At 44.2% G+C, this 72089-nt stretch overlaps 1 protein-coding gene across 2 annotated transcripts; it reads left to right on the forward strand.

The window, feature by feature from the left end:
* Nucleotides 1-16812: 16812 nt before the first annotated feature.
* MRAS (muscle RAS oncogene homolog) lies at nt 16813-60290 on the forward strand. 2 transcript variants are annotated; one of them, XM_033161924.1, is made up of 6 exons: nt 16813-16879; nt 43348-43558; nt 49602-49755; nt 50890-50989; nt 52022-52101; nt 59964-60290. In XM_033161924.1, the coding sequence occupies exons 2-6, from the start codon at nt 43366-43368 to the stop codon at nt 60061-60063; spliced, it is 627 nt and encodes a 208-aa protein (XP_033017815.1). In that variant the 5' UTR covers nt 16813-16879; nt 43348-43365; the 3' UTR covers nt 60064-60290. The 2 variants fall into 2 exon arrangements, with proteins under 2 accessions (XP_033017815.1, XP_033017824.1); XM_033161933.1 differs by lacking the exon at nt 16813-16879 and adding an exon at nt 32235-32256.
* The last annotated feature ends 11799 nt before the right edge of the window (nt 60291-72089 follow it).

Here is a 72089-nt window from a genome sequence, read left to right on the forward strand (position 1 = left end):
GGAGCTTAATCCCTGGAAACGGCACATAGAATTGCAATCATGCTGATCCTAATCAAGTGGGTATTGTGCTTTATGATGCTGCTCTTTGGGTTTGTGTATTTTAAGGACTGACAAAGATGCTTGGCTTTTTATAGACTCATTAGGGGCATGGCTATGGAGACTGTCATGGGGAGATCCTGGGTTTCAAAACTTGCCACTTGATCCCTGTCTTCTTTTTCACAGTTACAGGTGGGTAGCCGTGTTGGTCTGCCATAGTCGAAACAAAATAGAAAATTCTTTCCAGTAGCACCTTAGAGACCAACTGAGTTTCTTTTTCACAGCCAACCTAACAAGGGAGTAGGTCTGAGAAAACAGCCATATGTCTCTGGCTGCATAGCCCTTACCTTGGACCAGGCTGTTCCTTTGTAGTAGGGCATGCAAATAGTTTTTGAAACTATTTTTCAGCGGCTTATAATTCAGCTTGTTATGTACATAAAAGCAGTTTTGTAACATCAGCTTGTTTTCAAAATGTGGTTTATTTTTTATTGAGGGGCTTCTTTCAGATACATGCTTTCCATAGCTAAAGTTAAGATCCAATTGCCATTTAATTTGCCATGTGCACATTTTTGAAGCATCCAGCCTCAGAATGAAGCATTTGCGACAAAATAGGTTGTGTGTCCGTGCTTGTTGCCTTGCCATGTGTTTGCATCAAGACAATATAAATTCTTCAGCAAGCTCACTGGAGCTAATTGGATTAGAGTTCCGTTACGTTGATCCCATGAAGACATTTGTCCCTGGAGGCCCTTTATGTTAAAAACAAATTATCAGTGGGGCCTTTTTGTAATTAAATTAATGCTTCAACTCACTTCCTCCATCTTGACACTGAAAGACAGCAGACATGGCTAGATAAACACAGCCGCCTGTCAACACAGCATATACTAGTTGCTTTAGGAGCAGAAATCTGGAAGCCGAGGCCTACATAACTCAGTGTCTCTCTTTCTTGATTTAGACAAAAGGATATGCTAGCTGCCTTCTGTTCCCGGTCTGTGGGACCAATGCAACAATTAAGAGTTTGATCTGCTAATACAGATGGTGCTGTTTACCCATGGTGACGCTTCTGCCATTTCAGAGTGACCTGTGCAATAGCACCTTTAGTTGGGTGAGGATTGCGGCCAAGTTTCATGAGCTCATGTGTGTGACACTACACTATGTTAGCTAGAGTGATTTGTCCAATATATGTAATCCTTCCTGGCCAAAAAGTGGGGAGCATTGTGCGTGTCTGGCGAGCTGGCATGGGGTGCGTATTTGCATCGTGCCAGGATCACACACTCCCAAGGCTAGTCCCATTCCCTATTGTGTGGGGGCAGGATCACAAGGGCTGATCCCCAATCCCCCACTGTTGGGGACTGGACTGAAGAGGAGGGCTGGGAATTGCCCCCTCCTCCCCCTCTGCTTCAGGGGGATGGGGAGGGGAGTGGAAAGAATCCCCCCACCCCACCCCAGTAGCCAGGACCGGTGCTAGGGCTTCTTGCGCCCTAGGCAAACCATCTTCTGGCAACCCCCCCCCCGCACCCCCCCACCAAAGCCTGCTTTAGCGGGAGGTGGGGGTGGTGGAGAGGCAAGCAGCAGTTTCTCCGCTGTAGCAGAGAAGCTGCTGCTCGCCCATCCCGCCCCCCGCCAAAGCCCGCTTTAGCGGGAGCCGGGGGTGGCGTAGGGGGGCAAGCAGCACCTCTCCGCTACAGCGGAGAAGCTGCTGCTAGCCCGTCCCGCCCAAGCCTGGCCAGCGCCCCCTCCATTTTGGCGCCCTAGGCAATTGCCTAGTTCGCCTTAATGGATGCGCCGGCCCTGCCAGTAGCTGCAAGAGGAGAAGGAGACAGGATTGGATTACAACAGCATGCTGAACTGCCAAATTATGAGGTATTGGGAGGAGGAGGAGGAAGAGGAGGAGTTGGAGAACTGATAGCAGACACATCCTTGGAGAGTTTGGGAACTCCCCCCCCCCTCTCCACGGACTCACCGGTCCCTTAGAATTCAAGAGCAAAGAGCGCAACAATGTTTGACTCCTGAGAACTCCTGTTGGGACACAGGGTGTTGCTGAGGAAGGAAGGAGGGGGGGCTCAGAGTGAGCAACGTCACCATGGCATCCAGGACTAGATTCGTTGCCTTGCTCCACAATTGCTGCATAAAACCATAAATACGAACTTTCTTCTTTGATCCTGGGGGCTACCGGGGGAGGAGAGAATCCCTCGAGTCCAACACCCACATTCAAACTGCAACACCATTGATTCAATGTGTGCATGCTGCAACATGCTTGCAACCTGTATGATTCGGCACGTGTTCGTCAGGTATTGGGTCTGGTTTTCATGTTCCCTTCCTCTCCCCTTCTAACAAAGCGTTATATTACTATAGCAACACTGAGTATATATAGATATTATAGTCGGTGTTAAGATGGTGTCAGTGTGCCACTTCACTTTACTGCTTACTGTAATGTTTGCACAGACAATCTGTCAGTGGAAAAAGAGTCACATCTTCAAAGCGTAACTTCTTCCAGAAGGAGAAGAATGGGGGTGGAGGTATATAAATGTGGCACTAGCTTGCAAGTACAGTGCTGTGCTTTGTATTTAATCTGGAAATCAAGAAAGAGCCGTACATCTAAATAATGTATGGCTAATATAATTATTTTGAAAGCTCTGCAAGGGGGGATGTCAGGCTCCTGATAGGTTCACATCAGGGTTTCCTTTCATTATTCGGCTCTCGTTCAATATTGCCCCTTCACTATGGATTGCATTGATTTTGTAATCAAGAAAAGTAGTCATGTGGTGATTTTTCTTCCTGGAAAAAGAGGGGGAAACAGCAAGGGTGGCACTCTAGGAGAAACTGTTTGGGGAAATTATCTGTAATCAGATGCTTGAGGCTGGAAATTAACATTAAGCTAATTTGTTTCTCGCTAGAAGGATCAAAATATTATATTTCCTTCTGCACAGTGATCCAAATAGAAATGTTGAGAATTTGGGCACGGTGCATAGGGGGGGAAACCAAGTTTATACTGAAATTTCTCAGAAAAAGCGACACAAACCACTAAGTATTAAGGGTCGTTCACACTTCCCCTTGTTCCATGCCTAAAAAAATATGGGTCCAAGCACTTTGGCCTCTGCCCTGCCACTTCCCCCCAGAAAACATCTTTTCCTAAAAACGTTCCATAAAGAAGAGCCCACCATTCAATAACTATCTTGCATAACTCTAGCTTTAAAACCTGGTGGTCTTTATTGTGGGAGTTTATAGAAATAGTGGACATTCGCAGGGAGTCACTGAGGGATTGGGGGGGCACAGTTTTGGAGGAGTAAGGCCACTAGAAAAACAACTAGTTACTTGGCTGCTCTGGGACCACAATCTTTTCTTGGTCTTCTTATCTAGACATTTACCTGCAAAGTTTGGGTAACTGTAACCTTAGCAGAGTTTGGAAGTTCTTGGTTGCTGGACAATGCACAAACTTCTTCCTGACAGGAAGCATTCCAGACAGGGATGTAGTGTCAGGGTTGAGCCAAATGAGGAGGAGTGGTGGCAAGCACCCCCCCCCCCCCCGCGAGGCTGCACCCACAGAAGAACCTGGGGAAATGGAGTTCATACCTGGAGAAGACTGGTGGCGGCACTCCTCGGAAGAGGAAGAGTCAGATGGAGAGGGGGAAAGACCAGAACAGGAGGAGGAAGAAGTCGAGCCAGAATCAGGCACTTGTGAGGAGAGAAACCGGCAGGGCCCCTCCCCTCCTCCCTTCTCAGCTGTAGAGCGTAGAGCTGAGAGCCGCAGGTAACAATTAGAGGTAGCTGCAACTCGTAAGAGATGTGGTTACAGGCCGGCTACTTAAGAAAGGCTGGCTGCTCCCTTCACTAGCACCTGCAACTGCTGTGCTGAGTGCGTGATTGCTCTTGCTTGTTCTGTTCTTGTGTTCCTGACTCCTGGTTTGTTCCTGGCTCCTGGCTTGTTCCTGACTTGGACTGTTCCTGTCTTCGGCTTCTCCTGACCCTGTGCTGATACCTGACTTCAGCTGGCTTCTGGCCCGGACTGTTCGACCTCGGCTTATCTGACTGACTGCTGCACTTCAGCACGCCAACTTGTTGGTGCCCTAACATTTAGCATGGGAGAGCTACTGGGGTGATGGCCCCAGGTGTTTCGGGGGGGTGCTGGCAAGGTGGTATGAGGAGGATGCAACAGAAATGTGCCCTTCAAATCAGTCTATGAAGGCACACTCCCCCACTGGTTCCAGATGACTTGTTTATTGAGCATCCATCCCAATTTGTTTGCCCAAGGTTTGTGGGGAGGTTAGACGATGCCACACCAAGCAATTGTTATGCCATACTTTCCAGAACATTTCCTCATCACTTTCCCTATTGTAAAAATTGTGATTTTGCCGTTCAAACTGAAACAGGTTTGTTGCATAAGAGCATCAAATCATCTTTAACTGAGCATCCTGAATTTGCCCCCATGTTACTGAATATCACCTGAAAATTTGGTAACAACGGTTTGGAAGCACTCATAAAGTGGTCAGTCACGTGGGAGAGGTGAAGCACTGTGGGGAGCTATCTGCTCTTGCAGTAGTTGTGGAAACTGTCACATGATCCTTCAGTAATCCATCCAGTACAAGCAACCTTCTGAAAACAATTTGAGAATCCTAAAAGCCATTGCCTACTCTCAAACTAATAATTTCAAGGTTGCCAGGCCAGAACTTTCAGCCACTGAATGCCTGGGCAAACAGGAATGTTTTTAATTCTCTCCTGATGTCAATAGGCAGGGAGTTCCGTAACGTAGCTGCTGCCACGTCAAAATATTGATTTATTACATCATTCCAGTTATACAGGGTCACACACATTCGCTGCTGTTAAAAGCAGGGGAACACTGGCTACTTTGCTTTTAGCACCCAGTCATGTGACTCCTATTTGTAGACTTCATACCTGGCTGTTGCAGCATGCAGGATCTCCCGGCAACAAGTTTCTCCCAGCAACGTCTTCCTCCTACCAGCTTCATCTCCTCTTCATACTGTACTATGCTCCTTCCGTTCCGTCACCTGACTTAGTCAGTGTCAGTGTCTGCATCTTGTGATCAGCCACTTTGACATCAGCAAAGAAACATTTTCCTTCCTTCCACCCTACTAGCTTGTTGAAATAAATTTTTGAAAAATTAAAAATTGTCCAGTAGCACCTTAGAGACCAACTAAGTTTGTTCTGGGTACAGTATAAGCTTTCGTGCATGCACACAGATGCTTATACCCAGAACAAACTTAGTTGGTCTCTAAGATGCTACTGGACTTTTTATTATTATTTATTTTCAAGAATTTTTTTATTTTCTGATATAAAAACATAAAATAAAAAACAATACAAAACAACCACAAAACAAACAATAAAACAACAACATCAATACATTATCATATTCCAATACATCTTTCCTTTACATTGTCTTACTGACCTCCTCACACCCTCTCCTTCTGTGTACATAGATTTATGACATCTGTAGTAACCTTTAACCTCATAATTCTAACCAATAAGATGTACTTTTAAACCTAATCCTTTAATTCTATTTTATGCTAGCTGTTGCCTTTTACTTCCGTCTACTCCTCTTAAATCTTTATTTTAGCATGATTTCTTAAATAGTCTTTAAATTTCTTCCAGTCCTGGTAGCCGTGTTGGTCTGATGCAGTCAAAAAAAAAAATTTAAAAAAAAATAATAATACTGGACATTTTTTTAAAAAAAAATTTAATTTTTTTTTGACTGCATCAGACCAACACGGCTACCTACCTGAACCAACTAGCTTGGGTAAAGGAGCTGCCTCACCATGCAAAGCAGAACTTGTGAGCCTCCTTGCACTGCCCCCCCTCCAAAAAAAACCTGATTTCTGGGTGCTTTCACTCAAGCAGGCAAGCATTCTGTAACAAAAGGCAAACACAACGACAATTTATTTAACCAACATAGCTTTTGACTCCCAGCACTCTCCATATTCCAGAGAAGATGAGCCAAGCTAATGTGACAAGGTCAGTGCTTTCACTTGAACTGTGAGGATCAAAACATTAGTCTTTTGGAAAGCTGCAGAAAATGTCAGAAAGGAGAAGAAAATCACTGCACCATTTCCCTGACATTTCCATGCCAGATACAAACTCCATTTGATTCCTCTCTACTGGCTATTGCATATAATGGCTGGGGACTATAATCATTGGAATGAATTATTATATGCCTATGTTGTGTGTGCATCATCACTATGTATGTCTTGTAGCATGTATTTATTTATTTGTTACATTTATATCTCACCTTTCCTCTAAGGAACTCAAGGGGGTATCCATGGTCCTCCCTCTCCCCGTTTTATCTTCACAACAACCCTGTGAGGTAGGATATGCTGAGGGAACAGCAACTGGCCCAAGGTCACCCAGTGAGCTTCATGGCTGAGAGGAAACTAGAACCCTGGTCTCCTAGGTCTTAGTCCAATTCTCTAACCACTACACCACACCAGTTTGCATGATGGATGGGAGATACTCAGGACATGATACAGTATACTGAGGGTGCAGAGAATCCTGGGAGAATTCAGTAGGCCTATGTCTCTCTACCCCACTCAGTCCTCCTTCTCTCCTCAACTTGAAGTAGCTGTTGATACCATCCAGAATGTGTAGGGCAACCTTCTCCGACCTGATGCATCAACCTCGTGTTTTGGATTTCAGCTCCCATTATCCATGGCTATTGGCCATGGTTGGGGTTCCAGCCATCGTTGGAAGGCACCAGGTTGGAGAGGATTTGAGCAGAAACTCTACTACATCAAACCAGTTGGAAGATGGGGATAAGTAGTGTCAAACTATGTCTGCTTTCACTTTTGACTGAGTTGTAAATTTTGAACATGTGCTGCTCATTTTTAATGAAACCAGCTATTCTCACCTGACTGATCATTTGTACCTTTGCATATTGGTTTTAAAAAGCTAATTTCAGTCACTGGAGCATAAACTGGGGAGATGGCTTGCCAAGAGTAACCCACAGATGCATCTTGACAGGTCCTTTGCCTGCTGGGGAGGAAATGAACAGGCCTCTCCTCCCTGCACTTGCCTGCACTCAGCCAATGGATCTTCCAAGTTCTGTCTTGTGTCACAACTTGCCAGAAGCTAGAAGGGGGGGGGTCATCTGGTCTGCCTTCTCTCCTGCAAGTTTACAGTTCACTCGGCCTCATTCAATCTGGCAGAGCTTAATAATGGCCTTGTTCCAGCTACAGAGAAGATGCCAAGCAGCCTCCCCGCTCTCTTGAGCAGATAGGGGAGATTCAGGCCCATTGCATTCCATCTCTTCAACCATCCACAACAGTCAATGAGAGATTTGTATGTTGTTAAGGCCAAAAGTGGGGGCCGCCAAGGTCGGTTATCTTGGTTACTCTTATTCCACATGCTGTGAAATGAAAGTCAGTCTCTTCCACTGTATGCTGGTGGAACTACTAATATCGGAAGAATTGTTTCAAAGATGGATGGGTCCTACCATAGACAACCCACAGTGGGCTAGCCATTTGCATACAGAAAACTAAAATTCAAAATCAAGTAAGGAGAAGTGGTTAGAAGTGCCCCAATCTGTACTATGAAATTCTAAAACAGGTTGTCATTTCCAGTAATCAACCTCTCCTTTCCTTTCTTACTAGGTGGGTGATGGAGAGGGAAAGCATCATAAGGGCAGCACTTGCCCCAGTATTCAAGATCACTGAACAATGGGGATCATAACCAAGTCCCAAGACACAGAGCCAAAACCTACAAACCAACATAGCTTTAGTCAGGTGGCTAGTCTAAGTATCTAATGAAAAAGAAACAGCATGATCCATGTGCAAAGACATTGGGAACACACTCAGCTTCACAATATGTTTTACAGGTGTCAAGAGGGCCTATTTATTCATTTAGTTAACAAAACCTTTCTACTGCTTAACTGTAAATCAAGCCTCTAAGCAGTTAACAAATAATACAAAACATACATTGGAATATGGGCCCAAGACCCCTTCCCACCCACCACCAAATCTTCAGTCTACATACCAGGGCAGCATGTGAATCGGCTTGCAATCTGGAATCCCATGAAAACTGGTTATTCTGAGAACGAACAAATCACAGAGATATTATATTTACAATATAAACAATACATTATGTTACCATGAAAGATGTTTACCCCACAGGATTCTCTTCTCTTCCCTGTGCTATGTAGCATCTACATGAAGCCGCTGGCAGAGATCATAGGGGGTATTCTGTCTGAGATGTCATCAGTATTTGGATGGCACTCACCCTTTTCTCTTAGGGACGTGGGTGGCGCTGTGGATTAAACCACAGAGAGCCTAGGGCTTGCTGATCAGAAGGTCAGCGGTTCAAATCCCTGTGACGGGGTGAGCTCCCGTTGCTAGGTCCCAGCTCCTGGCCACCTAGCAGTTAGAAAGCATGTCAAAGTGCAAGTAGATAAATAGGTACTGCTCCAGCGGGAAGGTAAACGGCATTTCCATGTGCTGCTCTGGTTTGCCAGAAGCGGCTTAGTCATGCTGGCTACATGACCCGGAAGCTGTACGCCGGCTCCCTTGGCCAGTAACACGAGATGAGCACTGCAACCCCAGAGTCGGACACGACTGGACCTAATGGTCAGGGGTCCCTTTACCTTTACCACCCTTTTCTCTTATTATTTCATCAGATACAGGGGAGGCTGCTGATGTCCAGAATCAGTGTTTGTGCACAGTAATGGACTAGATGGGGGTGAACAAACTGAGATTCAATCTAGACAAGGCGGAGGTTCATCCACCCAAATGAATGGTGTTCCACTCCTTCTGGATGGGCTTGTGCTATTGGATCAAGTTCACAGTCTGAAGGTGCTTATTCAACCAGGTGTTGTTGTCATAGAATTACAGAGTTGGAAGGGACCACAGGGATCATCTAGTCCAATCCCGTGCATTGCAGGGATCTTTTGCTCAATGTGTGGCTGGAACCCACAACCCTAAGATTAAGAGTCTCATGCTCTACAAACTGAGCCATCTGCAGAGCTGCAGCTCAAGTGGCCTCCATGACTTGAAGCACCTTTTTAATCAGCTTTGGCTGATATGCCAGTTGCAGCAGTACCTAGATGGAGTGGTGTCATGAAAATCGCTCAGCACATCCAAGAAATCATTCACCCCTCTCTGAAAAATATGGAGGAAAATTTCTGCTCCTTTGGGGGGGGGGTGGCGAAAAGAAATCCCCAAAGTTTCCCAGAGGCTGTGGCTTACTTTTTCTATACTGTATTATGTGCCTGAAGTGGAAAGTTTTTGTCAATGCTGTTGTTTTTACTTTTTAAAAAGTGTCGCAGCAAACTTACCTTTTCAGTGCCAGATATAGAGACTTTGTTTTCACATCCTGCGCTTCTCAATTTATGATTCCTACTGTATTTGTACGTCCACATTATTAACTGTTTTATTTATTCCTCTACTGGAAAAAGCCACAATGCAATTCATATTATATTTTAATATTGAAATCTATTCTTTCTTCTACTTCTTTGAGATCAGCCCAGAGAACATATGTCATTGGGCAGTGTGGCAGATATGGTTAGCAAATAAGCAAACACCTAAAACCAAATTCAGATTCACCAGTAAGATTTCGCTTAGTCAAAAAGGGAACTTGGAGGCTGCCTTCTACTAAGTCAGACTATTGATCTATTGGCCTCAGTATTGTCTCCACTGGCTGGCAGCATAGGGTTTCAGATAGTTTCCCCCCAGCCCTCCTTGAACATGCTGGAGATTGTACCTTGGGCTTTCTGTATGCAAAGCAATTGCCCCACCACTGAACTACAGCCCTTGTCCATGAATTATCCCCCAAATAATGGCTCCATTGAGGCTATGCCTTTGCTCCCATGCTGTGTTTGTTAGTTCCTAAAACTAGAAGCTAATGGTTTGCAAAAAAAGAAAACCCCTTAACTTTGGAAGCAGCCGATTTCTATAGCTAGCAAAAACAAATTAAACATTATGTTTTTTGTACGACATTATTCACTGAGATATTGTTCAAATGTGTATTGCACCATCTTACAAGATTCTTTCTCTGCCCATGGGGTTCGCTGAACAGAATGCAAGCAAACTGCATGGAAATTTCATCAGTGGGCTACATTAGATATTATTGCTTTTGTTCTCTCTGGATGATTCATTCCCACATCTCCTTTGTCTTGCTACTCACATCGCAGGCTAATATGATTCCCTCACCACGATATAGCACGTGTCAATCTAACTAGGGCTTTCAGAGCTTAATGGCAGAAGACTGAAGCAAATCAAATGTATTATCGCTATTAAGAACCTCTTGGGATGCATCTCATATGTTTTTAAACCATCATATATTTGGCTGACTAGAAGCTGAAGCCACCCACCCACCGGGGTGGGGGGGGGTACATGTAAGGTCAGAAATAGAACGGGTTTATATATTGCTATCTGACAATCTTCACCTCTTCCACAGTAGCCCAGTGCAGAACAGGTTGAACACCACCTATCCAGTCTAGGGAATCACCCACTAACAGTGCCTCAGTTTCCTGGATTGAGCTTCAGTTTATTGGTTCTCTGCCAGTCCATTGCCAGGACCAGACACTGGTCTGGCAAATCCACTGCCAGACCTGCAGGTGCAAAGTAGAAATGGGGCTGTATTTTATCTTTATATTGTTGTACTCCAAATCCCCGGATAACCCGTCTCAGTGGTTTCATGTAGATGTTAAACAGCATGGGGGATAAAATTGATTTATGTGGCACCCCACATTGGGGGATCTACAGGGCCAAACAGCATCACCCAAGCAACACCCCCCCCCCCCCGGAGACGGCCATACAAGTAGGACTGGAACCACTGTAAACTGGGCAGCTGCTCCAGGAGAATACTATGGTCAATGGTATTTTAAGGGGTTGTGGTTTTTTTTGCATGCATTGAAGTTCTAATTGAATTGTCACATACTGTTCTTTATGTGTTCCATTGTCATTTAACTCCGGCCTCTATACTTGGTTGTCCCTTACACCCATGCATTCTGAGAAATGCATCTTCATGCACCGGCTCTAGACCTCGGAGGCTTTTGCCACAATAAATTTGTCAGTGTTTATGCTGCCACAAGACAGTTGGTTCTTCTCTTCTGCAAGGAGCCTATCTAGGTGGCTGACAGACTCTGTATGGACCTAGGAACAACCTGCTGGATCAGGCTAATGGCCCTTCTAGTCCAGAATCCTGTTCTCACAGTGGCCAACCAGATGCCTGTGGGAAACCAGGAAGCAGGATCTGAGCACAAGAGCACTCTCCCCTCTTATGGTCCTCAGCAGCTGGTGTTCAGAAGCATTACTGCTTCCAACAATGGAGGCAGGACGCAGCCAACATGTCTAGCATGCAAGAAACTCATGCTCAGGTGCCTAACAGAGTGGTGAAATCTGTGTCTTCCCAATGGTCCCTTCATCATCAATGTGTTTCAGGTAGAAGAAAATGAGCCTGTTTGTCTACCATCCACCATTTCACTTGAAAACACTTTTCTGTGCTTAGAACTCCCCTATTGCCTCACCAAGGGCTGCTGATGCTCCTGCCCATCTCATAATCTACATTAAAGGCATGTGCTGCCCACAGTGTTCCAACATTGCTTGAACTCTATTTTATTCTTCATACCGCTGTTACATCTGAGGGCCACTAGGTGTCGCTGGCTTCTTCTCCGCTAGCTTTCACGACTCTCGATAGCAACACAAAAGGAGCGTTCGTGCTCGCCTTAATATTTCTATTCCACGTATGACACTGCGTAGGCCACGGTCAAATGCCACATCTGATTGTTCAATCGTAAAGGCAAAAAGCAGGTTCGCTGTTCATTCCCCCCCCCCCTTTGTGCAGAGGTATTTTTTCTACAATGAATCACGACATCCCCTTTTCACATGGGCATCTCTCCGTGTGTGTGTGACTGCTAATGTGATGCAGAGAAAAGAAAACCAGAAGTATTTGGGCAAAACCATCCATAGACAAGCACTGCGTAAAAATCGTGACTGTAATGCAGAGTTACATCGGCGTTAATAATCCTAAACCAACCACCAGATCTGGGCAGATCTGATCCCTCCCCATGCAAGTACAGAGGGGCACGTGTAGAAGAAGTGATGCGGGGGTCGGCAGAAGCTCCCATTCCTCCAGCAGCACAATCATGGGCTGAAATGCTGCACACATCAAGGAGAACAGGGAGAACAGGACACTACCTGAGCCCTGTGTTGACTCCTCTAGAAATGCTCCCAGACAGATTATACCCAAAGCTGAAAGAAATCCAATCAACGGGGCAGGGCATTTAGAAAAGTCTAAATATCTAAGCTGTTAAATAAAATATACAGAAGTAAAGCTGGCCAGAATGAAGCAAGAAACTGGAAGAAGGTAGCTTCCACTTCCGTTAACAGCCAGTGTGACGTAAAGGTTAGAGCAGGGGTCAGCAAACTTTTTCAGCAGGGGGCCAGTCCACTGTGCCTCAGACCTTGTGGGGGGCCAGACTATATTTGGGGGGGGGGGTGAACGAATTCCTATGCCCCACAAATAACCCAGAGATACATTTTAAATAAAAGGACACATTCTACTCATGAAAAACACGCTGATTCCCAGACCGTCCGCAGGCCAGATTTAGAACGCCATTGTGCTGGATCCTGGATCCGGGCCTTAGTTTGCCTACCCATGGGTTAGAGGGTCAGGATGTTGGAATTTTCCATTCCACCTTTAGTTACAGACTATGTCTGTTTACATTCCAGCACTGGAACTTCCTTTGTGTTGTTGTTGTTGCTTTTGCTTCTTGTTTCTTTGTTTCATGTTTCTGATTTATGATAATAAATCTGTAGCGTGCTAGTATGTCTTCACAAGCCTCAAACCTCATTTTGTTGCGCAGTTTGCTCTGCAAGTAAAGTGTGCCCATGTCAGCAGACTTGGGTCACTGATTTATGTTGCACCAGAGGTCGAGGGATCTTCACAGCATGACGGCTGGAAGGAGACGATCCAAGTGAGGGCTAGCCAGCTGGCCGTTCGACCCCCGGATGCCGACACATACTTGGAGTAGGAAACCCCAGGTTCCAATCCCCACTTAGCTGTGAAGTTCACTTGGGCCTGTCACAATCTGTTAGCCTAACCTACCTCCTCACAGGGTTGTTGCAAGGACAAACCTGAGATGTTGCATTATTCCACCAGTAATGAAGAATGCCCACTTCTGACATGGCTAGACTGAAGTTTTCCAAAATAGGGATTGTCATGGACATGGGCAACCAGCTGCCTGTCACACATCATGATAAATTAGATTTTGCACCAAAGTTCTGGTACGTTTTCTTGATACTTGTTGTTCTATTCTTCTTACTATTTTTAATGTAATCAGTTATGAACTGAATGAGTGAGTGAATGTTTAAATGGACGTTAGCCATTAATAGCTTTCAGCAGTTTAGCTATCTCAAATAAACAGAACTTTGCCTTTGAGAAGATGACCAACTTTCCTTGCAAGTTACGAATCAGCAAGCCATGAATTGGCTGATAGGCATCGTCAATCAAGGCAGCAGTCTTACAAAAAGCATCCTGATAAGGCCAGAAAGCCCTGTAATCATGATGCCAACTTGTCTCATCAGTGTAAGCAGAGAAAGAGGCTCAGAGCAAATGTTTTGTTTTTTGTTTTGCTATCCCTGCCAAACATGTGTGCATGGATGAGAACTCTTGAACAGATAGAACTAATAAATTATTAAAAAATTGGAACCATTGCCTGGGTCCCCTTCCAAACCCAGGCTACATTCATGACATGCCAAGGACACAGTTTTTGGTTTCTGTATGTGAAAGCACCTTTGCTATGGCTGCAAGTTGGTATACAAGCCAACGATGGATACAAGCATTGGCGCCCTGAAGGCATATTTATACTGCAAATGTACATCATATTGTACCATTGTAATTGTCATGGCTTCCCTCAAACAATTCCAAGCTTGTGCTCCTTAATGATGGTGTTGAGAATTCTGTCACCATCCCTCCTGCACACCCGCAGAGAACTACAAGTTCCCAGATATTCCCTGCTGTGCAGATATGCCAAGTGGCAGGAAAGTGAGTTGGCGCAACGTCTAGTCTTCCTGATGCCAAAGGCACAAGTTACGCAGCCAAGGAAAAGCATCCCATTGGGAGGTTCCCATGTTGTGGTCCACAACATGTTTTGCAAAGTTAATTTTGGACAGAACAAGCACAGGATTTTTGCATTTAAACGAGTACAACTCTGTTAGCACATGGCATCTCAAGTTCCAATGACTAACTTGACCCAACAATCCCTCCCTCCACCCTCCATGCAAACAAATCTCACTGCAGCCAACTAAAGACAACCAACCATGCTCTGCCCCCCACCTCTCTCACTGCCAAGGAAATATAATGAATGAATAGAAAGAGAATCTACCCAAGTGATCCTGACACAAAAACCTCACACATACACTCTGCACAGGAATGCAAGTTTGCCACCCACCTCTCTTCTCCCCTAACCTTCTATTGTATACAACATCAATGTCTCACATAGGACATAACTGATTTGTAGAAAAGATACTATGACCTGAAAATAGACAATGCACGTACTTTTGTAACCCCAAAAAACTTGGTGTGTGTGTGTGTGTGACTGCATTAACACTCCAACAGATCTCGCCTCTCCATTAAGTTCCCAGGGGTGCCCCACAAACCATAGCTTTGGAGTCAGCCGACAAAGAAAGTCAAGCCTCCCTCTGTCACCTTTCAGCTCCCAGCATCAAGAAAACTCACCCACATACGCTAACCCCCCTGGTTACATCTCTCCTTCCTAGGTCGGTAAGGCATCCAGCCAGGTGAGGTAGGAAAAGGCCCACCCCACTCCTCCTGAGAGCATCTCCTGTTAATCTCTATCACAACATGGCCATCCCTCCAGTTACAGAGATAGGGATATTTAACTGGCCATCAGTTTGACAAAGAAACTAACTTAACCAGTTCAGCAGTTCATCAATCCTATGACAATATTTTCTCATTGAAAGCTAGATTTATTTTTTCCATGGAAAATCTGGTATGCAGTATATGTGTGTATACACACACACACACACACACACACACACACCGCAATAACTAGAAATTGTAAATCCAGATGAAGAATACAATCCTAAACCTGGTTTCAACTAGCCAACAAGGAGGACATGAGCACAACAGGCTTCTCCATCTTGTGACCCCCAGCAACTGATAATGGTTCTGGAGATACTACATAGCCATCATAACTAGAAGCCACTAATGAGCTGGCCTCTGTGATAGACCTATTAGTATTAATGCTTTAAGGGGAGGGGAGGTGCCGAGGCTGAGAATTCCTGGCCTAGTTAGGCCACCTAATGATTACATGGCAGAAACAGTATTTAAACCAGGTACCTTCTCAGTTTATTATTTCAGTTGCTTTCAGCCAGGGCCGGATTTAGGTTTCATGAAACCCTAAGGTAATGGGGCCCTTTATATGTCCAGCTGTCCTTTGTCAACAACAAATTGTCACTTTTTATGTTGAATATATGCTATATGGTAATTTATGGACCCAATAGGTATCTAAAGCCATTTGCACATAACAAAATACGTACATCATAGGAGCCTACACAACACAAAACACTGTTGCTGTGTGTAGGTTTTATTTTTTTATCTTATATTTTAGAAATATGTTTTTTTCATTTAATTTTATTGGGGGGGGGGAGAGCCCCAAGAGAGTGGAGCCCTAAGCTGTAGCTTGTTTAGCTTATACTAAATCCGGCACTGCTTTCAGCACATAGCAGTATCTCTGGCTTCCTTGTTTTTTTGTGCTACTAGCCACAAGGGCTATGTCCCTCTTACACTCTCAGAGGCAGAACAAAATAGAAAATTCTTTCCAGTAGCACCTTAGAGACAAACTGAGTTTGTTCTTGGTATAAGCATAATACTTCTGAATACCAGGTGCTGGGCCCTGCCCTGCCAAGTGTGGCATGGGATGCTGCGCTCAGATCGTGGGCTTCTTCCCAGCAGCATCTGGCCGGCCAGGTGTGAGAACAGGATGCTGCACTGACTAGGTGGGCCATCGGCCAGACCCGGCAGGGCTCTTTGGAGTCCTGACGCGCAATGCTAGCCCGCAACAACGATGCACTAAAGGCAAGAAGCGTAAGTGAGCGGAATGAATCTTTTCCTCCCATCAAAGAGAAAAAAAGATGGAGCGAAGGGTGGCCAGGATCAAAGAGCAGCGCGCACACAGGGCAGGGATCTGGAATGCGCCGAGTTGGGAGCGGCGCGTGCCGTTCTTTGGCACCGACGACGGCTACGGAAGCGCTAGCTTGGCTTTATTTGCGGAATAAAACCGCCGCCCCTCCCTTCTCAATCGTTGCTGGAGGATCCAGCAAGCCCACGTGCAAACGGGCAGGGGTCCAAAACAACTGAAGGAGCAGCGGGTCTAATGCCCCCTTAAGGTGCCGCCGCAACGCCTCCACCTTGTAAGTCCACCTTAAAAGCCAATTCTTGGAGGGAACTTGGACAGGACCGGACCATTTTCCTGAAGGAGGTGGGCCCGCTCTTGCTGACCCCGATACCAAAAAGACTGTCTCCGTCTCTTTCATTTTTAAAATAAAAATAAAGGCTGCCAATCACTTTCTTCCCTCCCTGCCTCCTTCCCGCCCGCGTTTGGGCCGCCTATTATTTATAATCGTCCCGGTCGGCCTTTAAAGAACCCCACAGAGAGGTCGCTGTAGCTTTAAGAGGGTAGAGCTGAGCTGATTGGACGCGAACGGGGAGGGGGCAGGAGAAGGCGTGACTGACGGGGAGGGGGCGGCTTCATGACCATCTTTTCCTCGGAGTGCTTTTGCAAAGAGATGGATTTACTTTGAAGAGAAAGAAGCGCCAACTGGAGCTAGAAAGCGGCTCGTCCTGGGACGGTACGAGGCTTGGGCCAAGCCGGGGGCTGGCGGTGAGTGACTTATGAGCTGAATAAAGCGCAATCTTTTTTGTTTGGTTTTCGCCCACCGAGAGGCGATGCATGTGAATCTTGAGCAGAGTTCTGCTATCGAAGCTTGTGATTGTCAAACGCTGCACACATCCTGTAACTTGCAGATCTCTCATTTCCAGAAATGTAGATCTCTCTTCATATTAACTAGCCTGGCCAGAGTTATAATTCCAGCCCTTGGAAGAGGGACCGCAGTGTGCCGGTGAAGAACTTTTACCTGTGTACTTCGCTTCTTTTCCTGCGAACTATTTTCTGTTCTTTAAATGACTAAATATAGTTCTGTTCGGATGACCTGATTTGTGGTGCGATATAGGGAGAAGCCTCTCTTTTTTTGTAACTGTTTAGCAGTAGGAGTTGTTCGTGCGCAATAATAATTTATGCAGCATACTTAGGAATGCTTTCTCTCCCGTCGGTTCTGTGTTTACTCAGAAGCAAGTCCCATTGTACTAAGTGCGGTTTGCTTCCAAGTTAAATTTACACAGAACTGCAGCCTCAGTTGATCGTAGTATATTCCACATGTCTGACCTTTATGCTTGGAGTCTTCTCTGGCTGCTTTTGGAGATTCCTTTCAATAATGTACTTTTTTTGAAAGGAAAAATACATAAACCTCTCCTTTCTAAAAGATCAGTGGCTCAAAAAAAAAAAACACCAAAAAAACGAAAGCCTCAGAACTGAAGCTATTGGCCTGAAAGGTACATAATAAAGAGCTGGAAACAAAAACAAAAAGCTGCTTCACAGCAGGGGAAGATGAATAAAATGAATGAATAGCAAGCTTATACCACAGTAGCATTCCACAGAAATAAGTCTCACTTTGTTCAATGGGACTTGCTCCCAAGTAAGCGGTTCTAGGGTTGCAGACTTAACGATTTATTTATTTTGTACACAAAGTACAACTAGTATGTGGAATCTAATGTCCTGACTGAAAATCTGGTCTCTAGGTAGGTATGAAACAGATTTCATGAGGAAAAACCCAGTCAGTAGTTAAGCCAATTCATACAAGCAACATAAGGCTGATATACCAGATTGATACTGTGTTGTGTAGTGTTGGGTTTGTCCAGAACCTGGCACTGTGGACTTGGCTAAGTGGAAATATGAATACAGTGGTACCTCGGGTTGCAACACGCTTCAGGTTACAGACTCCGCTAACTCGAAAGTAGTACCTCGGGTTAAGAACTTTGCTTCAGGATGAGAACAGAAATCGCACAGCAGCGGTGCGGCAACAGCGGGAGGCCCCATTAGCTAAAGTAGTACCTCAGATTAAGAACGGTTTCAGGTTAAGAATGGACCTCCAGAACAAATTAAGTTCTTAACCTGAGGTACCACTGTAGTTGGAAAGTGGATTACCCCATCTGTGCCCAATTTCTTGTAGGAGTTTACAGCAGAAGCCTCTGTTTTTCTGCTCTTAAAGCAAGCCCCTGTCAGTCTTATTCTCAGGAAAGTATACATAGGATTGCAGCCGTATGAAAGTGATACTGGTCATTATTAAGAGTTCAGAGGGTGTATCTGTGCTTGACAATGTCAAAACAAGAAAAGACTAGTTTTTCAGTGCATCAGATGGAATGGACTCGTCCTCAGAAGCTTTTGTTACGGTAAACTTTTCAGCCTTTTTAAGGAGCTACTTCTTTTGTGTCACGCACAAAGTGATAGACTAATATGGTTATCCTTCTGAGGGTCGAAATGTGAAATGGATGAGGTAAAATAACCTTATGATGAACTGCTTCTCTCAAAAAGTTGCATGTGACTTGACTCTTTGGCATGTAGCCATGTGACAGCATTGCCACACATCCAGCTTGCAACATTTAGGGCTTCTTTACAAGTGATTTTCCTGCACAAATATGACGTGCGTGGGGGGCGGGGGGATTTAGCACAATGTTTTATGCCTATTCTGTGTGTTTGCATCTCCTGCAGTGGTGTGCATGGAAACTGTCGCCCCTTTGTCACAACAACGCTTCAGCCACATTGCAAGTGGAGTTGCAAACTTGAGTCTGTAAGAGGGGGAACTGTATGACTACATACGCCAAATCACGGGCGTAGCCAGGATTTATGGGGGGGGCAGAACCGAGTTATCTGCGACACAATTTTTTATTTATTTACATGATTTAGAGGGGCAGCTGCTTTCCCTGCACCCCCTTGGCTATGCCCATGCGCCACATGCCATGTTTCTGCATTGATTCACTGCTTCTGTATTCTCAGTTGGATCAGTTCAGAATGCAAATTGTTGCTAGCCCATTTTGTCACAGGACTAAAAGGCACTCTTGAAACTCATATTTGCGCCTTGCGTGAATGTCTCTGATGCATGATGGAATATATAAGAGATACGGAATGTTTGCAAGCATGTTTGCTTTTGTGGAGACAGGGGAAGAGGGCTGGTGAAAAGACTAGAGAGGAGATGGGTGGGAGGAACTATAACCACCTCATCAAACTTGCAGACCATTCTTGGACCAGCCACTATCCTTAGTTCCACAGTAGTCACTGGTACCCTCCAGGTGTGAGCTCCACTCCCATCAGCCAGCATAGCCAATAGTCGGGAATGATAGAAGTTGCCATCGGCAAGATCTGGAGGGCACCATGTTGCTTACCCTTGTCTTAGATTAATCTTTCTCACACGGCTATTGTAAAGTGAAGGAATGGATTTGGAAGAATGGCATAGTATAAATAAATGAACTTTTAAACCAAGGCTTATTCATAATTTTAAATGCATTGCCTGTATGTGGCTGGGGTTGTTTTGTTTTGTTTTGTTTTGTTTTTTGGTCTAAAAGTCTACATCACTTTCACAAGAAAGTAAAAGTATTATTTTGTGGAGGGGAGAGATTTCTCTGCAGTGATGTGGAATGCCCTCCACTAAGTGGAGCAGCTTGAGCCAACACTGATTTAGTCCAAGGTTTTAAGACATATTTATTTGCTCTGAGCATTCAGTCTGGATTGTTTAACCTGCTCTGTGATTGGCGGATTTCAGCTGCCTTACCGGTAATTTGCTGTTGCTACATTTATTAACTCTGTTGCATGGTTGCCTTATTTGTTAACTTATTATCCATTGAGAGGAATGTGGGTTATAAGTATTTTCAATAAATAAAACGCAAAGACTTTAACACACTGGAGGATCGGAAGATACATATATCATGTTGTTTGTATGCCACGTTTCCATAGTTTATGCATGTTCAAGGTGGCTTACAACAGGAAAATAATAATAATAGCAACATAACAAAAGCAGTCATAATCAATAAATAAAACATCAAAAATATGCAACCAAACTGAACAATTTCCACATAAATCACCACAAGGTCTAAAAAAAGATACAAAAAACCAACAAGAGTCTGTGTCGTTGGAGTCACTCAGGGTTCTGCCATCCCAGGCCAGATGGGAAAAGGCAGAGGAGCAGGTCTTCCAGGACTCACAGCCAAGATACCTCACACATGCACACAGACAGAGTATCAAGTCTTAGTGAAGAGTCGATTGATACAACTAAATGGATGGTTCATTTTCACCCAAAGACAAGAGAAGTATAAAGGAATCCATTGTGAATGCAGTGTGTGGCAATCAAGTCAAGAGTGCTGTAGTGGATAGAGTGCTTGATTGGGTTCAGCTGCTGATTCGGCCACTAAGCCCGTACGGTATTTCACTAACCTGGGGTCCTCCCAATGCTTTGGACCAAAACTCCCATCATCCTTAACAATTGGCCATGCTTCCTGGGACTGATGGGAGTTGTAGTCCAAAATACCTGGTGGTCGCGAAAGGCTGCACTCAACTCCTCGGACAGCCTTGGCTCATTTACTGTATCCTAGCCTAACCAACTCACTGAGTTGCTGGGAGGACAAACTAGGATAACCTTCCATGGGCTGCCCAGAGCTCCCTAAAAGTTACAGGCATAGGCACACTCCAGCCTTCCAGATGTTTGGGACTACAATTCCCATCATCCCTGACCACTGGTCCTGTTAGCTAGGGATGATGGGAATTGTAGCACCATACATCTGGAGGGCTGGAGTTTGCCTATGCCTGGTTAAATAGGACCATATGCCTCACATGAGTCTTTCTGTTCTAAGCTTCCTGTGTTCCTATTACACACACCTTTATCATTGGAACATTCTTGCATGGTAGGTTATTCTTAAGCAAGACCTCCTAGTGAGCTTCATGACTTATATAGCTATTAGCTTTCTTGTTTTCACAGGCATTTATGCCTTTGTAGTATTGTATGATGTGTGCTTATTGTTTCCTTTTTGGCAGCTTGTATTCTGCACGTTGCCACCTTTTATTGTTCATTGTGCTATGCCAAAAGCTGTAATCAAGTTTGTAAGATCTATTGCACTGCCCCACCATAGCAGTTGGACAAAATGTTTCAGATTAAGATATGAACCCACTTGCCAAATGAGGTGTCCTGATCTCCTGCTGCAGAGGTGGGGACCCTGTGAACCTCCAGATCTTGTTGGATGCTTACAAACTGTGGATCTTCTTCCCTCAAGTTAGGACAACTCTTTGCTCTAAATATTTCCATCCTGCCTTTCTATGAATTCTTTCCATCTGCTTGGATGTGGTGTAAGACCCACCTCATCCATTTAGCTCTGGATTTTTTTAAAAACTGTTTTCTGTAGTTCTGTAGTGATGTGCTTATGTTGTTGTGTTTCAGTTTTAATTGGGTGTTTTTTTTAAGACATTCACTATAAACAACTCTGAATTGCTGTGAAAGTGGTACAGAAGTATTTTAATTTTTAAAAATGCATTAATGAAACGTATTTCCCTATTAGGAATCAGTCCCTTGATAATAATATTTTTTTTAAAAAATGCATGTGTAGTGTTAGGGGGACTCTGTCAGCATCAAAAAGAAGCATTTATACCCTAAATATATTCAATACAACATGAAAGGTCCTGACCCTGAAACTGAATCTTCCCATAACATTTGCTGGAAATCAATGGACATTTTAAATGGCTGCAAAAATCCATTTGTGTGGGGCTGGGTTCTAGGATGGATGCAATTAAGAGAAATTAGCAAGGGAAAGGTTAACTGGCAAAGAAGCCCAATTTGCCCACAGCAGTGAGATACTTCTGGCTGCCAGAACTCTCAGTATGGAATAAGGTGTGCTCTACAACTGCAGCTTCTGCTTGGGACTAGTGAGTCAGGCAACTAATGAATAGTTACCATGGGTACATGCACAAAAAGTTGCCACCTCCTATTATAGGGGGTCATATCCATCAGCCTGGAGTTGAGACCAGGGAGGTGCCAGACCATTGTAATGGAGTAGACGAGGACCTGTAAACTGAAGCTGAATCTCAACAAGATGGAAATGCTGTGGGTAGGTGCTTCTCTGGTCTGGGAATTAGATAGCCCTGCTCTGAACATGGTTACACACACACACACACACACACACACCCCACCATATGTAGTTCAGGAGCACTTTAGATCCTGCTTTGACCCTGGGTGCCCAGTGGCTTGCCAGCTATGGCCATTCTTGGACAGAGCCTGGCCATAGTAATCCACACTCTGATAATCTCTTGGTTAGATTACTGCAATGCATTGTACGTGGGGCTGCCCTTGAAAATGATTCAGCAGCTACTGCAGGTATGTTAGTATAGGAATGATGCCTCCATCTTCCTGTCAGATTCATGCCTCTCTTTTTTCCTGCCTGCTGACCCACGGAGAAAGAGCATCTCATCAGAATTGGCCCCCAGAACACTCTGCCTGTTGAAGGGGTGGCCTGCCAACTATTCTTAAATTTTGGCTAATACAAATAGGAGCTTATGAAATATATACTTTGTGTGTGTTCTAAATACTGAAGGTAGAATTCGACTTCATGTTGTTCCAATCGTTCTGCCTGCACAAGCATTCCAGTTTGCCAGACAGAACAGTGCTCCCTGCCCCCCATACACTGTTCTGGGCTTCTCCCAACCGCTGCCCCCAGGGCCAATTGCAGGGGGGAGAAAAGCCCCACGATGCAAGTGGAGGTCCTTGCACAGGGCTTCTGCTGATGGGGCTGGTTAGGTGAATCTTGACCTCAAATTCTTTAGATATTACTAATTTGCCTGTCTCCTAGCTTTGGGTATTTCATTTTTCAATTCTGCTAAAGCACACAAGAGTTGTCGGTTTTGCTATGTCTAGACAAAGAGGGTTGTGTCTCTTCAGCTTTGGCATGGTGTGACTTTTGCTGGTGGAGCTGCATTTATTATAACCGTAAAAATGGAGAGGAACAGAAGGAAGTTCACTCCCTCAGATCTGGGTTCCGACCCACTGATTCATACTCTTAACAGCAAGGTCAGAGGTTATCATGCAGCCTATAGAAAGAAGATGGGAGTATGGTATTACTAGGTTCACAAAGCAACCCTATGCATGCTTAGGTGGAACAAAGTTCTATAGCCAGGGACTGGGGTGTTTGATTATGTGATTTGATCACCCCTGCCTGATCAAGGTAGGCCCTAGCCCACCAAGACAAGCTTCGCCCCTCAATTCTGCTTACACTCCAAGTCCTCCTCTGCCTGCTAGCCTATGTCCCTTTCCCCAGAGATGGATAACTCTGCACAGCTTTCCTCTCATTGCAAGTAGCAGGCATAAGGGAGGGCTGTACTGTATTTGGGATTACAGGACAGGGAGAGGGGGGCAAAGTGTCAAAGCCCCATACCCCCGTGCCATGCATCCCAATCTGCTCCGTGTGCAGGCTATAAATAATGCAAAAGCAAGCTTGACCTTAAGTAATATTGACTCTGATTGAACTTCCCATGTAATCTGTGGCAGAGTGAGATCTTGTCATTCTTATCATATCAAGAATAGCTTTGGTGACCACACACACACACAAAACTTTATTTGTCCAGGAAGGATGTGAAACCCAATTTCTGTTTACTAGCAGACTTGCAGGCTGATTTCACTTACTCACAGTTTTACAGAGGAAGTGAACATTGCATAAAATAAAACGCCTTCCCCCCCTTTTATTTTCCTTACTAGAGAGAGAGAGAAAGAAAGAAAGAAAGATTCTTAAGCTGGGTGGAACATCCCAGAAAAGTGAAAGCGGATGGATGAACAACTGATCTGCAATCTGAAACAGCAAAGGGGTTTTGCTTTCTGCTTTTTCTGCCTTTATCGGCCTGAGATATGTTAACAGTGTGAGGGTGGAGCTGCCAAAGGGACACCAGAGAGACATTTAAAAAATCAAACCTGATGGGTTCCGTCTGCCCAAGCAGCTGGACGCCAGCCCCAGCCATACGCAGGCTTGTGCTTTTAATTGGCGGCGGTGCATCGTGATGTAAGTGGAGAGCATGGAGATGATGAATCACGCTCGTAACTGGCACAGCGCCTCGCGTGTGCTTCCTAGCAGAAGATGCAGCAACAGGAGGCTAGGACGGTATGGAGCAAGAACTGCTCTGTGTGTGCCTTGGAAACTTCGTGCTATTCCGGGTGGAACAAATAAGTCATTCTTGGGTGTGTTGATGGCTGAATGGGGTGCTCAGCTATGTGATCACCCCCTAACTGAGTTCTTGCAAATAGAATTGAGGCAGACAAGTACGTATGTACGCACATAATTATTTTCCATCTATATATGTAATGCAAGAAGAAGGATTTTGTTAAAAGCACCCATCACGCACCATATATCAAAGGGGGCATCTATTAATAATGCGATCAACTCATTATTCCAAGTTCCCCGGTATTGAAGTTAAAGTATGGAACTCACTTCCACAGGAGGCAGTGATGACCTCCAGCTTGGATGGTTTTATAAAAGAAGGTGAGACGAAATAAATCGTGGAGGAGAAGTCTATCAATGGATGCTAGCCATTCTGGAGACTCTGCTTCTGCCTCCACGGCTGGAGGTGAAATCCTTCTGAACACCAGTTGCTGGAAATCATGCTCTTGTTCTCAGGTGCTGCTTGCTGTTTTCCATTTGGGGCATCTGTGAAAACAGGAAGGGGCTCAATGATGGGCCACTAGCCTGATCCAGCAGACTCTTGTGTTCTTATCATTCCATCTGTGTATATCCTTATTCAGATTTTAATTCTAGACTACTGCATCTTCAAAATACTATACCATAGCACCAAATACAATAAAGCTCTTCTCCTTATTTATAATTGATTCAGTTTTCAAAATTCAAATTCTGTCTGTACTTGATCCCTGCTGGATCAGACCCAAATCCCAACCTGGTCCAGCACCATCCTGTTTGTCTTTCACTTCTATGGTAACATATAGAAAGCAGTTTCTTAGACTCTAGAGTCTTCCTCTGAGTTGGTCATAGGCTGGATGGACCATAGGTATATTGCAGAGCTAGAAGGAACCCTGGGCAGGAGTCCCAAGGCAGGAGTCTCCACATACCAGCCAGACACATACCTCCCACAGTCCAGTACAACAAATTCAGCTTTCCAACATTTCAGACACAGATATTTCCCATCCCTGTTACCTGAGATCCCTGCAGCAACACTGATAGTAATATGTCATGCCAGTAAAGTGCAGGATGTGCTCCATAATGGTGTTCAGTGGGGCTTACACAGGTTTGCAGACTGAAGGTGCTTGAGAAGGGTAAATGATTCCTGCTCTTCCAAAGCTGTGTAAAAATGGCTAGCTGCCTTAGCGTGAATGCCCTTTCAGTTACTTAAAACAGTCATTTGTGACATTTCAGTGTGACACAACTCTGTGGAAATCTAAATGTGGAAAAAGGAAAAGAAAAAAGAACAGCTGAGTTTTCCTTGTGCACAGTTTTGGAATCCATTGTATTTGTACTTGATTTCTGAAGATTGGTATGAGCTCTGGAAATAATAAGCGTGGAAGGGTAGACGAAAGTGTTTTTCTAGTCTGTGCTATAATAACACACGTGTGTGTGTGTGTGTGTGTGTGTGGCAAATCTGATAAGGAATTCACTTTCAAGGCTACAAGGGGATCATATTATCCACAAGCTTGAGAAGGAACTTGAAAGGTTAAGGAAACACCACTCAGAACTATTGCTTTAAAGATCAAAGAGGCCGGACTCCTGTGAAATGCTGAGAAAGTAATGAACATGAGGGACTGAGTCCCAATTTGAAACAGAACTTGTGCAAAAGCAGGAGATAAGGGAGCGGGCAAAAGCAGGATGGGTTTTGGGACAGCATTTGTTGCGGCAGTTGACTTGCTGTGGAAATCTGGCAGGCAATACTGTGTCTTCTTTCCGGAGTATCTGCTACTGACTCTTGCAGAAAGACCATCATACCTAGGACCATAAAAATCTGGACACGAAAAGTTGGAAAGTTGTTGAGCTTTTTTAGGGCAATCACTGCCAGAGCCCAGGTTGCCAGAGCCTGAACCAAAACCGCCCATGCACACACAAACAAAAAAATGGAAAACCCAAAGTGAAGGGCATTTGCTTTAAAATGTAAAATTCCCCCCAAATGGGCATGTAGGACCCCCCAAAAGAGGACATGTCCAGGAATTCCCAGACGTATGGCAACCCATGCCTGTTTTGTGGAAGGCAGCATAACAGTTGAGGCCTTCCAAGCTGGCCGCATTGCGTTCCTAAATATGACTGGCAGAGTTCCTACTTCTGATATTCCCAGCAGCTACTGGCCATGATAGTTATATTTTACCTGCCCTGTCAGAGGCATTATGTCTCTGAACACCAGCTGCTGGGAATCTCAGGTGGGCAGAGTGCTATTGTGCAGATTACAGACTTCTCACAGAGATCTCATCAGCCACTGTGAGAACAGGATGCTGGACTTGATGGGCCATTGGCCTGTTCCAGCAAGCTCTGCTTTTCCCTATTTAGCTCCTTGGAATCATTGAGTTGGAAGGGACCTCGGTGATCATCTAGTCCAAATCCACCCCTCACACAATGCAGGATCTGCATTGCAGGATGGAATCAGAGCTCCCCTAGCAGATGGTCGTCTGCCTTTGCTTTAGTACTCCAGTAACATGGAGCCTGCCACTCACTGAGCAGTCTGTCCCACTCTCTAGCAGTTTTTACCATTAGAAAATTTATCCTGATGTTTAGATGAAGTCTGTTTTCCTTGTATTATTATTATTATTATTATTATTATTATTATTAATTATTAATTGAATTTATATTCCGCCCTATACCCGGAGGTCTCTGGACAGTTCACAGAAAAGATCAACATAAAAACCACAATATATTTAATCAAAATAAAAACAACAACCCAATAACATCCCCCGCCCCCCAAAAAACCACATTTTAAAACAGAATAGAATCATAGAATCATAGGGTTGGAAGAGACCACAAGGGCCATCCAGTCCAACCCCTAGGGTGTCAATCAGATCAACCAAGGGCCTGGTTAAAAAGGAATGTTTTTGCCTGGCACCTAAAGTTGTACAATGAAGGCATCAGGCGAACTTCCCTGAAGAGAGCATTCCACAGACGGGGAGCTGCTGCAGAGAAGGCCCGTTCTTGTGTTGCCACCCTCCAGACCTCTCAAGGAGGAGGAACATCAAGGAGGGCCTCAGAAGATGATCTCAGGGTCCTTGAGGTATTGTGGTCCTGAGACGTTTAAGATTTTATAGGTCAAAACCAGTACTTGAATTGGGCCCAGAAAGTAATCCATTACAGCAGATCAGATATGTGAAGACTGTTGTCACATCTCCCAGCTAAGCACACCCAACTCTTTCAACCATTCCTCATTCAGCTGTTTCCAGAAAACTGCCCTAAATCTTCCTCTGGACATGCTCCCATGTCCGTAAGGATGGGGCTCCCAGATTTGAGCAAGGTGCATGAATCTGCAACCTCCTTTCCTTTTCCTGCCTTGGGATGCCCAGAGAGTTCAGCTGCAGCTGAACTGTTCAACATTCCCTGATATCCAGACTTGAAACCCTGAGGGATCCGTTTAAAAATAAAATAAAATCCTAATAGTTGCGGTGTAACTCAATACTACATTGTAATACAATTTCTCCCTGCCCTCCCCATCAAACTGTGGCGGGATGGGGGTGGGATTTGCTGCAAATTCTTCACAGATGGCATACTTATGTGGGAGTCTGCATTTCAAATATGTTCATGTTCCAGGCTGTTTTAAAAAAAGAAATAGAAAAAGATTTTTTTTTCTCTGTGGAAAATAGAACTTACTTTAAAATGCCTCTTCTCTTCCCCACCCCCACCCCCGTTCCAATTAAAACAACCATCCCCTTTCATTTCTTGCAATACTTAGCTCTAATCTATACTATAGCTATTCCGAAAGGCAGTGTTATAATGTCACTGCCAGATTCAGCTCAGAAATGGTAACTGGCGGAAGGCCAGTTCAAAAACCTTTTCATGCTTCTTTCAGGAGGTCCAGGTGCACCCATGGATGCTACAATGGGGAGGGGTGTTGAAAGTGCTGCTAAGTTAGTCACTAGATGGACTCGGAAGTTTCTTCTTGCTGTTCTTGTTTAGAAGATACAATAATGTTCTTGTCTGTCTTCCCGAGTGGAGCATCTTCTAAGCCTTAGGAGGAAGGAACTTTGACTTGGTGTGTTCCCCAAGCATTGTCTCCTCCCAATAATGAAAATGCATTATTATTATTATTCATTAGATTTGTGTACTGCCCTTCATCTGCAGATCTCAGGGCGGTTCACAACATAAAATTTCAATATAAATCCCCACAAAATACATAGTAAAAATAAAAGCAACAGCAAACCAATAATCCCCCCACAACATATTTAAAAGGGCATTGGATGCCAATCATCCAAAGGTCTGGTTGAAGAGGAACATTTTTCCCCGGGGCCTAAACATCTATAATCTATAGCTGAACCTCCCTGAGTAGAGCATTTCACAACTGGAGAGCCACTACCACCCTCTGGACTTCACATGGAGGAGGCACACAAAGAAGGGCCTCCGAAGATGATCTCAGGGTCTGAGTAGGTTCACATGGGGAGAGGTGGTCCTTGAGGTATTGCGGTCCTGAGCCATTTAAGGATTTATAGGTCAAAACCAGCACTTTGAATTGGGCCTGGAAACTAATTGGCAGCCAATGCAGTCGGACCAGGATTGATGTAATATGCTCAAACTGTCTTGACCCAGTGAGCAACCTGGCTGCCGAATTCTGCACTAGTTGAAGGTTCCAAACCATCTTCAGAAGCAGCCCTACGTATAACACATTTCAGTAATGTAACCTAGAATGTTAGAAGAACCCTACTAGATCAAGCCAGCATCCTGTTCTCACAGTGGCCAGCCAGTTCGTCTCCCTAAACTCATCCTTCCAAACTCACAGTGCTTTCTTTTTGTTGATGTTCATCACCTTGTGTGTTGAGTGTGTGTTTGCTGCCTGTGGTAGCCTGTGGTAGTTCTAGCATTCATGGCACTTATGTCAAGCTAGGTGTACCAGCAACTTCTCTTTTTTTCAACCAACCCTCCAACTCATACCCTTCACCAGAAATACCCTTCACCAGAACTTCCCAGAGTAGGCTACAGAATAAGAAAACAATGCAGTAGAACACAACTCATAAGTCAAAAGCAGTTGCTGGAAAGGAGGAGAGTGCTATTGCCCTCATTTCCCATCTGTGGTCTTCCTAGAGACATCTGGGCTGCATAGAAATTTCCATCTGATCCCTCAGTGAACCTCTTATGTGCTATTGGCTGCACAACTCTTCTGTGAAATGTGCACTCTGTTCACTCTTGAGAGACTGTTCCATGAATGTCTATATAGTATATAATTTTAGGTGCTGTTGTCTACTGTCAATAAGCCAAACTTATTAATGGGCAACATATTGCGTAGAAGGCAGCACGGCAAACCCCAGACATTGGCCATTTTCCAGGCTACCTGAAAGAATGGTGCAGATAGGCAACAAACCAGCAGTAATCCTGATCAGATTTATATTCTCCACAGGAAAAATAGGATGTGGGCTGGTGGAGAAGCAATTTACATTAATCATCATTCTAGAATTATTCTACTGAAGGGTCTTTACCGCTTATGCTATTCTGGCTGTGAATTTAACTCGGCACCGTGTTGTCTGAAGTATAAACTAAGGTTGCAGAAAGGTGCCACAAGAATACCAAGTGAGGAGTATTTTATTACACTCTTTATTTTCCCTGAGAGGCCCCCCACATTCCCTCTCCCCAAATCATGCTCTGTGTTGTGATGTAAAAAGAGGGAGGCAACCCTTTGATGCCAGTCAGCGGAGCCCATGAAGGAAGATGTGGTTTCTTACTCACTTTTTTCCCCATCTAGCAAAACTGTTTTTAATTAAGCATTTGGGATTTGAATTATTAAATAACAGAGCAGTTTCTGTCTGCTTTTGTTCCCCAGCTAATGCGCCTGCCAGACCATTATTGACCTATTTTTTAAGAGATTGGATAATGAAAGCAAAATGGGGATGTTTTACAAACATGTGGCAGAGCAACCCTATCCTATTACATATTTTAAAATACTGTATGTGCCAGTTGTTTGGGTCAGACCTCTCCACTTTGTCTCAATTTAAGCAGGGATATAAATTGCACACTGCTCAAGGGACAGCTCTGGTTGCTAAAATCTTTTGCCGTGACTATCAACAAGCTATTGCCCCAAATTTCTGAGGAATATTTAAACCCCCGTTTTATTTAGGATTTCGCTAGGATGTTGCTTTAGAACGTTCAGATGTTCACTTCTTATATGGGTTAAGGTCCCCGTGAGATATTACTACATCAATTTCACATGCTGTGTGTGTGTGTGTGTTTGACCAGACCCCATGTCTTTTAACCACCTCAACTTGTTGGGTGCAAATTTTATCGTGGCAAAACTTAATGTGGGAATAATGCCTTTAAATGGTTGAGATGGAGTTGAACGCTTGAACCTGCACGATAGCTGCACCCATCAGATTGAATTTTTTGGGCTTTCCTCCAGATCAAAAGCAAGCTACCGTAAATCTTCTACAGGTATAGTGCACAGCTTTGAGAAAAATCGCACATTTGCCTCTGTTTTTCCAAGTTGTTCTACCAACTCTTGTGGCTTTGCCAAACACTTACCACTCACGGTGTGGTCATGTTCACTTGGGTTCTCTTTGTTTTGTAGGTCATTTCCCTCATATTGATGAGTCCATATTTGTAAGATGTATACACAGTGCATACCGCTTCCAAGTTCCTGTGTGCCAAATGTGTCTTTTACATGCCAGCAAAATAACAGCTTAACTTCCAATCCAATAAAGATGAAAGGAATTAAATGAACTAATAAGATTGAATTAAATAAAACTGAGCTGTTTTTAATTGGGTTACTACACTTAGAGCCCAACTTTCCTCCCAGGAGCTTAGGGTGATATTTATACCATCATCATCATCATCCATGGTTCTTCCTCCAGCACCCATCCATTTAATCCATACAACAACCTGTGGGGTAGAATAAACTGGGATAGCATCTGGCCCAGTGTCACCATGTGACAGATTGGGGACCAGAACCCTGGTGTCTCTTTGCTGTAATCGCTACACTACCCTGTCATTACACCTGTTGTAACTGTCATGTTACAAGAAGGATTGAAAAGTACTTGCACAAGCAAGTCCCCTTTTCACACTTTTGTCTTCAAAATATATACATAAATGGTGCATATTTTATCACAGTGAGATGCAGTTTTCCCCTTAGTCACTAAAGGCCTATGTTGTGTTATGGAATGCCTTTTACCTTTGCTTTAAGTTAGGGATGGGCATAGATGTCAATTTCCATTTCTCCCAGTTTTTCCAATCTTAAGTTCAGTCCTCCACGTTTCCAAATCAGTTTGTGGTTTTTTTAAAAAAGTCCTTAAGAAAATTCATCAGCATTTTATTGAGAATTCATTCCTGACATACACATTTTTGTATGCGGTTCTGCCTAATATATGCAATTTTACAAAACAATTTCCACTAATACAATGCATTTCTGTATATTCTTTCAACCAATATATATGTGTTTATGCATGTTCTACCCTCATATACACAGTTTTGTACACAGTAATTGACTGGAGAAGCGCATTTCAAACTTTGGAGAAGGGATGTCTGTTTCAGTTTGCTTATTGTGTTGGAAAGTTCAACTTTTTGAATTTCTCCTCTACCCCTAGTAACTTTGGATTCTCTTCTTTTCCTTCCCTTGTTTACTATATAATTTTCACAATCAGCCTCCAGGGACTGGAGTCCTTCTACATATATAAAATAGTGTTTTTATTTCCATTGGTTAAAATAAATGTGTAGATAATGTTTTTCACTTGGTTTGACAGTGAATACTTGGAGGTACAAAAACTGCTGAATGTGACTAGTGGCTAAATGAAAACATGTTGTGGTAGGCCAAGAGCAATTCCTTCCTTAATCATCCCCCAAGGAGGTTTTGTATAATTTCATGTGTTTGTTTTAAAGGAACTCTGTTTTAAAAGCAGTGGCACGCGTCTCTGTTTCCTTTTGTGCATTTTTTTTCAGCAGAGAGGATTTTCTATCCAGGAGCTTGTCAAGAAAATGCCAACAGTGGGCCTTCTTGGGTTGGTGGTCAAGGTAAAATACATTACACTGTCGACATCTATTAAGGCCAGGAGAAAATAAACCTCTGGAGGCAGATCTTAGCTGTGTTCTTGAAGTTTAGAAGTCTGTTGAAGCACAAAAAATGGAGTATATGTAGTTTTAGAGTGGGAGGAGAAGTGAATGTCCTTTATATGCCTTCTTGTGTGCACAATTATTGACACAGTTCCAAATGCTGGTCCTAAAGGAACCAAAGATTAGGGCCTTTTGATGTGAAGAGTATTGTTTTGGTTGACCCAAAACATTTGGCCGCCTGAGGTGGATGAACACACCCATTCCAAGTTTAGAAGCTGACTGGATTAGGAGTTGAGTTTGTCTTCCACACTGGTAGGATTGGCAAGTAGCACACCTGAGGATAGTAGGCTTGCATAGGAGTTGGGTATGCTGCTTTAGACCAAATCAAACCACTGGTCCATCTAACTCAGTACTGTCCACACTGACTGGCAACAACTCCCCAGGGTTTTAGACAGGGGACATTCCCAGCCCAGATGTAGGGTACTGAACCTGGGATTTTCTGCATGCAAGGCAGATGCTCTGGCTGTCATCCTGGCTGTCAAGGTGGTGGCCTGGCTGTCATCCTTCCCCATCCAGCTTTGGAGAGATGTAGGGTAGCTTGTGTGGCACGCAAAGAATCAACGCCTTGCTGCTGCCCCTCGTCTCCCTGCCAAATGGTGGCCCAGTCCTCTTTTAGCCCCAGAAGCTGCTGTTGCTTGTCTGCTCAGGAACACACACACACACACACACACACACATTTTTGCAGCCCCAGATTGGCAGCAAAACAGAAAGCAAAGGTTTATTGAGCTCTTGTGGGTCACAAGTTGCAGAGGGCTGCCTTCAGTGCAGCAGTCTCTGCTTTCCCTTTTAAGTGATGGTTCTTAATATTTAATGCGACTCTCTGAGGTTCGGGTGGTGGTTTCTCGTGAGTAACGAGGCAGGACTCCGTTCCTTCTATTTACAAGTTTAATAGTGCAAATATGTACAGTGCAGAGCTCCAAAATCCATGAGCTGCTTAGTCACTCCCAGATTCCGGAAGTGGCGCTTTTCGGGAGCGCCCCCAGCAAAAGAACTTCGGCACCCCAAACCTCCTCCTCCCCTCTTTGCATTTCACCCCTCTACGCAACTGGGGCGACGGAAGCGTCTCGCTTTCCTCCCTGCTTGCCTGACGAGGTGAGCGCTGGGGCTGTGCAGCATACTCAAGCCCCCTCCTCACCTGACTAGCTTCCTGTCTCTCCTCCCTGCTAAAGGACGTCCCGCTTTCCCCACTGGAGGTGTTGCTGCTGTCCCCGCGGCGCTGGGGCTCTCTGTACAGTACTTGCACAGCCCCTGCACCGCCCCACTAGGAACTGACGGTTCCCTGACAGCATGTAAGCGGCCTGAAGCCACTTTTCTTTTGTGAACCAGCCCCTCTTGCCAATTGGCAGAGGGACCTGGTATTCATAACAATAACAACTTGCTGTTACAAAGTATATCCACTGGCAGTGTGCATGAAATTGTGATGCACATAAGTTTTTCCTCTATATGGAATCTTCCATGCTCTCATCCCCAACATGCTGCTTTCAGCCTAGGTTGAGTCTAGATCCTTCCTCCCACAGCGGTGACTGCAGCTACATGACACTTATTTGAAAACCCACCACATACCGTATTTTTCCGTGTATAAGACTAGATTTTTTTTTAACCAAAAAATTAGGTTTAAAATTGGGGCTCGTCTTATACATGGGTAGTGCTGAGGGGTGTTTTCTTAATTTGGAGTCCCCCAAAATAGGGGGCGTCTTATACATGGGGGTGTCTTATACACGAAAAAAATACGGCAATTGGTTATCCATGCTTTTTTGTCCCTGCACATCCCCCAGGTGAATGAAGTAGGTGTTGTGTATTGATTCAAGGGTAATCATATCTGTATTATTAGTGTCTATATTCACATTAGGGAAAACTAGCTGCCTTCCTGTTCCAGAAGGAACAGCTAATATTGGTTCATTTAAGTCGCTGCATTTGGATCCTCAGTCTTATTGGTTCCCACCAAAAGGCATCTTTGTGATTGCTTGAGATTGTTCCCTCCAAAATATATCCCTTCTAGCCAGTCTTTCTATATAATGTAGCATCTCTCTCCTCAGTTCCCCAGTCTTGTTTGTCTGAATAAGAAGCTGTCTCCTGCCTGCTATGTCAGAGCTGAAATCACTTGCTGAATCACGATCCCCACGTTACAACAGGAGGAAGGTAACTGTGATCTTGAGGCAGGATTCAGATCATGAGTCCCATCAGTGGAAGCACTCCGTTCCTCCTCCATGCCCATCTGAAATTGGCTACATCAGGAAAACTGCCAGAGTTGGGGATCTGGTGAGCTAACATGTTTGCCCAGACAGAACAATCAACAGCATGATGTTGGATTTCTCCCTTGGTATTTGCACTCACCCACAACATGGGTGTGGGGGTGCACACACACACACACACACACACACACGGTTGTTGGAAGCACATCCTTCCCTTCGGACACAATGGATTGTAATGTAGAATCAACCTGCACTGGTATTTTATTTCTCGATTGAAACTAATTTGTGGGAAAGTTTTTTGGGGGGGACTCAAACTATGCAGTGGGTCTAGATTGTATGTGTGCACGAAGCAGCAAAAGCAAGATGGCAGTGTACATTGAATGTTGGATATAATGTTGTGTGTGCACAGCCCTGTGCTCCAACACCTAATGATAGAACAACAAGCAATCTGTAGTTCTGTTATCCGTGTTTACCGGTGGCTTTTGTTTTACGAAATGCAGCTGCTTAGATTGCAATTTCACAGGAAGATGGCAATGGTGGCGGTGAAACACGTTCGCCTCTAGCCATTTTCCTGCCCTCAAATTGTCAGCTCCAGCTGCTTTTCCCCCACCTGCATCTTGGAGATGGAGAACTCTTGCCTTGCACACCTGTGTGGCACTAGAGCATGTACCAACAAGCTTCCAACGGGATTTGTGATCCTAGACTGGCCTTTTCTGCACAGTTCCAAAACTATATTGTGTGCAGACAAGTCCATACAGGCCTTTCCGACAACTTGGCGATTTACTGTTTTTGTTTGCTTGCAGTCGACGAAAGCTAAAATGGATTGAAACTTCCTTTGCATCAAGTGTGAGATGCCCTTGAGAGTCTGAGAACAGATGGAAACAGGGTGTCTTGAGCTTAAATAAGAATTACTGCTCTCAAAGCTGAAGGCACCTTTCTCAGCTACAGTTTATGTAAAGTGATCAAGCCCGGAGCTGTTGCTAGGCTTTGAAACCTTCCAAGCAGAGTACAGAATTTCAGAGCTATAGGTGTATGCGCATAAGGAGCTTTGTGGCATTAAAAATGATTACGCCTTGTCCCAAAGTAGTGTCCAAATGTGCTCACCCACTATGTTAAAATCCATAATGCAGATCCCCTGCCAAACCACAAAGGGCTAATGAAAGTGTTAATAGATACACATTTGAGAGTCTTGAGTTCAATTACCAGTCTAGCCGTGGGATCCTGGAGCCATTCCTGTAGAATGAAAGGGTAGCTTGGAGGAGGAGGGGGGTACATTTCTAAATCACCTCCCCACCTTCACCCTTCACATCAGAAACTTCCTGCACGCAGTAAAGCTCGCACACCAGGAAAAGGCCTGTACTCAGCAATAATAAATAAAATAAAATAAATTCAAAAATACATTTTCCCTTCGCAGGTACTCCGGGGGGGGGGGGAGAATGAGTTCAGCAAAGTGGAATAAGAAGTTGTCTGTGCATGGCACTGATTGGCTGGTGTCTGTGACGTCATTAAGAAATTTCCCCATCCTGGAAGAAGTTTGCATGGGGAAGGGAAGGTGTGTTATTCGGTGAATACATGGCAAGTTAATTGATGAGCCTTTGTGTGGCATTAAAAAATATATATGAAATAATAGATGCTTGAATTATATGGGAGAAGTGCTTAGCCACTGCTCAGTTTGCTGCTTTGCATGCCTGTCATTTTGGTTGTGACACCAGGTCTTGCTGCATGAGCTCTTTTTAAAATATTGCAGCTTTACACCCTCCTACCATAAAGTGCAATAGACATACGACACATATCAAGTCTTCTTCTTTTTTGTGCAGCATCCAAAAGAAATATCCAAAACAGTGACAGTTCTAACAGTGATCAAAGGCAATTAAGACGTTTCCCTTTGATTTCCTGGTGTTTTGAGGAAGTTTGATCTGGAACAGCCAAGGGTGGTGAACAGGAGGGATTAGTAATTCATTTACTAGAAAGCTGTGATTTCCAAGAGGGAACTTGCCCATTTCCAGGGATTGTGCTAAAAGGAAGGGCAGGGGTATTGTGGAATTCCAAGCAATTTCCTCCTTGTGTGGATTAGCTTTCTTTCTGTTACATCTACATAGGCAGGCATATCGACTTCTCGAATATCTGATTTCTTTCTCATGCCTAGTTAATTCAAATCCACTGTTTCGGTGATTACTACTAAAATGAGAATCGCTTCCTTTGCGTTAAGTACTTTCATTGAAGGCGATATTTTTGATTGTTTAAAAAGGAACAATAATAATTTTCTCCATGAGCAAAATGGAGAATAATGTTTTGTTTTGTTTTTAAGGAAGAAATAATAGGGTACAGTGCAGCCAAAGTTAAGCCCTTTTAAAGGTAAAGGGACCCCTGACCATTAGGTCCAGTCATGGACGACTCTAGGGTTGTGGCACTCATCTCGTTTTATTGGCCAAGGGAGCCGGCGTAGAGCTTCTGGCTCATGTGGCCAGCATGACTAAGCCGCTTCTGGCGAACCAGAGCAGTACAGAGAAACGCCGTTTACCTTTACACTGGAGCAGTACCTATTTATCTACTTGCACTTTGACGTGCTTTTGAACTGCTAGGTGGGCAGGAGCAGGGACTGAGCAACGGGAGCTCACCCCATCACGGGGATTCAAACTGCCAGCCTTCTGATCGGCAAGCCCTAGGCTCAGTGGTTTAGACCACAGCGCCACCCGCGTCCCTTTTATGTGTCATTTATTTCTGCTGGGGGAGGTCTAAGAGCAAATTTCACCCTCTTGTTGAGATGTAAGAAGGTTTTAAAAGTGCTTAATGAGAAAAGCAATGTGCTGCAATGGCCTGAGTTCTGGACCTGCACCCAGGGAGCAGTGGGGCCCTCAGGAAAGGACCTTGGGGCTTAGGTCTAGGGCCACACTCAGAAGGTGGGCCCTGAAACAAGGCAGGGCTGGCTTTTGAAGGTTGTCATCTAAACGCGGTGGAAGTGTGGAGGGAGAGTATAGGAGCCTACAGGCAATTACTGGTACCCATTTATTCATGTGTACATGCGATTGCACACATCACTGCGAACCTGGAAGCGGCATGAAAAAGGGCAAAAAAGAGCATGGAAATGGCGTCTAGCCATCCCACAAGCTTTTGCAAGTGCACTCCCAGGAGCATCTTCTGTCCTCACACTGCAGGTCTCCTGAGAAATCTACACAGTTTTTAGTTTTGCTAATTAACCTATAAGCAGGAGGGGTGTGTGAAATTGCACTCTCTACTCAGCCCTTTAGCTGCCTGTCTTCTTGGAAAGTTTGCAGCGCGGTGACACTCTGATCCTGCCGACCACAGTAATTTACGGTGACGTGGGTTTTATCGCCGAAGCTATAATTTTGTGTTTCCCGAAATAACTGTTAAATGTTCATCAAGGAGCAAAGGCCTTTGGCTGTTCCTTTGTGCAATTCCAGGGCTGTGTTTCTTCTTAAATGCCATAGATGGCGAAGCAAGCAAGTGCTGCTCTTTCAGCAGAGATGGGAAGGTGAGCAGCTCTGGTTCTCTTATGTGAGGGTTTTTTTGGGGGGGCGGGACAGCTGGTAACCGTAAAATGAGGTTAAGAATTGCCAGCATCATTAGAATCAGCCTTGAAGGGTCATTCACTCTTCACAGGATAATGTACAGAAGTGTTCTCATTTCAGCCACCAAGTTGACTTGTAATTTTTTTTGGAAATGGCGGTAGTGAGAGAGTGGGGGCAGGAGTCATTGCCCTTGTTTCGAAACACATGCTCATTAGAGGTCCCCCACCCACACACGCGGCGCTGTGGGTTAAACCACAGAGCCTAGGGCTTGCTGATCAGAAGGTTGGCGGTTCGAATTCCCATCATGGGGTGAGCTCCCGTTGCTCGGTCCCAGCTCCTGCCCACCTAGCAGTTTGAAAGCACATCAAAGTGCAAGTAGATAAATAGGTACCACCCCGGCGGGAAGGTAAACGGCGTTTCCGTGCACTGCTCTGGTTTGCCAGAAGCAGCTTAGTCATGCTGTCCACATGACCAGGAAGCTGTACGCCGGCTCCCTTGCCCAGTAAAGCAAGATGAGCACAGCAACCCCAGAGTCGTCCACAACTGGACCTAATAGTCAGGGGTCCCTTTACCTTTACCCTTCCCTCATATGCACCCAGGGCTTTGGGGAAAACAAAAGAACATGTTTAGGGAGAGGAGAGGGAGGAAATTCTTGCACTAATGGAACGGGAGACTTGGCACTGCTTTGGATATAAGCTATAGGTTTTTTAAAAAAATAAACCAGCCGCACTTGAATACTTATTCAAGCCATAGTTAGGTACAAACAGACCATGTCAGTTTTACACATGTTCATATGTCCATTCTGTCCCATTTTTTGCAGTAGTTTGTGATTACTTTTTTTTAAATGTGGAAACTTACAGTTAAATATATATTCATCACAATCTTAAAAACCTATTTTTTCTCCCGATGTACACAATTCGAAACAGGTGCAATCCTAAAATATGTGTTTTAATGCACTTTGCCACCTCTTTGAGCCAAGATCTGCATCTCAAAATTCAGAGGAATCCGAAGGATTGTTGCGTTCCACCAATGTATTAGTCTGAAACTTTTGAATTTGGTTGGTTCATTTAAATGCAGCCTGAACAAAGTTTTCCACTATACTTAGCAATGGTTTTCAAACCTTTTGTCCTCCAGGTACATTTTCCACATAGATCTGTCCACTGTGGGTACCTTTATGTACTTACCTTGAAACCACTTTGGATTACACAGCAAGTTCTGGGGTGCAGCTAGCCATAGATTCTAGGACACATACTGTACTTAGTTAACAAATGGGAGTCCTTTTCCATTCTTACTCTGAAAGGCAACTCTAAAGTGCCCATTTTCTTATTTCCCATTTATCACTGATACCATCCCTGTAGTTCCACTGATTGCTTTATCCTAGACATGTGTTGAACTGCTGGCAATAACTATAGAAGTAGATAGAGACTGTGCCTCTAGGTCTAATGAACAGCTTTCTCATTCACTCCAGCTTTGATCCCTGGGTCTGAAACCCTTCATTAATAAGGCTGAAACACCCAGTGAAGCAAAAAACAATATTGATAGTCCATCACTTGGCCTCCCCTTTGCCCACCAGTCTGCTGCAGATGCACATAGCAAGGGCAGATTGACAATGAGAGAGAGAGCAAGCTCTGTCTTTTCTCCATTATTTGTTGTTATTTATTTATTAAATGTATAATTTTGCCTGACTTTTGTCGTATGATCCCAGGGAGAGTTTCAATGCAATTTTTTTTAAAAATCCATTCTAAACAATTAAGAATATTTTTTTATTTTTTTTTAAAAAAACCAAACCACTAACATTCATTCATTAAAAACTAGCGGTGTGCCAAAAAAAAAAATTCTTTTTAAAATAATAATAATAATAATTCCCATCTATTAATGAGAAAAGAGATTTAATCTGAAAATTCTCAAAGGGTGGAGAGAAAATGCCAGTAACCTTCTCTTGGGTGGGATGCAGAGCTGACCCTACTTTCAAGGTGGCTGAGGGAGGCCTGTGAGTGTTGTTTTGTTCTGCAAATAATCTCTCCAGGGGTCTATACTCTGCAGCATTCTTAAGTGCTCGCCTTCCCTGAAGACATCAGCTGGATGGTACACCTGACAGCTTTTGGTTGGTTGTTTTAAAATGAAGTTGTTGGTTTTTTTAAAAAAGAAATGCACGTAGAACATTTTTTGGGGTACGTAAAATGCAAAAGGAAAGACTTCCGTTAAACAGTATTAGTGAGTGCACCAATCTCAGGCATTTAGTAGCCATCCTCCTTGGCTCTCCACACTTCCATTAGCTCAGGAGAAGATGCCACAAAGTAACTCCTCCCATGGTGATTTTTGAGATCACGAAGGCTGCTCCAAGTACCAAAAAAAAAAAAAAAAAATCTCAAGTGGAAAGTGTGTGCACCCCACCTTTGGCCACCGTGCAACAAGGCATAATAAAAAACCTCATACCCAGTGAATTCTAAAGTACCATTAGAACGAGACCAAAAAACAGAAGTCACTTTTGAACTGAAATAAATCTTTTGATAAACTGGAGGACAGGTTTCAGCCCAGCAATTAATAAAAATGCTCCTACAGCTCTCAGTGGCACCTGCAGCTAATGTCCCATAAATGCCCAGGCAAACAAGCAGGTCTTTTTTCTGGTGCCAATATGCTGTAAGCTCTGGCACTAGACCTGCTTCGAAGAGAACAATCCACAGTGGGGCACCACCACAGAGAAGACCCTACCCTGTGTCACCACCAGGTTAATCTCCTTCAATGGTGTGATAACAAGAAAGGCCTCCCTCTGCCATACCAGCTATAAGGGGCAGTAGGCTGTTATGGGGAGAGACACCTGTTCAGCCATCTGGGCCTCAAGTCATGACTGACCCTCACCAGTTTTACTTCCATCTCTGAGTTCTCCTGATCTCGTCTGGAGCTTCCTGCTCCTGTATAAGCTCCCAGCCTGAGCTGAAGCAGCAAGATTTCCTAGGGCTCCAAGCAGAGCTGCCTTGAGCTAGGGAAATGGGCATTGGTTGGTATGTGAGAACCAACCAGAATACTCTGGAGACTACAGAAGTGCGGACTAGACAAACATAGGTCTGATTTAGGAAGGAGACCAGCCCCAGGGACCCTGGCAATTCTGAAACAGGGGCAGGAAAGTGATGGCTTCTCCTGATTGGTTTAACCCCAATGTTCAGAGGCTTAGTACATCTGGGGACATGTGTCATGAACAAACAAGGTTGCTCTAAATGGCTCACTGGTGATAATTTATCATTTCCATCTCCTGTGCAGTTGGGCTGGGACAGAGAGCAGGTTGGGAGATGCAGGTTCGCAATGATTGGGTGCACTGGGTGAGCTCCATGTCCCTAAGGAAAGCCACACGCAGACCCGCCACTGTTGTATTGTTGAGGGATTTAGTGCCTAGTCTGTAACACACACTCACTCTCTCTTTATTATCAGCTTCATGGCCACAATTAAAAAGCAATAGTGTCCTGTAGCTGTTGCTAAATGTGAAAGCTACAGATTTTGAGAGAACCATCTGGAAGAGAGAAGGGGGAACACAGAGGCAGCTCCAGCTGCTGTTGTTGTATCTAAGTGTTTCTCTCCCCCCCCTCCCCTTTGCAGGTTTCATAACAGGATTAGGCAATTTCAACGCCACACACGTTACCATGGATACTGTAAATCATTGTCATGAGCAGTTTCTCAGCCGAGGAGTTTATACTCGGAAAGGTTTTTTATTTCCAGATAACTTTTTCTTTCTTTTTTTGGGCAAGATGAGATGTTTTGGTTCTGAGCTTCATGGTCTCTTCTAAATGGCATGGACTATGTATTGACTTTGACCAGAAGGGAAAATAAGAATTGAGGTCTCCTGTCATCTTTTGTCTTCTGTCTCCCCCACTTATAGACTTTGAATCGGGCTTGTCTTGCAAATGAAGCCAGATTAATCCAAACCTGGGTTAGAAGCTGGAAATTTAGGGGTAGTGCTAAATCCTGGATGTGGTAATGGGTCCAAGTCAGAGAAGACAGAGATCTTTGTGGGAGGTTCATTCCAGCTGTTCTGAATGAGATTGTGGGGTTGTTCTTCCCTTATAAGGACCAGGTTTGTAGTTTGCAGGTGACAATGAGGCACATGTGGCCTCTCTGGAATGGAGAACTCTCTTAGCAGCTTAGGATGGGATGCCAACTATGACCTTTCCTGGCTTCAGTTGTGTATCCAAGTCCTGGTACCTCCAAGTTAGATTACAACAGTACATGATGCTGCTTTGAAAAGGATCTGGAAACATCAGTTAGCCTAGAATGGAAGTGGCTAACCTGGTGTCTTCCAGATGTCCTTGGACTACAACTCCAATCAGGTGAAGTTGACATGTCCAGTGGCCAGGGATAATGGGAGTTGTGGTCAAAGAACTTCTGGAGAGAACCACATAGGCTACTCCTGGCCTAGAACAGTGTTTTTCAACCTTTTCTGGCCAAAGGCACACTTGTTTCATGAAAAAAATCACGAGGCACACCACCATTAGAAAATGTTTAAAAAAATTAACTCTGTGCCTATATCGACTATATATAAAGTAATTCTCTTGAATAGGAATCAAATAAACACAAAGAAAGTATTTTACAATTACTTTATTATGAAATAGTAAGTAAACAGAAATATGAAAAATTATAAAATACTTTATTCTGTGTGCAACCAGGGCCTGTTTGGCTGAACACAAAGCTGATATTCTGGCTGGAATTTTTCCCACGGCACACCAGGCAACATCTCGCGGCACACTAGTGTGCCGCGGAACAGTGGTTGAAAAACACTGGCCTAGAATAAGGCTGTGAGATCGCTAACTGGGACTGGATGATACAATACAACCCTATTAACTCCAGTGCTTTATCAGGCAGGTTACTACAACATGTGCCTACTCAGACCTGAAGATCATCTTGCCAGAGACATAACATGGGAGGAGGTGGCAGACATGTAAATGAGGCTTTGTAGGGTGTTAGGTGGGAGTGAGTTGCACCATGGCCTTTTGGGAAGGAGAAACATTTTCTCTGACTTTTACGCCATCCTTAGGGAAACATATGGCTTCCTTGATTCCTTCATAGTACCTGCAGAGTCTCATCTGCATGACTGCTACCTCCTTCTATGTTTCATATTAGGCTCTTATGAGAGCCAGGTCCATAGCTTTACTACCAGCTACCTTTTTTCAATACTCGCCCCCAAGTTTCTTTGTTTACCATCACATTGACAAAGAGTTTTGGAGAACTCGAAAGCTTGCATGCTGTTTTGTTGTGACACAAGAATTCTCTCTCTTTTCCAGTTCTAACCTATCGGTACCATGGCTACAAGTGCTGTTCCAAGTGAAAACCTTCCCACGTACAAGTTGGTGGTGGTCGGAGATGGGGGTGTGGGGAAGAGTGCCCTCACCATTCAGTTTTTCCAGAAGATCTTTGTGCCAGACTATGATCCAACAATTGAAGACTCTTACCTGAAGCATACGGAGATAGATGGGCAGTGGGCCATTCTAGATGGTGAGCCACCTATTTTGAATTGATGGGCTTTCTTCTGATGCTGGTCAACTTTTGTGTGTGCATAAATTCCATATATCTTATTGATTGCATATGTTATATCTCAGTGCAGATAAATGAGATGCAAGAATCAAGTGGAGCTATTCCGATTTGCCCTTTATTCCATGCAGAGTATATTTACCAACCTGCCTTGGTATTTCTTCTCCAAATGAAAGATTATTTTAATGATAATGATTTAAATCACTGAAGTTTTGTTCGGGAGATCACTGCCAGAACACACAGGCGTTTGGGGATTTAATGGAGTGTTTTGGCCAGGTATTCAAAAGTATGTTTATCTTGCTAGGCAGCGTGCTACAGAGAAAATATAAAAAAAAACCACTGAGAGAGAGAAAAAACAATACAACAGACAAAAAGGCATCTGACAGAAGTCAAGCCAAGAACACACACAAAAAATGAAACACTTGGATAGAAGTAGATTTTGCTAGAGAAAAGTATAATGCGTAGTTAAAACTGTGGAACTCACTGCCGCAGGGCGCAGTGGTGGCCACCAACTTCGATGACTTTAAATGAGGATTGGACAAATTCATGGAGAAGAAGGCTATCAGTGACTGCTAGGCATGATGGCTATGCTCTGCCTCCCTGGCTGGAGGCAGTGAAACCTCTGTGCTACACCCTCCCCTAGTTCAATTAAGAAACTCAGAGGTTCTCTCCTACCTGTTGTTCCAGGAGCCAATTTCAGTACATTAGCACTGTATTGTAGTTCTCTCATTACTGGCTCCAGGACTGAGCAGTGGTATGAAGGTGAGAGGGATGGTATTTATTTGTTTGCCATGTTGAGTTCCTGGTTTTTCTTCAAGGACCTGAGAGGGGCATATATGGGATTCCTTTCAATTCTCACGACTATGCTATGGAACAGGTGAGGTGAAGAGAGTAAGAGAGAATGTGGCTTGTTCTAGGTTACTCCATGAGCTTTGTGGCTAAGTGAAGATTTGAACCCACGTCTCCTCAAACACCCTCTCTTTCAATCCATTGCATCATCCCTTCAAAGTGTCCCTGAATTTACACAAACAAACAAACAAACTGAAGCCATTCCTGAAATCGACTCAGCTATAGATTCACATTTTGCACTGTTGTTGTCATTGCTGTTTTTGCTTCAGATGACATGTGCACTTGAAAAGCACTCTTATGGGTCTGAAAAGAAATGCGACCCCCGCTTGAACTTTTACTTTTACTAGAGAACAATGTAGGAAAATAAAGGTAACCAAGGCAGGCTCTATTCATAAACTTGTGAATTATTATGCAAGGGATGTTTTTTGATAACAACTACCACTTTCTCTGCACGTAGCTATTTTCATCATTTCTCTCCTGGGGCTGCTTGTCCAGTTGCTCACGAACGCAGTGCATTTGTATACATGCAATGTTTATGCACACACGGCTGGAATCCAAGAATTAATCTTGCTACACTAAATTAATTCCACCTTTGTTTTGAGCAGTTTGGATCAAACAACTTGTTTTAGTCTCCTGTTTTCTCCCACCGCTGCTGCAGCCACCCAACATCTTCTGTCCATTTGCTGAATCTGATGCTTACAGAGTATTATTATTGTTGTTGTTGTTGTTATTATTATTATTATTATTATTATTATTATTATTATTATTATTATTATTATTTTGCTAGAGGCCAGTCTGTTGCTGGTGCTCCAAATCTGAAGCCAAAGAAAAATGTTTTAACAAGGCAGGCGAACAGAAGTCTCCTGAGCATACTGGCTCACAATAACCTGAGCGCCCCCCCCCCCCCGGCAACCTGTTCATTGAGCCTCCATCCTGATTTGCTTGCACAAAGTTTAAACAGATATTAGGCTCCGCCCAGTCTTTATTGAGCATTCATTGCGATTTGTGTGCAAGGATGTTAGATGACAATGAGCATTCATCCTGACTTGCTTGCAAGGTGTTTTATATGTCTTCCCATTAATCCTTCATTTGTTCCACACTTTTCACTTTCCTAACAGCAAAAACCTTGGGTTTTTTTTAAAAAAGGGGGGGGAGCTGCAGGGTAGGATTTGTTGCACCAGGGTGACAAATCCATTTTATCAACTTCAACTTTGCAAATCTAAAGTTGCAGCCTGTACTGCATCTCTCCTTCAAACTACCGACCAAGTGGTAGGTAAAAAAAATGGGAAGGAAGAGGTGTGGTTTTTATTTTGTTTAAGGATGTTTGGGAGGTACATTCACATTCTTTTGATTTCTGGCTGGCATTGTAAGCCTACTTGATTGGAAACAAATTCCATCAAAATCCACGAGACTTGAGCAAATCTGGTTAAGACAAGGCACTACGCCCACAACACCATAGTCATCCGGGATATTTAGAATTACAATCCTATGCATTTATGCTCTGGTACTAACTGCACAAGTATGTATGCTTCTGTTGGCTCAGAAGTGAATTCCACTTGCGTCAATTTAGCCTTCTCCTAAACAAGTACGTGTAAGCTGGTTGCCTAAATTCTTCCCATAAGTTCTGTCAGCGTTTCTTGTTGTGTTTGGCTTGGCCCACCTCCAGATGTGCTCTTGCTTCACACCAAGAACATGCTGGTTCGTCTGCCTTGCTTCTGCACAGATCATAAAAACAGCTTGGGGATAATCTAGCCAGAAGGTTAAAGGGCCGGCGATCATTCTGAAAGCATTCATGCTTGCATAGACGCTGTCACGGAGGAGCTGGTGCCTGGGTTTTTTGTTTTGTTTTTAAATCTGGCTTCTAAATAAGCTAAACGGTTAAGGTTTTGCCTTTATTCTGCAGGCCCTTTTTGCACCAGAGTCAGTGAACAGGTTCCTGGTTCTGCCAACTCTTCTTAGCACTCCAAATCCATGCTTCATCAGAAGTGAAATTATTTCTTCCCCTACAGAGGAGAGGGGTAGTTTTGAATCCTGATGTTTGCTTTTTGTATTAGAATCAATCCCTCCCCTCCCCCCAAAATTAGATCCCTTTCTCTCTGTCTTTGAAGGGGGAAAGCATTGTGTGTTTCACCCCGCCCTCACTGGTTGTAAATCTTCTAAGGATTTCTCGTATCATGTGGTATGCCATCACATCATGGCAAATGCAGGATCAGAGCAACAGATCATAAATTAGCATAGCAGCGATTCAGAAGTGTTGTACAGTGTTCTGCTCTGATATTTTATGGTACAGCGGTACGGAATTCTTCCATAAATAAAGAAATTGCAAACCCTTCAAAATTGTTTGTGTGTGTGTGTTCCATAACATGTCATTGACACAATCATAGTGCATTAGTGGTGGATTCACACTGGACCGTCCACACATCATTTTGCTCTGTTATTTGTTCTAAGATGCTTCCCCAATGCTGTTTCATTATGGCTGTCTTGAGGGACGAAAAATAAACCAAGACATTTGTGATACAAAAAAAAATGTGGGATTTCAGTAGGGTATAACGGGATATATGCTGATTAGAAATGAAACAGTATTTCCTCTTTGAAGTTTTGTAGCCACAGACAGTATCAAAAGCAAGAGCATATATAACAACCCCAGTATCATCATGAGCACATATCATCATGAATGCACAATAAAAATCATATTTGAGGGGCTCTGAATAGATAGCATCAGTGTAAGCATGTATCTTACATGTTGCTTATCCAATTTAAAAAATAATAATAATTGAGAGCTAATATCTAGGGGCCTGAATCTACCTTTACCTTTCACGAAGCAATGAATACAATGGACCAGATTCAACTAAGTAGTTGTCCTAGCAGAAGCAAGCGCAATGAGTTCCACTAGCGCATCAGGACTTTTCCCGCTCTTCCCCTCATCCTTCCCAAATCCTATGGGGAGAATTGGGGAAACTTCCAGAACCGTGTACAGTTGGAGGAGAAGGGAGGTCATTCTGTCTGGCAAGCAGAAATGCTTGCACTGGCAGAAAAATCACCTTCAGAGGGCTTAACTTTGAAAAACAGAGGTGTAAACTTGCCTGGAGGCCACAGTCTTTGACCTGGAGCCTCTGTGCTCCTTATTCCCAAATATGCAAAGGCTGGCTGTGGCTCCATAGTTTGTGGTGGGGGGAAATGCATTCTGCACATGCTCTGAGGCATTAGAACCACTTTAGATATTAAGGAGAAAATGTGGCACACCCTTAAGTGTTGAGATTCCTGCGTTGCAGGGGGTTGGACTAGATGACCCTCAAGAGTCCCTTCCAGCTCTGCAGTAATATGATCCTAACTGTTCCATCTGAAGCTTCTGGGGGCGGGTCAAGTGCCTCCATGTCAAAATCTCCCTGCATATGAAAAGTATCTTGGTTGCTTTCTCTGGTGTGCTAGCTTTCCAAGTAGCCCGCTAGCTTGACACGAGGCAGTTCCAAACAACTCCACTTGTATGCATTCAGAGATTGTCATTGTTCCATGAGAAGACTGTACCACGTGCCATCCCTCGGCACTTAAATCCACTCACAAGGTCTGCCGGAGAAACAAGGGCACGATATTAAAAGAAAGCAATTATAGCATAATTCCTTTTTTTTTTCCTTCCTGGGCTTTTGCTTTGCTTCTGCTTAATGGCTTTGGAACAGTCATTCAGGAGTAGCCTTGGGGTCATGCCTTTCTCCGTCTGGCAACAAAGAATTATGGAAAATAACTTTTATAAGAAGAAAAGAATGTTCTCTACCATTCCCCCCCCCCCCGAAGTGTGCCTCAGAATTGGACCCACACAGACTGCAAATATATGGAGCAAGGTTCACATTCCCTCCTCCTAGCCAAGGAGAGAAGCTAATGTTTCAGAAGGGATAGGGTAAACAATATAAAGACGTTATAATTGTAACAGCAACATTTATTTCACCAAGCGTACACCAAACATACAGTGGGACTGATTTATTTATTTTAAAGCAACAACACAACCCCGTTGGGTTCTCTAGACCAGTATCCTGTTTCTAACAGTGAATAGCAAAATACTTCTATAAGAACATGAAAGAGCCAAACCTCTGTTGGTTCCCAGGATGGAGGTAGGTAGGAGTGGCCTCTGCTCTGTTCTGCTCTTCACTACAGGTGTTTGAGCATAGTTTATTTTTCAGAAATATACTAGTGCATCTGCCAAAAGTATACCATGTGAAGCTGTCCTGGGCTTGGACTCTATGGATTATTCCATGTTCCAGGGACTCCTTTGCTGCCTATGTGTTTAACAAAATGCAGTTACACAACATACGATGTGACAAAATGCCCTGTCTAGCTTGGTCCTCAAATGCTGGGGTTTGAGTTTTAATATATAAAGTCGTATCTTGGTTTTCGAATGCCCTGGAACTCGGACGTTTTGGCTTCTGAACACCGCAAACCAGGAAGTGGTTGTTCTGGTTTGCAAACGTTCTTTTGGAACCCGAACGTCTGACGGGGCTTCCGCAGCTTCTGACTGGCTGCAGGAGCTTCCTGCAGCCAATCAGAAGCTGCGATTTGGTTTTCGAATGTTTTGGAAGTAGAACGGACTTCCGGAATGGATTCCGTTCAACTTCCAAGGTATGGCTGCACATCCATAATGCAAAGGAATAAGATTGTCAGAGGGGAATCTCACTGTCACAAGGCTCAAGCCCGCTTTCAGTCTAGTTCTTGGGTTGCAATGGGGTGTTCCATCGTTGCTAAAACTAATAATCTGGGAGACTTGGGCTGCCATCCTAAGCACATCTGCCACCCTCTTTGCGTGTGACTTCACACATGCACTGAACACATGTAGGGGAGAGCTGGACCCCGCTGCTCTGGCTGCACCCTCCCAACATCCAAATGTTGAGCTGGGCATAGCCATAAGGAGCACCTGCATGCACGCAGTCATGACACCTTTAAACTCTTTTTACCTTTCTTGGTCAGTGTGCAGATGTAGGGAGGGCTGGAGGTGGGGCAGGGTTAGCCATGCACAGCCCCACCTTCCTCCAGCATAGACCTGGAAACGTGTACAAAGGAGGCTTAGCTCTCAAGCAGGTATGCTTAGGGCAGGAGAGTCAGTATGGACACACAATTTGGGTGCAGGCCAACTGAGCATCTTCTACTTTCTCTTTCCCCTTGCCATCCCTAGTCCTGGACACGGCAGGCCAAGAAGAATTCAGCGCAATGAGAGAGCAGTACATGAGGACGGGGGATGGATTCCTCATAGTCTACTCAGTCACAGATAAAGCCAGCTTCGAGCACGTGGACAGGTTCCACCAGCTCATCCTCCGAGTCAAAGACAGGTGAGTGCCTTTCAGCTGCGAGTACTCTCCCATGGATTCTTTTAGGGAATAAATAGAGCCCTCCCTCGTGAGACGTAACTTTTTTGTATGGCTCTCAACTGAGTGGACATTGAATTAATTTGCATCCTTACTTCCTACATTTTTTATGACTTTATATTTTTATGACCCATCCTTTAACCCGTTAGTTATATTTAAAATATCTGCATGTTGCCAGAACTTACTATATGTGATTTTTTTTTAATGAACAGCATTGGTGTTTCTGATGTGGCCATTCAAAACCAGACTCTCTCTAGCCTGGGTCTCTTGTAACAATATGATGTCATACCCCGTTATAAAATCTTTGAAAGTGACATCCTCAGTTTTATGCCGCCAGCCTGTGTGTAAAGTATGCTTGTTTACATGTTACATTGAACACGGGTACATTTGGGGGTGTGGCGGAGCTACTGGGGGGGGGAGCAAGGGAGAGAAATGTTCCCTTCAGTGAGTTTCCTTAAGTTGCCTTTGAATCCAAATTCCCCAGTCTCCCAGCAGGCACATGCCTCATCCCACATTGTTCAGGAGTGCCTACTCACCCTCCAGATAAGCTTTTGGGGTTTACAGGTGACTGCAAGTACAGGGAGGAAGGATGGAAACTGTTTCCTCCTTGAATGTAAATTGCCATCCCAGCATCCAATCCACTGATTTGTTATCCTATTTTCTGTGGATTGTTTTTATGTGTACCGCTTAGAAATTTGAATAATTAAGCGGTATATAAACGTCATAAATAAATAACATTTATAACTGAGCAGTTAGTCCATACATTCAGTTCCTAGTTGCCGACAGTGACCAAGAAGAGAAATTAAGCAGTGTCCTTGCATGTGTGAACCAGGCCAAAGCTCAGATTTCTAGACTGGTTTTAGGTGTCCAATGCAGGTACATTTGCTATTTAATGCACAAACAAAAGATAAGAAAAACCTTGGTAGATCACCTTTTCTCCACGGCATTCATTCATGATTTGATCGAGCTCTGTTCTTCAATTAAGCAGCAAGTTATTTGGTTTGTGGTTTCTGTTTTCTTCAGATACTGGAAATAATGTGACACCCAAGAAGCAGGGCGTTTTTGTACTGATGTCCTCTCTTTATTCTCTTCTCCCAGGGAATCTTTTCCAATGATCCTGGTGGCCAACAAAGTAGACTTAATGCATTTGCGAAAAATCACCCGGGAGCAAGGAAAGGAAATGGCAGCAAAGCACAATGTAAGTATTTTGGTTTCTTTCCTTGATGTTTTCTTTGACCATTCAATGGCCTGTAAGAACCTATAGCCTATTGGAAGTATATAGAATGCTAGGTCTGTTCTTCCATCAGCAAAAATCCCACTATATTTTGTATGACTAGGTTGACTGTTTGCATGCACATGTGCCCATTTGTACACCAAACCCACCAAGTATATGTCTTTTCTGGAATATATAAATATATTTATTTCAGAAATTTCACCAAAATTGATCACAAGGTGGCTTTAAAACAATAAAAGGTACGATAAATACATTGTATGTATTCTTAAAATATACTATCATTGCTTGGGCTACATCAGCAGCAAATTTCTATATTTCATATGACTGCTTTTGAATATCCCTTTTCCATGGTCTGCTGTTCTGTTGTGTGCTACTGTATTTTATTTTATTATGTTGTAACCAACACTGGGATGTTACAGGATGAAGTATAGTTTAAAAATGAAGTAATAATAATAATAATAATATGGATCTCCTTGTAAGTACATATATATTTTGCAGACAGCCATTCCTTCTCCCCAGGAAATTCTGGGAACTGTAATTTTGAGAGGGGCGGCAAAGCTCTCTCCAAACTACCCATTCCCAAGTTTCTTTACATGAGACTATGTCAGTTAAACTGGTATAAAACTGATGCAAGGTTATAGTGCAACTATGCCACTAGAGAACACCTTTATCAAGTCATTTTCTGCCATGGAATAGTGTACAAAACCTGGAACATGTAACCCACCCTCTTCTTGTCTTCATTATCAATTATCAGTGTGACAAGCTCTATCTGTGAACAGCTCTTTAATCTTTCTGAGCTTCTAGTTATTCAAACTGTCTTCAGGCAGATTGGGGAAATAAAAAGGAAACTCTATATTCAGTACAAGCCACCTTCCTTCTTTGTTATAATGGAATCCCTACTGTGCAATCAAATGTTTTCTTTCTCGTGAATCATTACATAAAACCATTTCCCCAATAATATACATATTTAAGAGTTACCGGGCCTTTATTTTCCAGATTCCATATATAGAAACCAGTGCAAAGGATCCCCCATTGAATGTTGACAAAGCCTTCCATGATCTTGTTCGAGTAATCAGGTGAGCCATCATCCTGTTGAGTTGGCCCAAATACTGACACGATTTGCAAGGGTTTAATGAATCTGTCATCCACGTGCTAGAAGCAAGAACTGGTTCATATCTCACTGCTAAATGCCAGTTTTAATATAATGCACTGTTTACATATATATTTCAGCACACAAATAACCATCTTGGTAGCAGATCAGTTGTGGACCCTATCCATTTGATCTCTCTATCACAGATGGTCCACATGATCAACTCAAATGGCCCATGTGAGCTTGGTCAGCCTTGAGTTCTGATGACATGATGTCATCTCAGCCCAACATGCCCCTTCCAGCTCAGGCCATTGTATCACCTGATCATTGAAGGTTGATGCCTTCTGAGATGGTCTACGGCGCTGACTTTCAAACTTTCTTCTCTTTGAAAACTGGGAGGGGAGAATTATCTGCTGGGCATTTTGGGGCATGTCCTAAGATCCATGCTTAGTGTTCATTGGGTATCATCCAATCGTCTTAAGCCTTGCTGTCCCCTCCAATCAAATTTACTGTGCTCCTGGAACATCCTTCTACAGCTGCACCCTGGTCAGTAATGGTGGGCAAGGTGCCTTTCAAGGAAGAGGACTCTCTTATGCTGAAACCCTAGATAAGTTTCAAAAAAGCTCCAGAACCCTGCTTAGAACCACTAGCTCAGGGTCATTGTCCATTTCTAAGACGAGAGGTGCCGAGCTCCAATCTAGCCTGAAAGCTGTCCTACATAATTTAAGATGAGAGGACTGGGTGTGGGTGCTTAGCTGGGGGAATGAGAAACCAGCTAGGTAGTACAGCCCCCTGAGAAGGTTCTCTGGAATAGAAGAGACTTCTCAGAACTGGAAATACCTGCTTTAAGCCATTGAATCTCATGTGCAACAGTGGCCCAGTGTAACATGAACCCATATTCTGCCACATGCAAAATTAGGGAAAGTCCAGTTGGCTTGTATGTAAAGAAAAGTCTAAAATCTGGGCTTAATGTGCCTCTCCTCTCAACTTTGCCACTTGGCTTGGAAGTTTAACTTGGTGCTTCTTAAATTTCCATTACTCTTACTTGTGTTACAGCATCTGGTTTTCCTCTATATCTTATTTTGGCAAAAGTCCAAAAGCACTGGATGTCTTTGTCCATTTATTTAAATGCCGAGTTGTTTTACTTGCCCACCGAGCGGAGAAAGCACTGCCAGTTCAAGCTGAGAACCTACCATGGTGGAACGGATGAACCATCAATCTGTCCTGTCTAAACTGGGATTATATTCCCAGTTTGGCTGCAGATTTTCTTCAAGGGGGTCTGTTTGCTGAATTTCTACACATCCTGCCTACTAAAGCAATACTATAATGCTTACCTGGGCATAAGCCCCACTGAACTCAGTGGCACCTCTGAACTGGCATGTCTATGAATCTGCTGCAAAATAACTCCGCCTGGAAAATGTGCTTCCATGGAAATGGTCCCTTTTACTAGATTTCATGTACAAGAGAGTTGGAAAACATGCTGTGTGGTGCCTCTTCCCACCACCCCACCACCCCCGCCTCAATTGAGCTGAGGATATAGGCCTGCAGAAATGCTACCATTATCATGGCCATTTTTCCAAGCAGTGGAGAGAAAAGGAGGAATACGTGGCGCTTCCTTCTTCCTTGCAGTCATATCTTTTGCTGATTTATGCCTGTTTCTCGGGAAAGCAGGTGGCACTACCCACTCATCCTAGATCATCTCCTTTGGCAGCAGAAATGAGGAGTGGGTGGTAAGGAGAAGTCGCTTTGGGAGTACAGATGCGAAGCTGGAATTTTGCCATGTTGTTTTCAAATCATTTCCCTCATTAGTAGAGCTGGCACTGAGAAGACTCTCTCATAGCTGAGCTAGTGCAGCCCCCGTCATTTAAATCTTGCGTCAAGGACAGGCGCGTGCACGACACTGTGGCAAATTGGGCAACATCTGGTTCTGCCCGAAGAATCTTCATCATAAGGATGGCGAAGCATCTGGTTGCTCTGGTTTTCCATTTGCTAATTGCCTTCTAGGGCATCTCCGCTGTTGGAGTTGATCTGGTGGAGAATGGATCCAGGATGCATTTTCATGAGGATCTTTGGGGGGGGGGGAATGGCGAACTTCTGAAGAAATTAAGATTGCATTTAAGACTGGAATAATGATAAACCGAGAGAGGCTGAAATGGACAGATTCATCCTTCCTAACTTGTGAATGAGAATGCCATCAGTGCCATATTTACATTCATAATATAAACCATACCTGAAGCAAGCATCGCTTTGGATCCTCTTGCATGAAAATACCTGTGACAGTTCTGCCCCCATTTTGCCACAATGCTGTGTGTGTTTCTGTGTCAGATACAGAACTGAAAGCCTTCCTGTTCTACCATTCCACCTTTGTATTTTTACAGGTAGAATCCCCACCACATAACCCTTGTACAATGACGGTACCTGCTTAACTTTTTCCTTTGAATTCTGCTGCCACCATTGAATAAATTCTAAATGCTCACATATCTCTGCACACCCACACACAGTAGCTGCATCTAGGCACAGGACCGAGGGCACTTCCAGAGGACCTGCTTATTGAGTGATCAGCTTGATTTCTTAGCAGGGAGATTAGGCGGCATTGCGTCAAAGCAAGTATTATCCCACACTTTCCACTGCATTTTCCCGACACTTTCTTTATTGCCAAAAGTCTGACATTCTGGGGAAGCAGGCTTGTTGCACAAGACTTCTCAGTCAACTGTAATTTTGCAACAGGAATTTCTGCTATGTGCTTGAATCCTACCCAAAATTAGTAACAGTCTGGAAGCACCCTAACAGACTGGGAGACTTAGAATCATAGAATTTTAGAGTTGGAAGGGACCACAAGGGTCATCTAGTCCAACCCCCTGCAATGCAGGAATCTCAGCTAAAGCATTAATGACAGGTGGGCATCCAACCTCTGTTTAAAAACCTCCAAGGAAGGAGAGTCCACCACCTCTCGTGGGAGTCTTTTCCACTGCTGAACAGCTCTTACTGTCAGAAAGTTTTTTCGAATGCTTAGTCTGAATCTCCTTTTTTGCAACTTGAAGTCATTAGTTTGAGTCCTACCTCCAGAATTTATTAAAACTTGTTTCGAATGTCATATAACAGGCTTATCTGCAAGTTAGATGTTTAACAATACTTTGAAATTATCTTCAAAATGATAGTTACTTCTAAAGATATTTCCTTTTTTTTTTTTTACTAATACCCCTTTTTGTTCACAGGCTTTCCTTTTGGTTAGGGTTCTCTTATCTCCACACACACACACACCCCAAACTCACAAGACACAATTAATAAAGAGGTGACAATGTGTCAGACAGTTTCTTTGTACACTGGAAACTCAAGATCACCTATACATTTTATTTCTCAGGCCTTGAGAGTAAACTGCAATTCTTTTCTTCTCATGCAGTTAACCAGTTACAAACCAAACCGTTTTTATAGAAGCACAACATTCACTTGCTTAACTTGGGCGTCATAAGGGCTGCATGCACACTATTCTAAGCACATCCCCCCCCAATAATTATTGTCATTGTGGTTTGTGAACAGCTGCTAGGAGTTGCAACTCAGTAAACTACAGGGCCCATAATTTATTGGGGGGGGGGCAGAATGTGCTTCAAATGAGCTTTAAGGGTATAGTGTGTATACAGCCAATGTTTCTGCAAAAAAGGACTGGGAGCCTCCCAGCCCATATGTGAATGACGTCATGCTGATGCATGGAATCAGAATGTTGGTGACCATTAATTCCATTCTGCACTGAGAATAGAATGCTATAAATATTATCTTCCTCATTTTCATTGTGACTCATAAGAAATTCTGCACATTCAATTGGGATTTCATAGGTAGCACCTGTCACTAATATTCTCTGCCGTGTCCTTAAAGACAGGTAGCTGATTTTATCCAGTGAGGGGGGAAACATGTTGACACAGAAGTAAGTTCCATTATGTCCAATGGGACATGCTTCCTAATAAGTATGTTTTAAATAGAAAAATCTGTTGCAAATTGGGGTGATAAGGAGAGCTGCTGTTCTTTGTTTTGCTTTCTGTGAAGCAATGCTGATTTGTAAGCCTCTCTCTTTCTTTGAATATCCCTGAAGCTGGCAGTCTCCCTAGCTGCCCATCAGAGCAGTTTAAAAGGGCAACCTTTCCTTTTTAATGCTCTCTTTTGCAGTGCCATCTGAGCTGGCAAATTCCTCATTCATCCACGTAGCATTAGCTATAAAGTAAGAACCTGTCCCTCAACTGTCTTCCTGTCCATTAATCCAGGGGTGGCCAACTCCCAAGAGACTGCAATCTACTCACAGAATTAAAAACTGGCAGTGATCTACCCCCTTTGTGGGGTTCAGGGCAAAGTAGTTGAGCTTTTTTAGGGAGGAGGAAAGTCCCGTTTTTTAGGGGTTCAGGGCAAAGATGTTGAGCTTTTTAAAAAAAGTATTTTTTATTAAAGATTTTCTTGATTTACAAAGGTGTGTGCAATGTCTCCCTCGTATTTTTCCCATGTAACATTTTTACAAATCAGTTTTGGTTGTTGAGACATTAGGAAGAAAAGGGGGAAAGAGGTGGGTGGGATGGGGTGACGGGTGGGGTGGGGTGGGGTGACAATGTTTCTGTTTTACTTAATCTATGTAGGGTTTGGTGTCAGCCTTGTTTGTGCAGGTTCTCTGTTGCTCACTTGTGCTCCTTTGGCAGTGAGAGAGGTCAGGGCTGGCGTAGGGTGTGATTGTTCATTTGTGATTGGCTGTGGTGATCTTTTGGTTTCCTGTGTGAGTGGGGTGGGTGGGTGTTTTTGATCAAGTTAGCCATATTGATTTGTATGCTGTCGGTAGATTTTTGTCATTGTCTTGTTGGGCTGTGTGTGTGTGATGAAGGGGAACCATACCGGGGTGAAGGTGTCTTCTTCTGTTTGTCCCTGTGTCATTTTCAGCTTACTGGTTAGTTTTTCTAGTAGGGCTGTTTCCCAGACATTGAGCTTTTTATAGGGAGAAAGGGGGACAGCCACTCACCAACAGATTGCTGGGGGAACAAACAGCCTCACTGAGTAAACTCCGTCTTCCGTTCTGCAGGATTCTATGTTACGCTAAGGAAAGGGACCCAGCGATTGACCCCAATCAACCAAAACCTCCCGGTAGATCGTGATCGACCTGTTGGATATTCTTGCATTAATCCATCTCAAAATGGATTTCTGTGCTAACTTCCCATCTTCATTAGCTGTAGGCCTTTAGCTGGAATGGGACATCTGGCATTTGTATATGTCCATTATGCCACACTGACCCATTCAGCCAGGAAAGATAACCCAACCTTGCCTTGCAGTTGTGTTCTCTAGGAAGCTCTGATAGAATGAAGGCTCTGTATGCCTGCCAGCCCCAGTTTTGCACAGAGGAGGTAGCATAGACTCTGCTTCTCCAGCATACAAGCTTTTCTGTCATTGCAAGACTCTTCCGGCTTTTTCTGGCTGGCAGAGAAGGGATGTGAGATAGAAGGAGGATTCAGTGGAGGGGAAAAGCTTGAGAAATGCTGCTTCTCTTGGGGTGACACCTAAACGACATGACACACACTTCAGAACCAGAGCCGTAGCCATGCCACGCCATAGTGACATTTTGTTCTGCCCTTTCAACAAAATTCTATACAGAAAATTCTTACGTTGGCACCTTCCTGCATTCACTGATTTGTACCAAATCCCATGGGAGAAAATGGCAAAGGTCCACCTTGAGATGGAAATGGAGGGGGCTATCAATCAGTGACAGAGGGCACCCTTGGAATGGGTGAAGCAAAGAAGGGAAACTTGTGGCCCTCCAGAGGCTGTTGAATTTCCATCAACCCCATCCCAGTGTTCAAGGATGAGGAGAGCAACATTCAGTGGCCTGCAGGTTCCCTATCCTGGGGCCAAAGTCTCTTGTTCTTGAGACTAGGGCTGGGTAGAGGAGCCCATCTCTCAACTCACCACATTAGATGCTGTAGGCTTGCAGCCACTCGATGAAACTACCAGCTCCTTTATTATAAGAACACACCTTTTCTATGACATGAATTTTCTCTGCCCCACCCGAGTCCTGTTCAAGTAAGCTGTTGGGAGGGTAGCTATTCCATTGACATCAGTCCACTATTGCATGTGCCTCTTTCTGACACCTTTTTTTTTAATCCAAAGCCACTTTGGATTGGTTGTGAGATCTAGTTGGTTGGAAGGTTGTGAGATCTAGTGGAGAAACAGTGAAGGGGAAGAAGGGATTGATCCACCATCCTCTTCTTTTTTCACTCCAGGAAATCCATCTCTGTTCCTTGGGAGAGGGAGAGTGAAATAGCTGGGGTCAGAAGGTGGTGCTCAAATACAAAGGATTAAGCAGATGCTACGACAATTTTTCTTTTTCAAGTCTCCAAGTGCACAGAACAAGCCATGCCCACTTTTTACACTGAGCGAATTTAGCCACAGCAAGGTCCCCAGTTCAGTCAGGCTCAAATTAGTAGAGTACTTAGCATAATGATTAAAATCTGCTCTCCCTTCAGGGCAGAACTCTGTACCAGCTGTTAGGGAGGGAAGTCTGCTTCGCTCCAAGGGCCTCGGAATGCTGGAGACAGAGGAAAGAATTCAGCACAATCATTCCATCAGCTCAAGCATTTCTGCTTGCCAGATGGAAAGATCTCCCCCGCTGTGCAGTTTGGGGGGTTCTCCTTGTGGAGGTGGAAAATAGATCTGACCCACATGTGGGTAATTAACAAAAAGAATCGGCTGGGCATCTAGATTCAAAACACAGTGCTTTCCACACTCTCCAGTGGGAGAGAGCCCCCAGCATAATTAAAAACACTATTAGAATTAACTCGCAACATAGTGTGGAATATAGATCATTAAACCCTTTTGCATATCCCATTTAGTCTTCCCTAAAACGCTTGCCCCTCTCTCTACCACTCTAGCAATGAACACACCACACCCTGTTAAGTAAGTTTAAAAGCTTTACTTACTAAATCCAAAGGTCTGATTCAAGCATTGTTGCGTGCTGCAGCAAGAACAACACCGGTAGATTGCTCTTGGGTGCAAAATACACAATATAGTTTCAAACGTGTGGCCTGAACTTTGACATGGCACGGAGAGAGAAAGAGAATAACGGAAGAGATGCAGCTTTACTTCCTCCTTCATGGAGGTAAGGGGGCATGACCTAGTTGTGTCTAGGAAGAGGCTTCTCTATGTTAAACGCTTCATGCACAAAATAGCACTTATGCATACTTATGTTTGACTACAATTACCCACACTCCTGACCCTGGATTTGGAGGAGAAAAGTGCTATTGGACTAGTGGGAGCCCTTCTGCTTGCACACCCTGTTAATTGACTCCAGCCCAGAAAGCTCAAGACCTAACTCAATGTACACACACATAGAGGTATGTGTAGTGAAAGCCTGTCAACCACTTTTTTAAAAGAGGGAGGAAAGCTTCGGCTGTGACCACACCATATACCTAAAGTGCATTCAAGGCACATTCCGCCCCCTCAGACAATGAATCCTTGAGAGCAGTAGTTTACATCTCACAGAACTACACAGCATCTTTAGCAAAATACCATTCCCAGGATTCTTAGGGTGGGGAAATATTCTTTAAATATATGATCTGTATGTAGCCTTCTTCAGGAGAGATCAGGGAAGCAGGAAGGATGTGTGAGTTGCTTATCCTTTTCTACATTCACCACTTATCATCATCATCATCATCATCATTAGGACCAATGAGTCTTTTTGATGAACTGCAAACTCAAAGGAACTTACAATTCACTGATCTAATCCCACACGCAGTTGCTATGCCAATGGCGCAGATCCAAACACATGTTACTTTTTGTGAAAGAAATCCTTATGTCCTGAAAGCCTGTTTTCTTTTCTTTTCTGTTCAGGCAACAGGTCCCAGAGAAAAGTCAGAAGAAGAAGAGGAAGACCAAGTGGCGTGGGGACCGAGCAACCACTTCCCACAAACTCCAGTGTGTGATTTTGTGACTGTCTCTCCCATCTCAATCCATTCCAACTTGAACCTAATTTGAAACTCAAAAGGAGGAAGCAGGGGGGAAGGATCCAGCCTTGACGCCCTGTGCCACCTAACCGCAACGTAATGTTTTGAGAACGGCAATCCTTGCACAGAAGGACTCGACAGGGAGCAGAGCCTCAAAGGCATTTTTGAAGCTCAGCCAAAAGGCTGCTTGACAATCGGCACAGGGTGGTTTTATTAAAAAAGGAAAAGGAAAAAAAGAAAGCGCCCCCAAAGCCGGGGGGCAAACTACTAGGACTTGGGAGTATTTGTGAACATTCACCATCTCGGCAATCTTTTGTTTTGTAATGGAGACACAGTGTTCTTGGTTATACTTGCACACATTTCTGGGCACAGCCCGTTTCTATACAGTCATGAATGATTCCATTTTGTACAGTTGTTTGGGGGGTGGGGGGAGGGGTGACTGGCAGTCAAAACTTACTTGCTCAGCAAGTGTGGAGCGAGGAAGAAACAGCAGGGTGTGTGTGTGTGTGTGTGCGTGTGCGTGTGTGTGTGTGTGTGTGTGTGTGTGTGCGTGTGTGTTCTTGCACTGTACACTCCCAGAAGTACTTGGCTATGCAGCCAAACTGCAGTTTCATATGAAATTGCATAGATTTGAAGGGAGAAAATTAATTCCAGCTGCTCTGGGGACTCCAGACATTGTGTCAGATCCTGGAGGTCAGCCAACTCTCCGTCTGTAAAATGCCAGCGAAAGAGGACAGAGGGATGGAGAGGTTTGTTTGCTTGTTTGTTGTCATTGTCCTTCTTGTTAATCCCAGTTTGGGGAGGGGGTGGGCTGTATTTCTGTTAGCAAGCTGCCGCGAGGGAAGAAAGGAGAGAAGCAGCCGTTTTGCTAATCCTGAAAATATTTAAATTAAAATGTTATTTACAAAATAATAAGAGTATGATTGCTTTTAAGAGAGAAACTTTATACTGATGCAAATTCAATACAGTTGTGTGCCTATGCATTTTGGTGTTGAAAGGTGAGAGGTGAGGCTTGGTTCAGATTATTAATTCCTTTGCCTTGCCTTTCATTTATGAAGTCAAATAGTTTTGAGTTTTATTAATAATTACTGTTTACATACCAACGTTCCTCCAAGGAGGTCAAAGTAACACACCGGGTTCTTCTCCTTCCTATTTTTTATCTTCCCAAGAACCCTGTAAGGTAAGATTGAGAGACAGTGGCTTCGTTTACACTCCCATTAACTGCATTTCCAGTGCTGGGTTTTTAATCTGTGATCACACAATGCTACCCCAAATGTGTATGTATTTTGGTACAAAATACTGCTGTTTTGCGCATTGTTTCTCATTCCAACTTCACACCAACTGGAGTCCTTTAAGCAGTTCTGATTTGTCTTTAGCCAAGGCTTTGCATAGGATAGAGACATCCCTGTTCTGTCAACCCCCAAAGTGCAGAAATGAACAGGAACAAATCCGAGAATAATGAGGCCCTGCTCGTGTGAACAAGCTAGGAGTGAAAGTGCTCAGGCTTGTAACAGAGGAGATACACACACACACACACACACACACACACACACACACACACATATGTTTGGAGAAAGAGGAAGAAGCAGCAAGTGGGTGGTCCTTCATGTGGAGAAGACAGAGAAATGCTGTTGGGTGGCAGAAATAAAGGTGAAACTGCTCAATACCTACTTTGCCTCTGTCTTCACCCAAAGGGAAAGCAATGCCCAACCTGGTGATAACAGAATAAATGATGCAAGGAGAGAGCTGCAGCCCAATATAGGAAAAGAGATAGTAAGGGAATACCTAGCTACATTAAATAAATTCAAATCTCCAGGGCCTGATAAGCTACACCCAAGGGTACTATAGGAACTTAGAACCTCTGTCTATAATCTTTGAGAATTCTTGGAGAACGGGTGAGGTCCCTCTGGATTGGAGGTGGGCAAATGTTGTCCCTATCTTCAAAAATGGGGTGGGGAGACCCAGGTAGCTACTAGCCAGTCAGCTTGACATCAGTACTAGGAAAGGTCCTAGAACAGATAATTAAACTGTCAATGAGCACTTAGAAAAGGATGCTGTGATTACTAAGACCCAGCATGGGTTTCTCAAAAACAATTCATGCCTGATTAAGCTCATTTCTTATTTTAAAGAGTAACAAGCTTGGTGGATCAGGGGAATGCTGTGGACATAGTGTGTCTTAATTTCAGTAAGATTTTTGACAAAGTCCCCCATGATATTCTTAGGTGGATTTGTAGCGGTTTGACATGACCCGAAGAATCCTGGGAACTGTTGTTTGTTCAGGGTACTGGGAATTGTAGCTCAGCAGCAGATAAACTACAGTTCCCAAGAGGGAAACCATGTGCTTTAAAGGTGTGCAAAATATACGGTGTGGATGTGACCCAGGTTTCCTTCTGCCCAATTAAAACTGCTAATCCTCCAGCCAAAAGAGCAATTAACATGCAGTGGCTGTATGTATGGAAGCCACCGTTTTTTGGCCTTTGACAATTAGGGCAAGGCATTTCTAAGACAGAGTGAGGGTCTTCTGTGCACATTTTGCATCTTAACAGCATGAGAGCCTTTTCTGCTCTCGGCAGCCCCAGCGCCAGCTGTGGGAACCAGCCAAAGAGTCTGGGCATACGCTTCTGGCACAGCACACACTTTTCTTGCCTACTTTAGACTGAAAACTTGACTTTTTCCAAACAAAGACAGCGTTAAGGATGCAACACAACACCAGCAGCAACAAAAAAGCAGGAAATCCAAAATGAGGGCCACTGCACCCTGTTCCAGCTCACACCATTGTGAAGAGGGAAGAAAACACAATGGTGCGAATTGGGCACCCAGCGGAATCCTCCCTTTCCTTTCTGAACTTCCTGCCTTCCATCACTGTTGACTTCCAAGACCTAGTTTCTGAGCTGAATGCTCCTCACTGCTATACATTCAAGGTTGATGCTCTCATATATTTGCACCCACAATTCCTGGTTTGACTTTGCCCCCCAGAGGCGCACTCCATTGTCTTTTGAGAGACAGATGGATGCCAACAGAATTTCCTGGTGGAGGGTATTTTCATTTCTGACCACCCTCTTGCTCAGTTAAAAGAATCCCGAGTCCTGTGCAAAGATACTTTGTTAAGAGATAGACAGATCTGTAACAATTGGATTCTTTCTAGAATAAAATATAGGTAGGCATTTAACAACCGATTGGGCAAAGGGGAGAGCAGGGGTAGGGAGCCTGCAATCCTTCAGATGGTGCTGGACGTCAGCTGCCACCGAACCCAGCACAGCCAAAAGTCAGGGATAATGAAAATTGTGTCAAACAGCATGTAGAGAGCCACAGGTTGCCCATTCCTGAAAGAGTGTGTCTGTAGCAGCAATTTATTTACTGCTGATATTTATAATGGGGAAAGTAGTTTGTGCAGCATCCCAGGTAGAACTGGCTATTTCTTCATTCCCAGGTTTTCTTGCTGGAAAGTGACTCTTGGTATGTTTGCACACTAAGGATGGGTAACATTATTATTATTATTATTATTATTATTATTATTATTATTATTCTATCCATGCATATTAACAACACAGAAAAGGAGCCCTATTGTTGCCTGATTCCAGAATAAATCAGAATCTGTTGGCACATTTAGGGGCTTGGTTGCCACAGATCAGCTGCCAGAGTCTGTGGCCTACACAACAGCTGTATAAAGATGTCAGGTCTTGACACCAATCCTGAGTATTCCTCTGCTTCACTTTATTGGTTGCCATTTGCAGAGTCCGGGGAAATGTGAGGATGTCGCCTCTTGCTTCCCCCGCAGTGGCATAGCATGGGGAGACCACAGGGGCGGTTGTCCCAGGCACAGAATTTCAACCCCCAGTGCTGCATGCTTCCGTCACTGGGCTCTGTTGAAAATGGCTTCTCCACGCAAACCAGGAGGTGACCTCTCCAGACAATGGAACGACTCTTCTGCAAACACCATTAGGCAGTTGAATGTGCATGCGAGTTCCATCCATTTCCCTCCCACCCCCCTCCACACGGCCCTGGGCACTGGCAACCCATGCTACACCACTGCTTCTCCCTGCCCATAAACTCCACAACTTCATGGCAGAGCAAATACAGGTCAGCAGCATCTGTGTGTCTCCACCTAGCATGAAGTTTGGGTCGGAGTGGATCAGGACTGGACTGAAACAGTGCATGTGTGGTGTCCACAGTGAAACTGGGTATCCACTAGTATGCCTGGATTGTCCCTCCCTCGTCCCCATATGCAGCAGAGCATGTTGGAATGTCCATGTTTCCTTTTGTGGTAGGATGGACAAGTGCCCCCTATTCAGCTCTAACAGCATGATCCATTCCTCCACTAGGAGCTGCATGAATGTGCCCTGGCATGGTATGGCACAAGCCTTTGGGATCCATAAGCTCCACAAATGCAAGGACGAAGTTGTGCTGGCTCTAAGTTACTAAAGTAGTTGGGCAGCGTGTCCCTATAAAACAGGCTTCCTCAAACTCAGCCCTCCAGATGTTTTGAGACTACAGTTCCCATCATCCCTGACCACTGGTCCTGCTAGCTAGGGATCGTGGGAGTTGTAGGCCAAAAACATCTGGAGGGCCAAATTTGAGGAAGCCTGCTGTAAAAGAATGACTTGTCTTCTGCTTAAATTGAGTTTGAATTATAAATTGGAGTCAGTGGGTGAAAGAGAGAATGTCTTTTTGGCTGCTTGAGCCAAACATCATGTCAGAAAACGAAGTTCCTTTTATCACATGCCCCATTCCTCAATGAACATGATCTGGATGCAGGAAGCATTGACACACTCTGGAATTTCAAATAAGATGCTAACATTTTCTTTTAATTTTTGTCCGGAGATGAAAATATTGCTGGATGTGCTTTTTCACAGCAGCCCCGCTGAAAGAGTGGGTGTCTTGTCAAGAGCGGGTGTGGCACGTGGCAAATCCTACTGCAGCCATAAAAAAAAAATTCCTCCTACGAGAACATTATGCATACGTTGTTGACCTACATAGTCCTCTTCAGCTTTTTGCCATCTCTCTCTCTCTGTGCCTGCTCTTCTTCACCCACTCCCACTGCAATTATTAAATAAATAAATAAATAAATAAATAAATAAATAAATAAATAAAATTTCTAGAGCACCCTTCATCCAAAGAGCACAGGGCAATTTACAATATAAAAGCACAGAAATACATAACATAGCAACAAGCCAAAAAAAAAAATACCCAGCCCCGCCCCCCACTTTAAAAGGCCATAGATTGTTTAATTAGCCAAAGGCCTGGGAGAAGAGCAGTGTTTTCCCCTGGCACCTAAAGATATGTAATGAAGGCGCCAAGTGAGTCTCCCTGGTGAGAGCATTCCACAAATGGGGAGCCATAAACGGCCCACTCGTGTTGCTGCCCTCCAGACCTCTCACATAGGAAGCACATGAAGAAGGGCTCAGATTATGGTTGCAGGGTCTGGGAGAGACGGTCCCCGAGGCAACGAGTGTGTCCATCTCTCCTCTCCACCCACCCAGATGAAAAGGCTCTATAATGAGGGCTATGGCATATACCACAGCCAGCATCTACGGTTTTCTTTGTGCTGTGTGTGTGTGTGTGTGTTGCATGCTATCTATTGCAGCGCTGGGCTTCTGTTGCACGAAGGCAAGAATGACCTAATGGAAAGGTTGCAAAGGTCATATTAACATTCTTGTAGATTGATTGAGAGTGCTGAGGTGCATCGGTCTTCTTGCTTTGGCTTTTATACACAAAAAAGCCCACCTCTGCTGTTGTTTTTTTCTAAATGTTTTCTTCTGCTTCGTACTGTCTCCCAGGGCCGTCTTAAGGGGATCAGCCGCCCTGGTGTGACGATCCCTCGGCGCCCCCGGTGGGCCGCCTCTCCGCTCACCTCCCTCCCGCGCTGGCCGCTCCTCGGGAGGGGGGGTGGGTGAGCGGGGGATGAGGGGTGTGGCGCTGCAAGCCGGCCGCCCTCCGGAGCCCCAGCTGGAACGCTGGGAAGGGCGCGCAAAGCCCCGCGCCACTCCAGCGTCACGCCCCTCATCCCCCGAGGGGCGGCCAGCGCGGAAGGGAGATGGGCGAGCGGGGGATGAGGGGCGTGGCGCTGGAGCGGCGCGGGGCTTTGCGCGCCCTTTCCAGCGCTCTAGCTGGGGCTCTGGAGGGCAGCCGGCTTGTAATTCGTCCGCCCGCCCGCGGGGGCGGGTTGTGGAGGGGGCGCCCAGTATGCCGACGGGCTCGCGGGGGTGCCCCTGGGGGGCCTGGCGCCCTGGTGCACCACGCCACCCAGCTCCTATGACAAGACGGCCCTGTCTCCAGCTCATCTATTTTTCCGCCCTAGTCTGCTTTTTAAGACTCCAGAAGCAGTGCAGTCCCACCCCCAGTTTGCCCAAAGGGCACAAGAAAATTCAGTCCTGCTTTAATACAGGGAGGAAAACAGGAGATTATCGGCTTGACCTCATGCCATAATATAAAAACCCACTATACACGCAGGCACATCCTCCACATGCATTCATTTGTACTTAAGAGGATTAGTTGCTGGCATTAAATAAATAACCCATCATGAACACCCAATACATGAAATGTTAAGCATGCATCAGCTTGACATTAGCAGCAAAATTAGCAGAAGAAATATATACAAATAATATTTCAGTTAGGTTTTATGAACTCGTGAGCAGGAGGAACTTACACTGTTTCCAGGAGCCGTTTCCATTAGCATATGCTTGAAAGTGATTTAAAAAAAAAAAAATACGTATACTCAAGAGGGCATCAAGGTTAAGTGCAACCTGACATATGCTCAGCCCTAATGACAGCCTGTGATGGCGTAATCGTATTTTTCCACTGGAAACAAAGGCTGCAATGGCAATGAAAAGGCCAAGTGGGATAACTTTGTGTCATTAAAAGCATGGGGGAGGCAGGAGAAGGTTCCTATATGCCATTTGCCTCCTGCTGAAACACAACAGGGACATTCTGCATTTATTCCCCCATTTTCTCCATGGAAAGCAAGGACGGGGGAAACCTGTGAACCTTCAGGTGTTGCTGGACTACAAATCCCATCATCCGTAACGTCTAGGGCTTGTGGGAATTAGAGTCTCATGATATCTGGAGGGGGCCACAGAGAAGGAGTCTCAGATGTATGGGGCCTGAGTCACTTTGAATGAGGCCCAGAAATGAACTGACAACCAATGCAGCTGGTTTTTTTTTCTTTTCTTTTTTTATTAAAGTTTGTGTAATGTCTCTCGTATTTTTCCATAAAACATTTTTACAGATCAATTTTAGTTGTTGAGACATTGGGGGGGGAGGAAGTGGGGGGGGGGAGATGATGTTTCTATTTTCCTTAATATATGTGCGACAACTCCCATGGTGCCAAACAGTAGCCTCGCGCAACTGCTTACTGGAAAAGGCCCCAGAGATAGACGTGGAAGCGCAGAAGCACAGTGTTCCCACCTCTCTGAGATGCTCCAGAATGATATTGTTGTCACAATATCGGCAGCTTTCAATATCAGTATTGAAAGCTGCCGAGGTATCAATGACAATGAGCAGGCTCACGCTCCCCCTATCTCTTCTGGCAAATATTATCAACCAGGACAACTGAGGCAGTTTAAACGTCATGGCCAGACCTGAAGCTGGACTGTAATTGAAGCAAGTAATCAGTTCCTCCAAGCATACCTAAAGCGAGAGCACCACCAACTTCTCAAGCACCTTGTGCATAAAAAAGTGATATTTCCCACTGGGCAATAGTTGTTTAAGACCCCACCAACATCAGCCTGCCCTTAGCCAGCCTCTGTATCTGCTTTCATCTTGACAACCAGTCCAATGGGTGGAATTGCCTGACAGCTTCCTCGGTTTTGCTCTTGCATAGAACTCTGCCGGGGAGGAGGATAGGGCAAAACTAGAATTCGCTCTGGCTGTCATTGGCTCTGCTTACTGTCTGTCTCCTGGTCTTCCATCCTCCCAGTCCCAATGGGCATCAGCCAACAGTGGGAGCCACTGTCAGAGAAGGACTTCCAGGTGGAACTTCACTGTGGTTTATAATTCAGAGAGATTCCTTTCTATGAGACACTAAGTAACCATGTTAAGTAAAGGGTAATGCAGGAAATCCCCTAAAGTCACACAAGACTGTTAGCAGGCAGGAAAGCTTGAGTCTTCTGGACCAATGTACAGATTACAGCTGTCTTTTTTATCAGTCCTTTTTTATAGACACACCCCACAAAAAACACACACCCAGCAGTTTTCAGTTTAGAAATTAAGGGTATCATACATAAGCACACACCATAGCTGTCAACTTTCCCTTTTTTGTAGGAAATTCCCTTATTCCAGCGCCATTTCCCATTGCAAAAAAGGGAAAGTTGACAGCTATGGCCATTTCCCAATGCAAAAAAAAGGAAGGTTGACAGCTCTGGCACACACACTCACACAACCCTCAATAGGACTTTGTGTTATCCATGTGTAAATATGGAAAGAGGGGGGGGGGATGGATTGCATTCTGGCAGAGTCAAGCTACAGATAACCAGAACGATAAGGTCAAACTGGGAGTTTTTTCCTGTTCCTGCCAGACGTTTTGTACAACTGGATCTTTTTGCTGGAACATTGGATTTGGCAGCCTCACCTCTCAGTCATGTACTCTCAACTGCATGGACGCACTGACCAAGGAAATTGCAGCCTCAAATTACCAAGAAAACACCTGCAGGACAAGCAAATCCCATCAAACATCTCTGTAAGAGTCATGGATCTGTATATGCCATTCAATAGTACCATTAGCCACTCTGAGCCGAGCAGAACAGGATAGAATACAAATCTGCATATGTGCACAAAAAGATCTGTCTAATGCCCAAGCGTACACAAATCACTAAAAGGGAGGGGAAACTTCTCAGTGGTTTTAAGTGGTTTATTATTAAATGAACACACCAAGATTGTTGCTGGTTTTTGTTCTTGCTCAATGTCTGCCTGCCAGCTCATCTCCTTTACCCAGAAGTCATCATTCCAACAGCTTCTTACCCTGTATTGCCTCCAGGACTCACTTCTAGTAGCCAGGGGTGCATCACCTACCTTTGGCCGATTAATTGTGGCTACCCGTCTTCCTGATCGATCACTGTCAATTGCCGTGGGGTTCACCAGTCCTTTAGCTGCAGAGCCATCCCAGAGCCATGAATAATTCATACCGCTATAGAGCTAATTCAGCACAAAGTCTCCCCATTTCACGGGGTCTTTTCCTGCTTCTGCCAGCTAATAATGCTGGAGGGTTCAAAATAAAGAGCAGGGACCGGGACGTAAATCAAAGAGGCCATTACAGGCAACGTATATCTCATCGTGATTAAGTGGTCCCCTGATTTCTAGAGAAAGATAAGGGCCAAAGAAAAGTAGGTCCCTTGACAGCACTGGGTAATTCTTAAAGATATTCCCCAGTAACTAAAGCATTACTCAGGATAAACCTGACGTACAGATTTTAGGAGCAAAGCCATAGATCCGCCTTTATAAATGAGCTCTGCACAGTGACATCTATTTACAGTGGGTATGAGTGATGAGCTGGAGTCCAAAGATCCATCTGCAGAGTATCAGATTGAAGCCAGGCCTCCCTATGGAAGCAAGGAGAGAGAGGGGGGATTGTTCTTCAAGTAAGCACAGGGCTGAGACTCCGACAATCTGCAGGCCCAGAGTCAGCCTTGCTCTGCTTGATCTTCTACAGCAGCCAAGCAAGAGGATGATGACTGAAGCTGACATTAAAAAAGTGTAAACACACACTGGAGGGGGGTGACCACTGCCTCAACGGGGCCAGCCTAATTATTTTCCAGTAATAGGCATTCCCTTAAATTACAACTTGTATTCCAAATAAGTATACAAAGCCCCCTCACTTCTTTCTCGAGTATGTTCATGGCCTATTAGCAATGTAAAAGAGCTCTCTGGAGTACTCCTTGCTCTTTAAAAGAAAATGTAAGCAAACGTGAAATTCCAGAGGACAAAACTGCAAATAAAACACAGAGCAGCAGTATAGGAAAGTTATAGCTTTCCACCTGAAAACTGGTAGATATATACTATGAAAACTGGTAGATACATACTATGATATAAGACCCTATCTTTGAACTTGGTGGTGTTCACTGTGCTGCAGGAACCTCAGGAACAATATGAGACATGGAAAAATAGGAAGCCATTATTAGCTCATCAAGCCGAGGGTTGTCAACACTGACTGACAGGAGCTGTCCAGGGCTTCAGACAAGGGACTTCCCCAGCCCTGCCAGGAGATAACAGGGATTCTTCTCTGAAATGACCTGACAAAAGGCCTTCCTCTGTTCTTTACAAAGAACTTGTTTCACTGCCTTCTTTAGAGCAATCTAAAACAGAAATTAAAAATTACTGTTAAAAGGAAACATGAAAAGCAAGTTAATGCAAATCTTTAAAATGCACTGGTAAATAAAACCAGCAATTTCAAAGCAATTCCACATAATCAAAAATTCCATGCCTGGGTAGGCTTGCCATAACAAAAAAAAATTTTTTTTAGCTGATGCCGCAAACAGTATAGTAAAGATACCTGCCTAATATTAATGTGTAGGGCATTCCTACGAGTAGGTGCTGTATATATTTATGTTCTGATATATGCATCTGCCAACTGAAGAAAACACAAGATGTGTATTGACAAAGTGTCCTCTAGCCTACAGAGGTTTGTGTCACAATAAATCTGCCTGTTTTTAAGTTGCCACAATATTTTTGAAACTAACAATAATAATTAAAGGTAACGTTATATGCACAGGAGCACTTTGTTCATACTCATTCTAGATGAGTATCTTCTTTGGAACCAGAGAAGATCCACTGGTCTTTTATGAATGCTGGTTTCATCGTTTAATAGTTTTACTACTTGGCTAATCAGCATCAAGTATACAGCTTTTCTCATGTGTTTATGCTTTCTCTTAAAGTTTCTCTTGCCGCATTGCATACAGTAACTAAAATATGGAGTGTGATTATCTAGGTTGTGGGTGTCAGAGGGAAAAACATGTCAGCTGCCTGTATTGTACTATATATGAAACTGAACAAAGGCACTTTTTCTCTTTCTGAATCTGCCAGCCTGTCAATCTGCAGTAAAGAAATAACTAACCACCCACTCGCCTCCACCTCCTTCTTACACATTGTCTTTTTCTTAAAGGAATACATTGTTCAGTTTAAATTTACAAAAGTTCATCTATGTGGAAATGTGCAAGTTAGAGATTTATATGTCTATATGTTGGGTTGTTTACTGGTACCCTTACACAGATGGTTGCAGGATCTAAGGAAACCATGCAGTTTTGACAAAATATATGTCATGGTTTCTTTTTAAAGGTCAGCACCAACACTTTGAATTGTGCTCAGAAACATGCTGGGAGCCAATGTAGATCTCTTAGGACTGGTATTATATGATCCCAGCAGCCCCTCCCAGTCATCAGTCTGGCAGCTGCATTCTGGATTAGTTGTAGTTTCCAAGTCACCTTTAAAGTTAGCCCCATGTAGAGCACATTGCAGTAGTCTAAGCAGGAGGTAACCAAAGCATGTACCACCCTGGCACAACCGTGTGCAGACTCGTAGGGTCTCAGCCATTGTACCAGATGGAGCTGGTAGACAGCTGCCTTGGACACAGAATTGACCTGCACGTCCATGGACAGCTGTGAGTCCAAAATGACTCCCAGGCTGCACACCTGGTCCTTCAGGGGGCACAGTTACCCCATTCAGGACCAGAGAGTCCCTCACACCTGCCTACCACTTGTCCCCCAGAAATACTACTTCTGTCTTGTCAGGATTCAACCTCAATCCATCGACTGCCATTCCTCCCACCCCAAACCACTCCCATACACAGGAGGTTCACCACCTTCACTGGTTCCGATTTAAACAAGAGCTAGAGCTGGGTATCATCTGCATATTGGTGAACACCCAACCCAAACCCTCTGATGATCTCTCCCGGTGCTTTCATATAGATGTTTAAAAAGCAGAATTGAGTCTAAAATGGGCTCTTCATATCACAGTAGAAGGATGCGGATAGGCTGTAAGTATGTATGAATAAACAAAAGGAAAGGAAAGCTCTCAGTTGTCACAG

Source organism: Lacerta agilis, chromosome 1 (genome assembly GCF_009819535.1).
Source record: "Lacerta agilis isolate rLacAgi1 chromosome 1, rLacAgi1.pri, whole genome shotgun sequence".
NCBI lineage: Eukaryota > Metazoa > Chordata > Lepidosauria > Squamata > Lacertidae > Lacerta > Lacerta agilis.

Coding starts and splice junctions, on each gene's coding strand:
- MRAS (XM_033161924.1), top strand. CDS start 43,366: ATGGCTACAAGTGCTGTTCCAAGTGAAAACCTTCCCACGTACAAGTTG. Junction 49,756..50,889: donor ATCCTCCGAGTCAAAGACAG/GTGAGTGCCTTT, acceptor CTCTTCTCCCAG/GGAATCTTTTCCAATGATCC. Junction 50,990..52,021: donor AAATGGCAGCAAAGCACAAT/GTAAGTATTTTG, acceptor TTTATTTTCCAG/ATTCCATATATAGAAACCAG.